The 52,901-nt window shown below is 45.2% G+C and overlaps 16 protein-coding genes across 16 annotated transcripts; 7 read left to right on the top strand and 9 right to left on the bottom strand.

The window, feature by feature from the left end:
* Positions 1-1,234: 1,234 nt before the first annotated feature.
* BDV37DRAFT_55707 (fibronectin type III-like domain-containing protein) lies at positions 1,235-1,779 on the top strand. The gene has a single exon (XM_032090870.1). The coding sequence runs from the start codon at positions 1,325-1,327 to the stop codon at positions 1,694-1,696; it is 372 nt and encodes a 123-aa protein (XP_031934816.1). The 5' UTR covers positions 1,235-1,324; the 3' UTR covers positions 1,697-1,779.
* Positions 1,780-2,653: 874 nt separating this feature from the next.
* On the bottom strand, positions 2,654-4,702 carry BDV37DRAFT_289382 (uncharacterized protein; the record flags this gene model as incomplete). Its single annotated transcript, XM_032088454.1, has 5 exons — positions 2,654-2,665; positions 2,726-2,932; positions 3,668-3,786; positions 4,242-4,306; positions 4,401-4,702. 5 exons carry the CDS (start codon positions 4,700-4,702, stop codon positions 2,654-2,656), a joined length of 705 nt encoding a protein of 234 aa, XP_031934815.1.
* Positions 4,703-9,548: 4,846 nt separating this feature from the next.
* BDV37DRAFT_276897 (uncharacterized protein) lies at positions 9,549-10,172 on the top strand (the record flags this gene model as incomplete). The annotated part of the gene is made up of 2 exons (XM_032085650.1): positions 9,549-9,656; positions 9,771-10,172. 2 exons carry the CDS (start codon positions 9,549-9,551, stop codon positions 10,170-10,172), a joined length of 510 nt encoding a protein of 169 aa, XP_031934814.1.
* A 2,733-nt stretch (positions 10,173-12,905) lies between these two features.
* On the bottom strand, positions 12,906-13,593 carry BDV37DRAFT_289381 (pectin lyase fold/virulence factor; the record flags this gene model as incomplete). Its single annotated transcript, XM_032088453.1, has 2 exons — positions 12,906-13,251; positions 13,460-13,593. 2 exons carry the CDS (start codon positions 13,591-13,593, stop codon positions 12,906-12,908), a joined length of 480 nt encoding a protein of 159 aa, XP_031934813.1.
* A 2,268-nt stretch (positions 13,594-15,861) lies between these two features.
* Positions 15,862-16,334, top strand: BDV37DRAFT_265565 (uncharacterized protein). Its single transcript, XM_032083798.1, has one exon. It carries the CDS (start codon positions 15,904-15,906, stop codon positions 16,138-16,140), a length of 237 nt encoding a protein of 78 aa, XP_031934812.1. The 5' UTR covers positions 15,862-15,903; the 3' UTR covers positions 16,141-16,334.
* Positions 15,862-18,627, top strand: BDV37DRAFT_291961 (uncharacterized protein; the record flags this gene model as incomplete). Its single annotated transcript, XM_032089069.1, has 6 exons — positions 15,862-16,341; positions 16,401-16,633; positions 16,686-17,122; positions 17,172-17,530; positions 17,610-18,242; positions 18,320-18,627. Exons 1-6 carry the CDS (start codon positions 16,203-16,205, stop codon positions 18,625-18,627), a joined length of 2,109 nt encoding a protein of 702 aa, XP_031934811.1. The 5' UTR covers positions 15,862-16,202.
* A 5,937-nt stretch (positions 18,628-24,564) lies between these two features.
* BDV37DRAFT_289379 (uncharacterized protein) lies at positions 24,565-25,909 on the top strand (the record flags this gene model as incomplete). The annotated part of the gene is made up of 4 exons (XM_032088452.1): positions 24,565-24,824; positions 24,890-24,951; positions 25,008-25,019; positions 25,860-25,909. 4 exons carry the CDS (start codon positions 24,565-24,567, stop codon positions 25,907-25,909), a joined length of 384 nt encoding a protein of 127 aa, XP_031934810.1.
* Positions 25,910-28,482: 2,573 nt separating this feature from the next.
* Positions 28,483-29,255, bottom strand: BDV37DRAFT_289378 (uncharacterized protein; the record flags this gene model as incomplete). The annotated part of the gene is made up of 2 exons (XM_032088451.1): positions 28,483-28,968; positions 29,025-29,255. 2 exons carry the CDS (start codon positions 29,253-29,255, stop codon positions 28,483-28,485), a joined length of 717 nt encoding a protein of 238 aa, XP_031934809.1.
* A 5,767-nt stretch (positions 29,256-35,022) lies between these two features.
* On the bottom strand, positions 35,023-35,888 carry BDV37DRAFT_55656 (uncharacterized protein). The gene is made up of 2 exons (XM_032090869.1): positions 35,706-35,888; positions 35,023-35,658 (listed from the first exon to the last, which is right to left on the bottom strand). The coding sequence occupies exons 1-2, from the start codon at positions 35,791-35,793 to the stop codon at positions 35,177-35,179; spliced, it is 570 nt and encodes a 189-aa protein (XP_031934808.1). The 5' UTR covers positions 35,794-35,888; the 3' UTR covers positions 35,023-35,176.
* A 751-nt stretch (positions 35,889-36,639) lies between these two features.
* BDV37DRAFT_265559 (uncharacterized protein) lies at positions 36,640-37,221 on the top strand. Its single transcript, XM_032083797.1, has one exon. It carries the CDS (start codon positions 36,729-36,731, stop codon positions 37,029-37,031), a length of 303 nt encoding a protein of 100 aa, XP_031934807.1. The 5' UTR covers positions 36,640-36,728; the 3' UTR covers positions 37,032-37,221.
* Positions 37,222-37,274: 53 nt separating this feature from the next.
* Positions 37,275-38,131, bottom strand: BDV37DRAFT_265558 (uncharacterized protein). Its single transcript, XM_032083796.1, has one exon. It carries the CDS (start codon positions 37,817-37,819, stop codon positions 37,478-37,480), a length of 342 nt encoding a protein of 113 aa, XP_031934806.1. The 5' UTR covers positions 37,820-38,131; the 3' UTR covers positions 37,275-37,477.
* A 349-nt stretch (positions 38,132-38,480) lies between these two features.
* Positions 38,481-40,420, top strand: BDV37DRAFT_289377 (nucleic acid/nucleotide deaminase domain-containing protein; the record flags this gene model as incomplete). Its single annotated transcript, XM_032088450.1, has 2 exons — positions 38,481-38,844; positions 38,889-40,420. 2 exons carry the CDS (start codon positions 38,481-38,483, stop codon positions 40,418-40,420), a joined length of 1,896 nt encoding a protein of 631 aa, XP_031934805.1.
* Positions 40,421-40,794: 374 nt separating this feature from the next.
* Positions 40,795-41,997, bottom strand: BDV37DRAFT_276893 (uncharacterized protein; the record flags this gene model as incomplete). Its single annotated transcript, XM_032085649.1, has 6 exons — positions 40,795-40,840; positions 40,875-41,035; positions 41,072-41,203; positions 41,284-41,588; positions 41,699-41,916; positions 41,963-41,997. The coding sequence occupies 6 exons, from the start codon at positions 41,995-41,997 to the stop codon at positions 40,795-40,797; spliced, it is 897 nt and encodes a 298-aa protein (XP_031934804.1).
* A 727-nt stretch (positions 41,998-42,724) lies between these two features.
* BDV37DRAFT_55583 (SANT/Myb-like DNA-binding domain-containing protein) lies at positions 42,725-44,393 on the bottom strand. The gene is made up of 3 exons (XM_032090867.1): positions 44,116-44,393; positions 43,818-44,030; positions 42,725-43,771 (listed from the first exon to the last, which is right to left on the bottom strand). Exons 1-3 carry the CDS (start codon positions 44,264-44,266, stop codon positions 42,825-42,827), a joined length of 1,311 nt encoding a protein of 436 aa, XP_031934803.1. The 5' UTR covers positions 44,267-44,393; the 3' UTR covers positions 42,725-42,824.
* Positions 44,394-45,416: 1,023 nt separating this feature from the next.
* Positions 45,417-48,367, bottom strand: BDV37DRAFT_289375 (uncharacterized protein; the record flags this gene model as incomplete). Its single annotated transcript, XM_032088449.1, has 2 exons — positions 45,417-47,946; positions 48,006-48,367. 2 exons carry the CDS (start codon positions 48,365-48,367, stop codon positions 45,417-45,419), a joined length of 2,892 nt encoding a protein of 963 aa, XP_031934802.1.
* A 3,964-nt stretch (positions 48,368-52,331) lies between these two features.
* Positions 52,332-52,715, bottom strand: BDV37DRAFT_289374 (F1/V1/A1 complex, alpha/beta subunit of ATPase; the record flags this gene model as incomplete). The annotated part of the gene is made up of 1 exon (XM_032088448.1): positions 52,332-52,715. The coding sequence occupies one exon, from the start codon at positions 52,713-52,715 to the stop codon at positions 52,332-52,334; it is 384 nt and encodes a 127-aa protein (XP_031934801.1).
* Between the last annotated feature and the right edge of the window lie 186 nt (positions 52,716-52,901).

Below are 52,901 nucleotides of genomic sequence, written 5' to 3'. Positions count from 1 at the left end.
GAGTCCTGAACCCTCCGTAACCATGACGCTCGGCTCCTTTTCGTCATGCCTGGCTTATCTGGCTAAGTGGTGGTCAGCTTCGGAACAATGAAGCTTTTCCTCGGCCAGTGATTGACTTTTGACTACGGAGACGACTACAGTCTAATAAACTGTCCTACTGAAGGGACCTGTAAAGTGCCAGTGCTTTGCAAGCCAAATACTTGGCGCGGGATTCCACGGTTCTGTATGACAGGGATCCGCTCATGTAGTTATCGTATTCCCTCCTTGTACCCACCTATGTCAAACCCATGGGACAATGCTGTGAATAAATCTTCTCTGCTGAGCCTTTCAATTTACACAAGCATGCTTGACGGTGATTGATGCCAGAAAGCTGAGGGCCGACGATGAACTAGTGCCTCAGGCTCCTCAGCGCCACGGTCTGCAAAAGCATGAAAGAATTCATAACTCATTGACGTATGGAGTAAAGCTCAGGGTATTCTCTGTCGTGTTACCCCACTTACGGGACACAGCGACTGAAGGTTTATCAGTAGGACAGAACACTATTGGACTGCGGCCAGCTCCATAGGTAACGTGCGACCACTGCTGGCAGAGGAGAAATTTCCTTGGGTCTTAAGACATATCTCAGCGTAGTTACGTATTGAAATGAGACAAACGGTAGAGAGGAGGACGGAAAACAATTAGTGTGCCGGATAGTACGCTAGATGTGGGCGTAATTTACGATGCAATGAACGCCGTGTGAGTTCAGGCGAACGCCATGGAAGGAGCCCAATTCGAACCTTGGCACCACAGGTGTATCAGAAATCAAGTATCAGTGGCCCGTTCTATCCACAGCCTGGAGAAGTGGGCCATTGCGGGTGAGGCGCCGCAAGCAGCTACCATTTCATAGCTTAGAGTCCTCCACCATAAACATTCCCTGTAGGTACGGTTGAGGCGCTAAAGTCTCACACCTTGAACTCGGGGATCATTGTAGCGCACACATAAGGACCCCATCCCCGGTACTTAGGGCAGATTTTTTTCGAACTCGATGCCGTGGCTACCAATTTATTTTTCTTTAGTACAGAAAGAAACATGAGGATAGTAAAAGCTCTGAAACCAGAGGGAACGGTAACACTCTGGACTGGGCAGTGACTCCTTCCCCATAATTATGGAGACATATTGAGTTGTACGATTGGCTGGTAAACACCAATTATCTATTTATAGAACTCTACTTTCTCAGTACTGCCCAATAGTGTTTCGTAACTAGGCGGTAACTCAATTATATCATTCTTAATGAAGGTTAACTTGCCATGAGGGCCTTGGTGGAAATCCGTCGCTATATGAAGAAATGGCTAAAGTACATGTGCAAGTGGCTAACACGAGCACCCGCGCTGCTCCAACCGTGGTCCAAGTCTACGTGTCATTCCCATCGGACGTGGTGGAAGACGGCGACTTAATAGAGGTGCCGGCGGACGACAAGGAGGAGAGGGTGACCTTTGTGCCCAACAAAGAACGGGTCGAATTTCCGGACAGGGTTCTGCGCAACCTCACCAATATTGCTCTGGAACCGGGCGAGAAGAAGACGGTTGAAATGACTCTAAGCCTCAAGGATCTCAGTTACTGGAGGACTTGCCAACAGAATTGGGTCATGCCGGACGGCGACTTTCAAATCTGGGTCGGGCAGAGCTCGCGGGATCTGCCCTTGTGCGGCAAGTATTGAAACTGATACCCCTTCTTTTTTCATTAACCTTCTTTCTGCACATAGAATCTCTCATAGCTATCTATATATATCAGTGCTTGCCCTTGTCCCGTTCAGTTCTGTTTCTCTTATTTATTATTATTCCTAACCCCACTCTCAATTTAATCCTCTGCATTCCGTTTTGAACATATCCAGTGACAGAGGCACCAGTGTATTCTGCACTTGTCCAGCTACTGTTCAATCCTGATAGTCTACCATTCGTCTCCCTCACTCTTGCTAGCGGCCACAAGAGAGTCGTCCTCCTCCTCTTGTTCTTCCTCTGACTGTCCCTGTAACACTGTCTCGGCCGCTCTTGCCTAATATTGGGTATCGAGTTAGTCGCGAATACAGTTCTTAGGGGTCATATCACAGTCCACCCCCTGGGAGGAAGCATGACTGAATCAGGAATCTTACCAACTTCTCGGCATTTGCATCCCGAAGCTTGGGGTCCAAAGTCAGTTGCCTTACTGGACTCGTATCAGTTTCGATTCGCTGTCGGATACCGTGGGTGCTCTCCGCGACAGCATCTTCAATCATCTTGCGGTCAATGAGTCTTTCCATCAGAAGGGTTTCCGAGGCGTAAAGTAGTCGTCTCAACTCACCAACTCGCCTTTGGGACGTTTTTGTGATTGCATCCGTTTTCTAGCATGTGGAAGAACAACGGGTCGGTCTTCTTGAAGCCCAAGGTATGTGCAGGAGTCAGGGAGCAAGTGCAGAGGTATCGCCAGCTTTTTGAACTATTTCTTTTATTCCAGCCTGTGCAGATTCCGAATAATTGCTGAGCTCCTTCTTTTTCTCTTCTACCTCCCCGGGGCTACCAAGTTGACCCATGCTATGGACCAGGTTGAGCCCATTGAGAATGTGATTGAAATCGACCTGGATATACATGTCGGATATGTCTATGTACAGAGAAAAGCTAGCGCCAACTTCCATTGCATATTAATAGGTCACCTGTTGACTGTTAGTTCAGTGCACCAGATCTCATTTTTTTTCAACTGCCGAGTTTCTTACGTTGATGTATTGCTGGCTGAGCTTTTTGCGTTGGGTGAGCTGATTTGACGCGCCTTCTATATATTCTGTAAAGGGCTGCACATGGCTTTTGTTTGCCGAGTCGACTAGGATGGCTACGGTGCTGAAGAAGATAGACAACCTTGCGACCTGGTCCTTAAGTTGGATCAAGAAGGCAATGCAGTTACGCAACACCCTTCGGACCTCTTCCTAGAACGGGGTTAGAGTCCGGCATCCTAACAAGCCGATCTGGCTTCTTACCAATGTTGTTTTCTGGACATCAAGAGATGCAATTTCCTGCCGAATCGAGGATAGTTCGTTCTGTAGCTTGATGCATTCTTCTTATCGACGATGTTGAACCTGTGTCTCCTTTCATTACAGCAGATTTCGAAAAGCTCCTTGCAACACCTTACCAGGAGGAGGAACCGTCATGTGCCTTTCAGTAGCCTTTTGCGTATACTTTCCTTGGTTTCCATGTCATAGCTGAGCTTGCTAGACTGTCTGACCCTGTTGGTTGGGTTGGTGCCGAGTGGCATGGGTCTGTATGTCTGTCTCTCCGAGTAGAGCCCACGGTTTTGTATAATTCAACCTTATCCAACTGGCAATATATGATACAAGTCATGTTGACTGAAATCGATAGTCAGAAATGGCACCGTGTGCTTGTAACTAGGAAAGTGAAGTTGAAGGACTTGGATGTGAGAGGATGGAGATTTACTTCTAATTTGTTGCACGACTACTACCTATCAGGAGCCATCTCCAAGCGCTTATCCGGGAAAGGGCACCCCTGGTGGAATATGGCCGCACTTATTGTATGTGAATGGAAGGACCACGCTTCTAAGACGTGGCCTGCGGAGAGGCTAAAATCAGGCGGCAACTCCTGGTATTAGGGGATCAAGACACTTCCTGCCTACTCCTTCAGAAATACTTGCAACATCTGAGGCATACGCTCTCAAAATGGTTCTCCTTTCCTGGATTGCCAAGAAAACCAGGCTCGTCGTTGTCCACGTTACGGTCGTCAGGCAGAGTCATGGGGGTATACGAGTCATCCATAGCACTTTTCCTCACTTTGAATATAAGTGGATTGTAAGTCAGATTTCTTAATCCGATCATGCATATTACTCATTGATCCTTTCAGAATCATTTTGAACAACCTGACACTCCAACCGAACCCGCAAGTGAGTCGGATAAAGAACCATTGTGATCGACAATGGCGTGATGATCAGAGTTGTGTGCTGTGCAATCGCTTAGTAGAATAGAAATTTGCAATGAGCATTTCTCATGTGTTATATTTGATTATATAACTATAGTTAGCTACCAGACTATTGCAACCTCCCTGGCCATCAGCCTTGTCAACTTAACAAAAAACGACATTAAAAGCGAGCAAGCCACTTTTGATAGACTGAGTTTAATGTTTGATCACAACTTGCACCTATCAAAGTTTGCATCTGTAATTGTTAAATCAAGCTTTAAATCAACCATGGCTTGAATGATGAACTAGGTTAAATTCAGATACACTTACCCTGACACTTTTTCGGCAAAGAATTCTTCTTGATGAAGCTGCCCTCAGTAGTTTTGATCCAGTCTCTGTTCAGCGTGTCAGCTAATCTTCCTCCGATATCATTTAAATGAATACTAGCGGCGGAAAGATTAGTATAACTAGACATATAATGGAACTTACATGTTGCAAATTGATCCGTCCACTTGGCAGTTTAAGCTGATAGTCTCACGATTTTTCGCTTCGTATGTACCAGCAGCAGTTTCGCAGGTGCAAGGATGCCTGTAGAATGATACATCCTTACTTTTTAAGGGGGGCTTGGGTGTGCCAGGTGGCTGCGGTGGTCGGAAGTTCCTAATCTTACATTGCACAACTTTGGCCTTGTTCTGAAAGTCGTCAAGGGATGGCTCGTTAGGCGCAGCAAGCGATACTGTTGGTAAAACGGTTAGGAGAAGAGCAGAGAGAGTAAAAGAAGAGCACTTCATTTTGTAATAATATATTAATATCAATATAAGGACCTAGGTAGTAGCTGTAGTTATTCGGATGGGCACGGATTGACCCTAGTGGAATGAACTTCTAGATTTTGCACTTGAGCAGGGGCAAGACCAAGGGTTTAAAACTTACGCTAGGTAGGAGTTTGCAAAGGCCTAGAGCACTGTAAGCTTGGTGAACCTGGGAATAGTGGTATAAGTCCCGTGTTCTTGTATTATAAATAAACACTCCTTGCATCTGAAATCATACGATAGAAATCGAAATCTAAAATACTCTATATTTGATTTGAGTAATATGATTAAGTTGCCACGCATCTATCTTACTGCTTGCTATTCGCTAGGTCCTTTTTCTCGTATCACTATAACAGTGTACATTTCCGTTTGCAGTAAGATAACGATGTCTGAATCAAACCTTAAGGGTTGTGGACCCACTGTAGGGATACGCCACCACCTGAAGAGTTCAAAAAAGCAAAATATATATTCGAAGGTAATGATTCATTTGCTGCTCCAAACTAAGCTAAACATTCGGTATGGCAAAAACTTGGACCATGTAAATTAGACCCGAAAGCTCGAACCAAAGCTGCATTGATTTAGATTAGCACTTTACGTAACATGGTGGAGACACAGAGATCTAAGGCATGCCAAGATACATATCAGGCCAACAACGTAAATTTTCCAAATCACACCACTATATGCGAAAGGACCTTGACATTCCGTAAACTCTCAGAGTTGGTTTGCCTTAAACCTGGCGCGTATTTGGCTGGAAACCCACACTTTCAGCGACCAGCCTTAGCTGTCTACTCACTACCGACATTCGGACACTAATCGACGCCATCTATTCGTAATCAGCATGGCTAGAAGGCCGAAATTATGGATATCGATCGTAATCTCCCCATAGCTATTTGCAGTTACCTATCTGTCGAGTTTGATTTGAATCTAGTTAGCTTGCGCAAGAAGCTATTGAAAGCTCAGAACCTAGAGAACTAATACTGGAATTAGTTGCCCCCGTATATAGCTAATTTCATAAATATCAAACTAATTTGGTTAATCGTGTAGTCGCTAGATGTTTCTTGACTTTTCATAAATTTTTCAGTTCGGCCAAATCTCGTTTAGGTGGCTCGCTCGGTGGTAGATTACGCATCTATGCGGATGACAGTACTAGGGTACATGAAGGGGGGTATATCCAATTCAGTAGTGGCAAAGACAATCTAAACAATGCATGTAGTGGTAAATTACTGCAAGATATCAGGCAGTCAACTATATTCGTGTTTTGGGCATTGTCATGTGTAGAAAATTGAGAGGGCTTGTCTCGCTAAGAAGACATAAACCCTTGTTTCTTGCGGCTGCTCCTGGTCTATGTAGTAGATATTACGCGTCCAGCGTTGGGGGATATTGAATTTAATTTCTCATAAGATACAGACCGATTTCACAAAATCAGGTGCAACTCCATAAGATTACTCGGAACTATAGACGTCGCATGCGGATATCTTCACCATTTTCCAGAATTGTTTCCGTGGACCCACCAGTACATATACCCTAGTAATCGGTGCACTCAAACTTCAGTAGGTATCTGGGCCTTTTAATTGAATCAACATTCATATTCATGCATACTCCCGTCCCGCCGGGAGTGTGGCAATTTAACAATACCTATATGTAGGGTGACGCCGTACTCTACGTGCGTTCGTGGGCGGAGAACAGCACACCGTAGACGTAGGGTCGCAGAGTTTCCCACGCAGTATATAACGTAATCGGTAGGCGAGCGATGCATGTAAGCGGGTGACGCACCACCCATGTTTTCAAAGGCGCCTTATTTTCTTAGGCAATTAAAACATCAATCATACCACCAAAAATGCCTAATCATCGAAATCACGCATTGAGCAGGAATGCAGAGCCCTACTTGCTATACCAGCTATAAAAAATCATGAATTCAGCAGTGTTAGGAAGGCAGCTGAGGTTTTTAACATACCCGAACCTACACTACGCAGAAGGTTGAAGGGAGTATCTTTTAGGGGCAATCTACGTGCCAACAGTCATAAATTGATTACTAGTGAGGAGCAGTCACTTAAATAATGGATCTTATCACTAGATAAGCGTGGAGTACCTCCTCGGCATGCAGACGTACGAGAAATGGTCAATATCCTGCTTTTAAAGCGTAATACTACTTCTCCCCCTACTACTGTAGGGGAGAAATGGGTATACAACTTTACCAGGCGTACATCTGAGCTCAAAACCTGCTTTGCACGTCGCTACAGCTACCAACGTGCTAAAGTAGAGGATCCTAAGGTCCTAGGTGCTTGATTTGAGCAGGTAAACGAGGCTATTCAGAAGTAGAGCATAGCTTCAAGCGATATCTACAATTTGATGAGACGGGATATGCAATGGGCCTGATAGCTGCGGGCAAAGTTATTACTAGGTCTGACGTACCAGGCAAGCCATTTGTATTGCAGCCAGGGAACCGGGGATGGGTTACAGCCATAGAATGCATTAGTTCTAATGGATGGGCTCTACCTCCCTGCATCATTTTTAAAGGCAAGTTGCATATGGAGGCCTGGTAGGAGGATGACAAGGTCGTACCTGCTTGGAGGATCGAGGTCAGTCATAATGGCTGGACAAGCAATGATATTGGCCTACGTTGGCTACAGAATCATTTTATACCTCTTACTACCGGCCGATCTGTGGGAAAATACCATTTACTTATTCTAGATGGCCACGATAGTCATCTAACACCTCTATTCGATCAGACCTGCACAGAAAATGATATTATACCAATCTATATGCCTGCGCACGCTACACATAAGCTTCAACCGCTTTATGTTGCTGTTTTCCCACCTTTAAAAGGCACGTACGGAGGCCTAGTCGAATCTAAGATGCGCTGCGGGCTTAATCATATCGATAAACTTGATTTCTTGGATGTATATCCCAAGACCCATACCGAATCCTTTACCAGCAGCAATATCCATAGTGCTTTTAGAGCTACTGGCCTAGTTCCGCTATCTCCTGATCGCGTTGTATCTCAGCTGACAGTTCAGCTTAAGACCCCTACACCTCCGAGTAGTATACCTAGCAGTCAAGGCAGCTCAGCGCCTAAAACGCCTCATAAAGTCAAGCATCTGAAAAGGTCAGAATCTAGCTTCAAAACGCTGCTTAAAAATCGATATAATAGTCCTGATTCACCTATTAAAATTCGCCTAAATCAAACAATAAAAGGTCCTGAACAAGCTTTGCATAATGCGACAATATTGAAGCATCAACTGTAGCAATATCAGGCTGTATATGAAAACCAGGCTAAAAGGTGAAAGCGTTCTACCTAACAGATTACATTTGAAGGAGGCACGTCAGTATCTGAAGCCCGGATCCTTATAGAGCGCCGAAATCAGGCAGATGAAGCCATACAGGCAGATAGGGTTCTGAATCGGCTCCCAGGCGCGCCCCATCTAAATGTTCTGGCTGTGGTGCACAGGGCCATAAAATTACGCACTGCCCGAATCGATAGAATTACTCGTTTTTGTATAGGAATCAAAGTTAATGATTTTTTAACTATTTAAATTTTGTATATGGCTGTTGGGCTGCGGGTCGCTTACCGGTTACGTTACGAAATGACAAATGTTCGGGGGTGGCCCTCAGAAGGCGGGCCCTTACCCCCCGCCCGGCCCGTGGGCAGGAGCACGCTGCCCTGCGCGCTCATTTTGCGGGTCAGTCAGGTTAGTATGTGCTATGATGAGGGGATGGTTTGCGAAACCCTCCACCAAATATGTGATGATATTCCAGCAAGGGTGTTTGGTTTGTAGTTTCCACTATACAGATACCACGATAGCAGAATATCTGATTTCGCTGTCCCGTCGATGGACTGTGATCTTGTCCCTTCCACTGCATCGCTCTACTGCTTAAGTTCATACATGGTCAGTATCCGAGCACTAGACTGAGGATATTCTACCAAGTAATAATAAAAGTCATCACACCAGTAGTACATTCATAAGTGCTATGTGTGGTCCGCATCCTTGACATTCTATAAGTTTTGTATGACTCGTTAGATTCTCATCTTTCCTTCTTTCGTCCCCATGGAGGGAAGGTGCTTTGATATAAGGTTGTCTAGGGATACTATGACACATTTCCTGATAATTAAGTTCAAAGGATAAGAAGGGTTTATACTTTCCTGCCTTCCTCTTCCCCCCCCCTTCAAAAACCTCGTAGTGCCAACTGTTGAAAGTATGTACCTTTGCAGGCTGTCCACGTCAGGGAGGCTCGGGCGAATCAACGGGGTGTGTTTCCGGGAGAAGGATGGCAGACCTGCAAGGGGGAGTCGAGATATCTTCTCATCAGTCAATCAATACAAAGGGGGAGGAAAAACGTGATTTCTCGGTCATTAAGCATGTGGTAAATTAAGGTCGAAGACCGTTACCCACACGCGCTTGGTGGCCCTTCCACCAAGGACAAGCGACAGAGTATCACAAAAAATGACATTTTCAGAGCTTACGTACATAAGCACGCTCAGGTCTGAAGGCTTGGGTACTATCAAACTACGGGAATTAGCATAGAAGCAGTGGCGGGTGGTGTTATCTGGCTCTTTTGGGCCTCTGCGATTATTAGAACGTCACAATTCGACCCACGGGCGGTCATAGCATCCCTTGCATGTCTGGAGACCAAAACACCGGAATGCACAGCATTACTATGGCCTGGAATCTTTTGAAGTACACCAGTAAATACGCGCAGATGCTGTGTACTATTATATATGCAGCAAAACTGTCCTGAGACGTGACATGATTGCTTGGCGACCACTTTCTTTTCCTCTGTCTGGCAATGAAAGCTTTGCGGTACACTTTGCAAGCACATTTGACCACACATGGCACAAGCTCTATGCCTGGGATCACCCTTCAAAACGCCAATTAAGGCGGAGAAGGACTTAGACAGGGACAATGTTCGACCGCAAAGCTCGAAGTTGGTAGCTTCGGTAGGTGATTCACCTTCATAGCCCACTACGATTGACCCCTGCCTGAACTCAGAAATATCCACACGGAAGATCAGATCTTGGTTCGTTCTCTTCTAATCTGGTTCACTCCCAAAGGATAGCACTACAGATACAAGAGAGGTGGCGGATCCTTCCAATCATCTCTCTTCCGGTATCTCCGCAGTTCGACCAGTGAGATCCGAAGAGAGATTCCGCACTCCCCAGTGCCAGATGAAAATGTTCAATGTGCAAGAAAAGCTGGAGATGTCAGGGGCAAGATATGGGGATTGCAGCGGCCCAGAGCCGATCCGTCGGACAGCCCGTCAGGAGGAGACATCTCCGTTAGTTCGCAAAGCCTTGCGACAGAGCAATCCCCCCAATCAGGGGATCATGTCCAAAGTCAAGAGAAAGCTTCAATTCACAGCTGGCTCAAGGAGTAAGAAAAGAGTTTTGGCTTCTATTACTTTCGTGAGGCGCAAGTCGTCCACAACCAAGACGACCAATTGGTGGGACATGTGACATAGCATGGCCGGCTCTTAATATATTTAATAGCAACCACCCTTTATGAATTAGTTGACTATGCATTGATACACACTGTTTTTGGAGACCTATATCCCTAGAATGCGTATGTTACAAGAGCTGAAGAAGTATATGCCTGTCTTTCGCTCCCGTCCACTGTGAAATTCTCTCCTTCATGGGAACGGTACATGGAGGAGATGAAAAGACGCTGCGGTCTTATTCGACTCCTGAGTGACATCGAGAGGAGGAAATTGAGATCAAGGAGATTGGATAGGTTACCGAAGGAACTATGCCTTGAGAGGCGCGGCCGCGGGCAACATGACCCCTTCCTACCGTTTCTAGATACCACACTAGGAAGGTGTCCGATCGACATGGATACAGCACGGAGGTGGGTTATTAGGTTTGATTTTCCCAGAACCTGTCCCACTCGAAGCCAACAACCGGGCCTGACTGGCATGAATGGTCGAGCCTAGGGATGGCTCGGCCGATGCAAGGGCTGCAACGCGACGGAAGTTAATTTTCTTTGGAAGTTTTGGATAACTTGGATCATACTCCGTGTCAAGCCTCCCCGGCTTCAGTTCAGGTATCGTCCTGCTTGACTTTCGTCCGGTCAAGTCAGATTTATACTGAAACTATGGAGGTTTTCAGCAATTTCCACAACTTTCCCTCGCACGCGTTGATTTCACACAGCATCTCGCTTCTCACAGTATACACCAATGCCGAGCCCTGAACTCCCCCGAAAAAGTCCATCGAAACTGTGATTTCTGAGCATATTAGGGGTGGTCCCTCGAATCTTGTTTGCTTAAATGGCATTCCCCAATTTTGAATCATGATGAAGCCTCTCCTTACCCTGTGGATTGAATGGCGCTTTTTTAGTAGAATTCGGTGCTTCAGGAAACGGTAAGGGACTTCATCCTTGTTTTTGCATTATTCTAAGTCAAAGACCTCCTTTCACCGTGGATCACACGCACTTTCATCTTGCAGAAGTTTGAGAACCTCCTTGAGCTCGACAAAATCCGACGCGCGTATATCTTGCATTTCTAGCCGCAAGGAACTGCTACAATTGCGCCAAGGTCAGTCAATGATACTTGATTCTTACGAAGAGCCACACCATAGGTTAAGTAAATTATCTCTCTGTCATCCGGGGACCATGCACACAACCTTCTGTCGACACAAAAGGCATGCATTAACTAATCGAATCAACAGGAAGGGGAGCAAGGAAAATTCGCTTGTCCTAAGGCCACATAACTGCTGGCACCATTCATACCGTTGGGATAGCGGCCAGCTCCATTCATGTTGCCATCGAGCCTGGTATCCTCTACTGACGCTGCAAGGCGTGTAAACATGGCACCTACAATATCTGTCGAGAGATGAGGTTTGCGGCGGTACGCCCAGACGTGCAAGGTACTTTAACGAAGTATCACCGAGTGCCGGAAGATTTGTCTACAAGATACCATCGTGGATTGGCCTTCATGCTCAGTAGCCTTGCCTCCGGAAGGAGCTATTCTCTGACCTAGAATCTCAGAGCGATGCTCCACCGCGACCCACCACGTGATCATGACCATGGTCTTCAATATTTCGTCGGACATTCTCATGATGTGCATTCCGCTCCCGCTCCTCATTTCGGTCTGCTTGCTCCTATACAGGTACGTTCCAACCGACGTCGGCTCTATCCCGTATTTAACCAAAGGATTGTATATTGTAAGATCACTTTAGTGGGTGTATTCAGTATGGGAACCTTGATTGTAAGACCGGTGATCTGATAAAACTTAGCCGTTACCCCGGTTGAGGGTTTCCTTGGCTGTTTCCTCCTGCGAGAATCGTCACCCTGCTTGCAGAATTATGGACTTGTTATTGGACTACATAAATTGAAGTAATTTCATTTTATCTAGGCAGAAAATAGCTAAGGATATCGAGATCAGCCCACTGAAAGTATGACAATGAGTTCACAATAGCACGATCGAAAATCTGTAACACCAAAAATGAACAGCAGTTAAGATATCAACAGATTTAAGTGGCTTTGGACGTAAAGCTTCACAGAGATCTGTCACTTTGCCTCTTCTTGAGTGAGAGGGGATGTCGGTGCGTGGGTCCGCTTCGCCTATATGATATTTTCCATGTACACGACGGGTTTTGCGACTATTCGCTGCTTTGATATGCTACCACCATATCTAATGCTTATTCTGATATTAAGCTACAAATTTCAAATACTAAGAGTTTTCCCTTGGTGTATGCCGTGACGTATATGTTTCAGCCATTGGTCTATTGGTCTAGATGAGTATTCTTGAGAGCAACTTACTATCTGCTACTAGTACTGAATAAATACCATACCTACATGTTCAGTCTGCTCTTTATCTGTATAGATAATCTACTGATATGCAACTCCCAAGTGTGAAGCTATACACGTCCCCATTCACTTTGTTCATTCCAGGACAAACAAATGATCTGGAGCTGAAACTCGCAGGTTCTACCATGACAACTGTAATGTGACCCCACATATAGCAAAATACATGTATAGAACGCACCGTTGTAAATTGTGAGTGGATAGTTGGCGAAGCACAAAAATCAAAAAATCCTGCAGAAGAACTCAAAATTTCCCCATTCCTGCGTGGTTCGGGACATTGGCCTGAGCCTCGCTAGCAGACACGGCAGAAGCAATAGTGAGCCCTGAGAAATTCGAGAAGAAAGAGATATCTGTATAACAAATAAAGCTGCCGGAGTTGGAAACAGCATTTACTTCGCAAGCCGACTAAGAACTGTTTTGTAATCACCAGCGGACGAGGAATCCGGTGTGTTGAAAAGTCTGCCGGTATAGCCTCCAACAATCATGGACACATTTATCCAAACGCTTCCCTCGAAGATACCCCTCGCAGTTGATTCGCCACCCTCTAGCTCATGACCGTTGTTCTTCTCCCAGACATTGTTCACCGCATGTAGGGGAGTACCTCCACTCAAGGCTGGACTGCGACCAGCTGTCTTGTAGATATAGCAGCTCTGCATAGTAATCTGATCTGCTTCGCCTACCATCTCAAAGCCCCAGTAGGTGTACCCATCGCAGCCGGCAGAGTACGAAGTTTCGCTGTTGATGAAATTATTCGAGAGTCACACGAATATTGGTGCTGAATCCAAAGCTGCGGTGTTGGCATCCGGTGCGAACTGTCTAGAAGATCTATGAGTAACTACAATTGAGTCTGTGCGAAAGAACATACCGTGACATGATCAACCCAGATAAGGTCAGACCTATCGAAATAAAGAGCATAAACCCCCACCTCTCTCCCCAGACATACTCAGGATTCAAGTCGGAATTTTGAACGTTTTGGAAAATAATATTTGACACGCCGTTATTGAATCTCAACCCTTTCACTTTGATGATTCCTTTGTTTCCGTCGCCGAGGATTGTTTTGTTTGACGCAACATTCATCCCCGTCACTGCAGCAGTGTACCAAGTTGATTGCCAAGGAGAGCTTCCGCAGTCATCCTGGATGATAAGGAAGCACGCACAGTTCCGCTAGTTGTGCCCTCTGACTCAGTAAAGTCGTGATCTTTGTCAAGAACATTCACTTCCGGAGTATCATCGGCAAGTCACTCCTTCAGCTCGTTGATATCAATGGAAATGTGTGGTTCTGCACCACCACCGCCTGTCAGCCCAGCAGCGAAGGCTTGAGCTGAGCCAGATACCGATACGGCTGAACTTAGGGGTGCAAGTCCTAGTAGGACAGCAGTGATACTTTGATCTTCATGGGACCTGAAAAGAATGGCCAGTGGTTTCTCAAAGTGATTTTGGTAGATTGAGAGTCAGCAAACTAGAACGGATCTTTCATCGCCTATATATACATTCAATGATTGTTGATCAAACCTCATTTACAGGGGCCACCAATTCTAATCGCTACTAGTAAAAAAGTAAAGAACTTGGACCGGCTGTTGGCCCATCGGTACTATGGTATTTCGTTATACCTGATCCCGCTCTGACAACAGGAAACCGTCCTCCCATATCGCCGGACTGCCTATAGCAAGCCATTTATGCCGCACATTCCCCTGGAAATAAGCGAGCAAATGACAGTAAGGATGAGCAGAGAACATTGGGTCATTTGGTAAAATAACTAAATTAGTTACCGGGAATGACCCTCTGGGATGGTACACGTCAGACGTATTTACCCGCCTCTCTCCGGTCTAGTAAGCAAAGCCGATGGATAAAATCAATAACAGGTACCATATGCAGAACAGCAAATGACATGGATATGAATAGACCCATCGACTACCGTGGAACCCGAATTAGGAAGTTAGTCAGAGTGGGGAACTATTTGAATGGTGATTGGGCAAAAGATAGCATCCAATGTATGTGCATCCACGTAAGGTGAGAAATACCTATATCAAGGCAAAGAATGAGTACTATGATCATATAAATCTGGCCATTGATTTACATATACTTCATCTAACTTATCCCAGGATGGTATAAACATATAAAACATGGAGTGCACTTAATTTCACGTGATTTGTTTATTAATAGGTTAAGAGGCTAAGCAGGCAAATAGTCCCAGGCCTGGTGTAGAACAACTATGATATTGTCTACCATACCCGAAGACCACTATCTACATTCTAGAGCAAGGTACACAAGCTAACTTTCTATAACATGTCTCCAGCGGAGTTATATTATTTGTACATGTCGTGTCTAGGATAGACATTTGACGTTGGACGTTAGCAGAAGTTTGCTTAGTCCTAGGGCACTTGTTCCAATTATTTTTAACGGGATCCACTGGGGAGAATACTCTAACGCCAGTGATTGACGGAGTGGCACTGATGTGCAGATAACGTCAACAGTAAACCGAAACTACGACTGAAAGAGAGGGAAAAAACGGGGGAGCGGTGGGGGGCGTAGAAGTAAATCGAGGGGGAAATTAGTCTGGGGTTGCCGACCGGAAGCTTGTCTTGATACAATGCCAAAAAGTACCGACGATCCTCGCATTGTTTCATAGGCGTTTCTAGATAAGTCTCCGTTATTCTGTTACTCCGGCCTTTGTCGCTGCTTCGGAAACTGACCGTATGGTGGGGATCTTCACATGATCCTGTCGATTTGCAGTCATTCCAACGACAGTCAATACCAAATACCAGGGGAGGGGGGGCTTGGACAGGGACTGACATTTGTCTCACGACTTCGGGTACCTTTTCAGTGACCCACGAAAAGAGCCTGCCTACGCAAGCCTCTCATGATTGGCAGGCCTACGGCTGTAAAACGATTCAGCTGTGCCTCTCCAATTGTTACACTACTATACTGATGTTCTATGTATGTAATCAAAAGTTGCTTCCAGTTCTATTGAATTCTTGATACCGTTTTTTAGTCTACCGAGGGAACATCTCAGAGTTGTAATATGTTCTATAGATACAGTTATACTTTCATGTTGCTGACCTGGTACTTTGGAAGCTCAAGTCTGATTAACTGAAACAAATAGGGGCTAACGTTTTCAACCGCCGAGTTGAGAACCCAACGCTGGTTGACGGTGAAATGGCGGCCAAAAACGGCAGTCCGTCAGTGCCGTTTTAAGCCCAGTCGCGCCCAATAGTATCGCACATCCATCTTAGTCAACTTGTATCACGTGGGTGTACTCACCCTACATCACTGAGTGCTCAGTGAGCGCTCATTGTTTACTCACCCCTACTCTGCCCAGGCTCCCTGAGTACTCCCTGATCAACTCACCCTCTACTCAGTCTGCTCAGGACACATTACAATTTCATCATGAGCACTTCCAGAATTTTCGCCGCGCATAACCGCCGCCTAATAATCATGGTAATCCTACTTCACTCTAAGTGGGTATACCTACATTTCCTTCTATTTAAGGGCTACCTCCAACTTTTGACATTTTTCTCTTCGCCCTCTTCCTTTATTCCTCTGTGCACTATATTGTATTCAAACTTTTTGCCTTTCTCTTTTTATCTCTCGTTTGACCTAAATTTAACATTCGTTCCGTTTTGAAGAGCCAGTCTGGCTTCCTGCCCTTCTCCCTCAAAATCATATCTTAATACGGAATCTCCGCTATGGGTGCTTCAGCTCTTCGTGGCTCCAGGAAAAAGACTGTTCTTAGCCCTGAACACTATCGACAACATCGTCGAGATCTGGAAAACACAGGCGTTTTTCAGAAACGTCACGCCAAATCAACGAAGAACAACATCAAAGGCATCAAGGATAAGTGGACGAAGTGAGAATTCATTCCTTGTACTAGAGTAAGCTCGTAGGATGCTTACAGTGGACTGGCATTAGGCATTGCGATTTTCTCGGGGAACACCGACTAAAATTCCTTGTGGCAGCCCGGAAAGAAGATGTCATGATCTTTTTGAAATGGATACTTGACAACTACGCCATAAAAAAGTTCAGCAGTTTACATGAAAACTGGAGGCAATGGTGCCAACTGTATCGTCAAGCTGTTGGTCGCAGTCTTCACACCAAATGCCGTAGTGACATCAATGATGTAAGATCCATCAGTGTATCTCTCCCTGTTCCGTCCACTAACTACTGGCCAGTACATGACTGGGACCCTGGTGCCCTTATATAACCTAGACCTGTCTGTCGGAGACAAACCTGTTATGAATGTCGACGACTTATACCTGGTGCTTCATCATCACTGGGTACTAGACAGAACGCCATACCCTGATGGCAGGCAGATTATCCAACTAGCCTTCCTTCTTCTGGTTTCCGCTTACACCGCCAGTCGGCCAGGGGCATTAGTATATGTGGAGAGGAATGAGCGAACCAATATTTCACATTTCTATGGTCGTGGTAACAATGATAACGAGGGAGACGAGGAAGCGGAATGGGACACAATGAGCGAGGATCTAAAGACCCTTTGCTACGGTCAGATAAGCTTGATCCTGTTGCCAAATCCCCATGGCCCTCGTGATCACTTAGTAATGGAGATTGACCTGAAACACACAAAAGGTCACCTCAATAAACCCAAGCGGTAAGTAATCTACTGGGAAAGCCCATTACCAAGGCTAATAAGATCACAGTAAAATATTTCTGATGTCCGAAGTGAAGGAGTCAGTATTCGATATTATAATACTTGTTATCGTCATGGCAATTCTTGATGATGCGTTCGAGAGTAATATTCGTTCTGTCGAGGAAGTGTTCTCCAGCCGTGTGCTTGCTCCTCGACGCTCCAACCGCCTCAAATTTCGTAAGGACAAATTGAACGTTCCAGTATGCAGGCAACCTATCTCGACTGGGTACGGGACTAGAACGCATGACATGAAGCCACTGAAATATCACACGTACCTATATTATCTCCAACGTTTGAATTTGGCTGTTGGCATGATTCAGGCTATGAGGCCGTACGATCTACGGCGAGGCACGGGCGAAGCAGTCGATAGTAGGTCATTCCAGCTGCCTTTCTACTTTGTATTCCTATTTGGGCATCACTAACACTTGTTCGCGTACCAAACCCCTAGGTGTTGCATCACTTCCATTGCTCCAGCAAGTTATGGGACATGCTTATGCCAGCGTCTACCAGAAGTATATGAACCAGCGAGTCCAGTGCCATGTCCAGGCAGCATTTCTTGGAATACCTTCTGAGAATGCATTGATGAATATCCTCAGTCATCAGAGTCGTTATGTGGATCCTCGTGCACCGGCCCACTTTGACGATCTTACTTCTACACAAAGAGCTTCAATCTCGTCTCACCCAGAAATAATTCGTCTTCGAGAACTACGAGATTCTTTAGCTGCGGAAGCAAAAGAGCTTTATGGATCGAGCAAGAACGCAGCAGGCACAAAGATTGGAGAACTTAAGGCTAAGGCTGATGCTAACCTGCGCTGTGCAAAGGCAAAACTGAAAAAGGAAGCCTTTAACGCTGCTCGTGGAGAGTTCTTTGACACAATCGACACAAAGGAGATAAATAAGCAGCTCGACCCGTCTTTCATAGACGTCGATGACAATGAATATCGCCCCGAATCTGTCGTTCACAAGCTGGAGGAGCGAAGGCGCATAGCACAGATGATGAAGCTCCCTACCAAGGACCTCTCTGAGAAAGAAGCTCTAGACCACCGGCTTGCACTAGCAAATGCGCTGATTGACCTCGGCCGTGTGGTGAAAATACCATCTGAGAGAATATCCGGAGAAGATATAACTACTGACTGTGTGCTAGTCCTCCGTCCATAGTGTCGTCTCAACCAGATAAAGACCCGTCTTCTCCAGAGCCTCGCGCCTCCCCTATTGCTCTCACTAACAAGCATTGTCTCTTCTGTGTATTCAGTCCGCATCATCAATGCTATTTTTCAACATCTCGGAAAGCGCGAGAACATTTTGAAACGCATCTGCGGGCTTTCGGGCGTGAAGAGCCGATATCGTGCCCAGATGAATTCTGCCAGCTTGTTCTACATGGCCATCAAGAGCTGAAGAGCCATGCAGATCAAGTTCACAAAGTTCGTTATTTCACAGAAGCTCAGCGTATAAGAGCTGGTTTTTAGGTGATCACGAAATTTTCTAATCACCATCTGCGTTCTTTTGGTTTTCTCGCGGTTTAATTAATGCAAATTCTTATATCTGCTATCCTAGTAGGCAGCTATTAAAATTAATCAGCAACAGTATATTAGTCATATACAATATTTTTGGAAGATAATCATATAGAAAAACCGCACTTCATTCAAATATGTCCTGACGCTGCCGGCATCTGTAGTTATTCAGGCAGAATGAAAAGTTTTACATTGATTCTCTGGGCTGACTAACGCCTGTGAAGAGCGGCCACAATAGAATATGCGTAGCTACAGTAATACGTGCAACCATGTTATCTGGCCTGATAAGAGTAACGGAGGCGTTCTGTACAAATTTTTTTCTTAACCCATCACTTTTGGACTAGATAAGTCCTGGCTACCCAGTAGGAAAGTCTATGTACCATCTGGGATTTGTTGCCACAGAGTTCGATACTCGTGATTCCATCAATTGTGGGGCTGGAGAGAATTGGGTCTATAAGTCCTTTTTTGCATCGATAATCCAGCCCATTTTAGAATCTTTTAGTTTGTCCCCACGAGTAGGTCCCGGTTCCCTACGGGAGTCTAGCTGGATCGCAGAAGCGCTGACGCTCACCGGAACGTGCCGCTCGCTGCCAAGAACACAACGTTGGTCTACGGAGCCATGGTCGGTCTCTAAAATCGAGGCTGCTCCCGAAATGTCGACTGCACAACTCTGATAAGGTCAGGATACCGACTTTTCCTCTCCGAGTTAGAAAAATAGTCTAATTCCCAAAATAGCATATTTATAAAACCATATTAAACTAATTTTCCCTCTAAGTAGACAAGAACTATACTCCGCGTTTCAAGAAGCAGACTCAATAACAAGAGATGCAACCCCACCCACCAATACCCGATAGACACAAAGGGTCTGTTTCAGCAGATTAAGTAACAAATATATGAAGACCTTGACTGTGACTGCACACTAATGGGAGGCTGTGAGGCATCTGGAGTACTCTTTAAAATCACCTGCACCACGTATGTGTGTGTGTGTGTGTGTGTGTGTGTGTGTGTGTGTGTGTGTGTGTGTGTATACGGTTGTTGGTAAAGGAACTACATCTCATTTGTGGAACAAGGTGAAGCGAGAGACGGATATTTACCATATACTATGGCGGGCCCAATACTGGTTCTTCTTGGCACAATCCACCTGGCCAAGATCTACTTCCTACACAGGCTGCCCAGATCCGGCATATGGTACTGATAGCTTGGGGTGGTGAACCCATCAACAAGATGAAAGATATCGAGGCGATCAGGCGTGGAATTTTGCGGCCTTAGAAGATTCTTTCTTTGGGGGTTTTTAATCAAGAACTTTCGGCCGGATAACATGCTGTGGAACGCCGAGCTAGGTCGGGGTTTGATCATTGGCTTTCATCATTCAGTACTAGATGTCAAGGCGGTGAAAAGACGAAGGCGATTATACGAGAAGACCTCATGTGGAGCAGAAGAACAAAAGCTAAAACGACTTTTTGAAGGCTACAGATGAGATCCAACGGGAACCGTATGCTTTGTAGTGGACCCTGCTCGGGAACAGTGGGCGGCGGGGAACTACCAACAGCAGCTACGCAGGCATCAAAATACAAATAGAATAAGGTAAATCGCATGTCAGAAGCAGCAAAGAACAGCAACAATACTATTTATGCTCTCGGGGTATACGAATATTGTCTTTGCCCGTATTCTAGACGTCGTGGTTGGGGCATGAATCGTAGGAAGCCAGATAGACGTCATTACAGGGGGAAATCACCGAAACAAGTCTTACAAAGCACACAGGGTGATTAGAGCTGCGCTTGCGCTAAGCGGCGGCGTCGGTACTTATATGGACAGGAAGAATGATATGGCTTATGTCGAAGACTGCGGAAAGCACGTTGGTATTATGAAAAAGAAAAGTAAGGCATAATATCTGACAGAAGGATGAACCATGGTGGCAGGCTTAGGACAACGGAGGACCGCCACCTTTTCGGCGTATATGGGCTTTTCAAGAGCTCCTTCTCGCTAAAATAATAATACATTATACACAGAGACAGTCTGAGAATATAAGTCTATCGAAGCCATACCTAGTAAATCGGAAGGAAACGATAAAGTGTCCCGGGGTACATAGAGAAGTTTATTTACTATATGATAGGTTGCCGATGCCTAATACAAGTCTATAGTCAAAGCAGGTTAAAACTGGGCTCCTAACTCTTGCGAGAGCAAAAGTTATCCAAGGAACATGAACAATGTTCCCTTTCTGGCTTAGTCCCATCTCTTGATCGCTTGGTAATTTTCGGAATCCGAATATACAGCGATACTGTTTGACGAACAATACAATTATCAATGTTTATACTTGTCAGAGGGTGTAGGTATGCCCTAAGTAGATGCCAAAGGGTAAATATCCGCACACCAGTTATATAAGAGGTAGCTTAACTCTATGGGTCATTCGAAGGCATATAATACTTGATACTCCAAGAGACAGTATCTCAATGACACCTCTTATTGTAAGTATGAACAAAACATTTATCGTATCGTATTTCAGGGAACAGTTATTATACCTGCTCCCTCTATAATATTACTACTAGTTCAATTGCCCACCATCTGTCTGTAATGCGCTGGCTATTTGACGAGAATCAATCTAGAAAAGTTATAGCCAAGTGCGAATTCTGGTCTCTCCATAAGCCATGGCGGTCATGTCCTTCACACTAGAGCACGTTCGGACGCAGTAATGGCGAAGTCAGCTTCCGACTAATGGGATCTTCCCTCAGCCAGCGACCCACCTATGGACTACAGAGACGGCTGCGGTCCAATACTTTATCCTGCTGCGGCTAGGTCCCACTTGGTGGGTACCGTAGTCGGCCTTCGAAATGATAGAAATGAGTCACCCATGAGCCGCCCACCACAGTGCCGTTCGCCCACGGTCATTAGTGCAGTTACTATCTGTCTGGCCGTCTCGAAGCATCCGGTTGACCACATGAAAAGACCCTCGAAGCGGGACCATGGACAGCGTGGTTTCCCTCACGTTGCTTTGAGAATTGATGTCTAGCCGCCCACCATGCGCAAGTAGCAGTATGGCTGTGTCCTTATTACTGAGGATATGTAATGTCCTATATAACAATTTGGATTGGGAATTGTTATTTGGAACTCACGCTAAACTACAATAGGCCAAAAATACGCTGTGTAATAGTAATGCTCAATATTTGCCCATTTTCTGAGTATAAGACCTTTTAACTTTTCCTGTTAAGGCAGAATTATATAGTACACTGAAATTATAGCAAGAAAAGAAGGATTTTTTAATACAATATCAAAACCTATAAAGATTATTTTAAGATATGTATACTATTAAAACAGGCGGCCCCATGAAGATTAGAGGTTCCTAGCTTTTTGAAGTAGATATAGTAAGTAGGATTTTTTTTTCTTCCTCCAAGTGTCATTAGATCGACAATCGGCACCTTTTGTCCACTATGCTCTTCTCATGGCATTTTCATCTTTGGAGTTGCAAGGTCGCCTGATGTATAACCATTAGTTTTGGCTAATACTTTGATATATCTATGCTTTCTCTTCACAGAAGATACTAGGTTATTAGCCAGGATATGATGACTATGAGCAGATGCCATTCCACAACAGGTCTCGATTCATTTTGCCTTGCTTCAGCAGAAGGTAGCAATCCACCGGACGCATTCTTCTTGTCCAGAAGCGATCTGCGCTGGAAAGTCTCCAGCGGAACAAGTGCCTTCCTCCCCAGCCTATATTGATGTATTTATAATATCTTCGAATCCTGGGTCCCTAATGTTGTGCTGGGTCCAAGTTGTCGAACAGGATGCAAATCTTAACCGACGTGGTCAAACCGAATGCCACATCTGGGCCCATATACAACAAACTCCGCCGCCTTTTGAAACAGGTCTTCCCCTTGTTTGGGTTGGTTGGGTGAAATGCCCTGTGTGGCATTCGTCGGGCGTGTAACGTTGCCCGCTCAGTGAATATCACCCGTCCACTTTCCTCGACCATGGCCCTTCGATCCGCATCGAGTCTGCGGTTTGTTAGTCATTATTTCATTATCTAAGCTGCGGCCAGTGATGGTGAATCTTGTGTTTGGCGCTGTCTGATTGGGACCCTGTCCGTCATTTTGATGCCATGCACAATAACAGTGGGGCTTCATGAATTGGTGACGCCCCACTTATGATGCTTGCATGACAGACTAATGGACCGCAGTGTCCTTTGTGATACTAAGTGAATCTGGCTGTGGGCAATTTCATTGGGTGGGAGGCTGACTTCGCCACCACTAAGCCAGACTCGGGAATCAACTGAGAGGCTATGTCTTAGAACTGAACCCCACATCACGACTAGGCAAGGTCGCATGCAAAGCGTCCATACATGAAAAGTTACAAGTGTATAATATTCAATTGTAAATTAGGTAGAAACCATTTGGTGGGGTGACAAAATCACTCGCACAGATGCTTAGGCTCTAGCTGACATCCCTCTATATAATCAATGGTAACCTGACTCCCAAGGTACATGAAACCACCGTGTCCACCTCGTATTTACTGTAGGTCCATCCGTGGTAGAGAGGAGCTTTCATACCATTATATTAAATACCGACTAATATTCCATTATTGCAAAACTAGATTGATGGTATTTGTTATATGGATTCGAGATGATGTATCCAGGATCCAAACGCCCCCCAACCCATGTGACAGGGTGAATAGACTTGCAAACAGATTCGGGGTAAACAAAAATTCTCCGGATGCTCTGAAAGGCTAATTGCAACTTTCAGCCCTCTAGCCCAGAACCTACCCATGGCACAACCTAAGAGCCCCACTCATAGAAAAGATTGAAAGATCGTGTCTCAAATAAGTCCCAGAACATTTGACGGATATGCTTTTCCAATAATAATATTATCCATCAAGGGCAAAATGCCTTAAATCCTGTAATGATGACACTAATGAGTATCCCTTGTACTTGGTTATCTGTGTTTTATTTCACGAAAAGCCTTCTTGCATTATGTGGACATATTTCAAAATATATGTTCTCATGCACTAACATTGCATGCTAATTTACGCCCTTGAACACTGAACCCTGTACTGTAAAGACTATTTTCACAATAACACATGTTTGCCTGCTGTTGATCATCTAACTGTATTCTTCCCATTATAATACAAAATGGGTATGGATAGATCAGCCTAGTTGCAAGTATCATTGTCACGGAATAGAATGACTTTATCGAATAGCAGGGTTACAGTGCTACAAAAGAGGAGTTTAGCACTGATTCTTTGATTGGCGATTGAGGCCATTGATATACGCCACGCTTTTCAGTGTCAAAAAAAATGGCTCAAGGTGAGCGTTGAAGATAGTCCTGGCATTGCTACCTGTACCATTGCACTTGGCACAGCTCATCATACGAGGTGTAGGTTTTTCGCTATTCAACGTTGAATAACTAATAAAACAAAACTCAATAATTAAGGCTTAAAGAAGATGTTAGTTAATCCGTATATTTCATAATCCTTAACTCTTCAGACCCTTGGTTCTGTGCTGATATGATCTCGGCCAGAAGTGTACTGATTCGTGTTCAAGCCCCAAAGATCTACTGCACACGGCACTGTATAGGCTAGATATCCTCTCCATAAACCCTCTCACTCTAGTTATCTTGGTTCGAAGAGAGAACATATGACTACATGGTCAAATAACAAACAATAAATCCATGTTGAAAGTTATGACCTGCGTATGGTGTCATTTGTATTCTAAGACTCATTAACGCGATGTCTCATGACTACCATGATGGTCCATCACCGGGTCTATAAAAAGGTCTTAGAGAATCCTACATAATGAACTACTTATGTAGAAGTAACTTATACAATTTGCTAGCTCTTTACCTACTTCTGAAGTAGAAAGGCCGTCACAAACGACACTACCAATATAGCTTCTCTCTGCACTATGAAGTCACCAATCTATCTGCTTACTACGCTCCTTCCTCTTGTCGCGCAGCTTACCGGAGCAACCCCTACAGCGGATCATGCCGATTATGACTCCCTTGAGGAGAGAGCCGAAGGCTTCTCCATTGGAGACAAACAAGCCAAACAAGGTCCCTGCACAATTGAAAGGCCATTTCAGTATTATAAGTATCCGTGCGACTCGAGTGATAGGGTTGGCGGAGCCCGTCGTGGTGAGCAATGGCAGTCCTCTTGCAAGTACAAGTAAGTCTTCTTAGGACATCTATACCAGGTTGTAAACGCAAGAGTATGCTAACATAACGCCTTAGAAATTGGTACAAGACCAAAAACGGGTGGTGGGCTAAGCAAGAAAATAAGCCTCGAAACTGTCGTAAGTGGTTTCTCGAAATCCCAAGTTGAATCACTTTTTACTGATGAATATAACAGGCGTGTCAGAGAGTAAGTGCTAGTCACTGAACTTCGGAACTTAAAAAGTGGAATCCTTTCTACTCTATTTATCTATTTCGGCCTGCACTTTTTCGAATTAAGTATGTCCTGGGAAAATTTGTGCAATTAAAAAGAGATGTTAATGGTCGAGGAACATGTAAAAGTTTGTTAATTATTCCGGTTAGTAGCATGTACTTATTATATAACGTATAACAGACTTCACTACGTAGCCGTAAAATTAGTATTCATGTGTTGAGCCCGTGACTTTAGCAATATGCAGCTATAACCTTTAATTTCAATTTCATAAACCAGGCTTAAAAAAGCGTACGAGCTAGACGGATGGAAGACAGTGTTTGGTTTCTTCCCAGGCAAAGATGGGACGAAATGTTCCCGCACTTACAGCTTGAAAGGAACGATATGCACGAGGATAGCAAGCATCAGCCTTAAACACGGATTGTTTTGCTAGTTAGCTTGCCAATTCATGTGATATCTAGGCATTATCTCCACAAAGGGTGATGGATAAACTATTACACAATTTCTTTAATGAATTCTCCACCTCTCAAAGAACGTGACCATGCTGTATAAGACCTTTATCCGCAAACACCCACTGTAGCCAAGGCTTTGTGTTAGACTAGGCCATGTAGGAATATAATGCAGCTTAGGCTTTATATTTGCCTAACCATGCAAGAGCTTACTGTAGCTTAGGCCTAACACTAGCCTACCAAGCTGAGGTACGGCATATACTCATGGGTTTGGCCTGGCCTGCCAGACTTCGGCTTTATTGCAACACTATTTGTATTCTTGATGTGGTGATGGCTAATAACACTTACATCTCTGCCTCCTGCTTCACAGCTCTGGAGATTCGCAATTTGAATAGCCTTCCTGGAGCCATTGGCATTTAAGCTGCTTAGACCAGTGAAACGCCTTGACCATGTATGCTCTTATATACCACATCAATGCCTCGACAGTGGACATCATGGCCCTTGCCGTGCAGCTCGCAGAACACGTCATTCGCGACAATCTTACCCACCTTCGGGTAGTTTCTAGGGAATGCCTTAGTCTCTATTATAATGCTCTTCGGTATTTCTCTCTGTTGATGATTGTCGGTGGCCTGGTCATGGTCATCTGGGATCGGTGAATAAGCTAGTAGATTCGGAACATGCTGGATCGCTGTGGCCACCGTTACATATGCAGAGAGCGCCTGGTGTAATGTTCCGCCTACTGTTGCGATCGTGAAGGGCGCGGTCTTGGGACTTTTGTTGGTATGGTACTTGGGTATTGATTCATCTGGTAAAGGGAACATACACTGTGACCGTTCCCAGCGAAGTCCAAAGCCATTTCCCAAAGCATAACCCCCTTCTATCATCTAGCATGATCTAAGGGACCCTGACTTGATACTGACCTGATAACCCTCCGGTAAACGAAACGAAATACTAACAGATATGAATGGCAGCCAAGGCTCCTTGAAAAAAATCAATTTTCGGGTAAGGCAATAAACGATTATTCTTCACAAGCGCTGGAAATATAGGATAATAGTAGTGATCTTGTGTGTTAGTTCTGGAAGGGAACTACCCACGCAGATATCCAATTGTCTGGGACAGCAGATGAGACATACATAAATGTCTACGAAGGTCGCCCAAACTGTCGAACTGTTTAGTGCACATTTTAATTAGACAAATGTGCGCCTTGGACGTGTTAACTCTGCAGGCCTGGACGTTGTAGTGCGATGCGGAGGAAAGACAATTCTCCTCGATGATCATTATCTGGGCATTTCTATGAAGACTAGTCACTACCACTGTGAATTCACCTAAATACGGAACTGTTGTTGGCAGTTAGAAGGCAGTAGCCGTACCTGGTGTAATTTTGTTTCTGGTAGCATTTCTCGGTGTGAATGGCTAGCGCGCAGGCGAAACGCCTCCGCGTCCACAGCACGCTCCGCTTGAGGTGGAGCAGGATTCAGAACAAAATTAATAGTAGGTCGCGGATTAGCAATTGGCATCTTGGTAGAGACTTAAGGAGGCACTCATATGGCTCTTATGTATCGCGCACCATAGATAAGTGAAACAATGAATCAACCAGAACTTCTTACTGTCGGTGAATCTCTGCGTCAGCATAGTTGTGAGATTACAGGCAGACGTGTGGCTCTGGGAAAAAGTCGGCTTCATGTGGCGCACATAAAACGCAAATGAACTACACATGGGATAATATTTTCACGCAGCCAATGTCCTTTGATATATAATACTGCAACGAATCCATCTATATGGGAGATATATTCTGACCAAAATACCGAAACTCTTACGGCAATCTAGTTAGTCATTTCGTATGCAGCAGGTCATCTGCAATAGAGGCGGTAGATATATAATTGTTCAGTATTGGATATTTGCAATTTCAAGAGTCATCATACTATACTCTTTTTAGCCTCAGTCAATACGTTAAGACGCTCATCGGGAGTCTAGTATATCTTTCGACAGCTCATTATCCTAGTGCCACGTGAAACTATTCGTGTAATGGATAAAAGGTTATCTTAGTTCTTTACTGAATACCGCTCTCCAAGTAGCTAAATACTTCTGATCATGAGAGGCTCATACCCAATGTACCCTTACTTCAACATATGTTTAGTGATATCGTTGGATCTATTCTGGTGCCCTTTTTCTATGAACCTGTCCCTATTTTTTAAGGAAATATTGGCCCATTCTATGCATGAATCTGGGGTCTTCTGAGAGGCCTTTGTCCCACTTTCGAAGAAAATGGAATGGATGGTGCAGCACCCATCGCTTCCTTGTCCACCACCTTGCCAACAAGCTGTCGTTCGCTATCAACACCGGCTACTTATTCCTATAACCTTCCAGATTATCCCTTCTCAGTCGGTACCGTTGCCTCTCGTTCTGCAATTCCCGCAGTGCACGTTGATACCTCTGGTTTGCACGGATACACTCATTTTTAGATCTCTTCTCATCTTTTCGTCCCACGACGATGGGGTGATGACAGCTTTCTGTCGTCCCTAATCTTCTTCAGATGCTACCGTTCACCTGTAGCTTGCTAGAACTCTTGGCTTTTGTTTCCGTATGAACATTTTCTTCTTCGTCCCTGATCTTCTTCCACTTTCGAAAAAAGCTCTTGTAGGTCACGTACACGGGTGATGACAATAGACTCTTCGAACTTGTAGGGCCTGCGGGGATTAATAGATTGCCTCATAGGCATATAGACCGCATCAACTGCTTCTGGGCGGGTGGAACCCAAATAATGGCCTGCACGTCGAGATGGATCCCAATGCTGGAGTTCCAAACAAAGGTGTCTATTTCAGCATGTTGCAGTATTACATTTTGAAGTCGTTCATCACATTTGCTGTGGATGACAGTGTTAGTCGTTATGATTCTAACAAAACAAGAAGGGAAGGGGAAGGAGAGTACTTACGGCTGTCGCTGAATGAAAGTTAGGGTCATCCTTGTCTATGGAACGGTGAATGACCCAGAATTCAACATCGCAACGCTTCGATCTTCGTCTGCAATGTTTGGAGCTTAGTCTGGAGACCGACAATATGATCATAGGCATTCTGAAGTATCAATGCTTTTCTACCCGGTCTCCTTCCCTTCGCAGACTTAGCATCAGAGCCTGCAGCTGCAGTTCCTTGTCTGATGGCATTATCGAGTTGCTTGAATCTAGCATCTAGATTCTCTCGGTAGCGCTTCTCAACTTGATTGTGCCTTCTTTTCTGCAGAATGTGGATTGTTGGATCATCTTTCTTACCGAAGTGGGTAGATCGGCACGTTTGCTGTACAGAAGTGTCTTGTGATAATAGTTGCTTCGGAACTGGCTTCGGTCCTATAGAAGGCGCGGATGGAGGTTCTGAATTAGCCATAGGAGTAAGAGACCTACGTAAAAGCTTTGGCTTTGACTGCTGTGAGGTGTCCGTAATGACGCTATCTTCGATAACAGGCTTTAGTGGTTCTTCAACCTGCGCCTTTTTGTGTTAGGCCCATAGGTAGACCATTCAGTGGGTAATCGATCCAATCTTACTCTGAATGGAATGTAAGAATCATAAAAAACCTTTTCTGCCATATCAACGCTAAAGTACTCGATATGTGGAAAGTCCGTATTTTGCAACTCAGTCGTGGATGCTGCCCAGTTGCTGTCAGAAGGAGTAAGGCCAGAACCTGACCAGTTTCCACATGTAAGGAGTGGATATTCCATTGACCATTCATCATTTTGGTCAACCTGGGTAATGCTTTCTGTAGGATAGAATTCCATCCTAATAGTGTGAGATAATATGATTTAAGGAATAGAACCAATATGGGAATAGATGGTATAGTAACCAGAAATTAAGGGAGGCTTTTCCACACTTTTAACCATGGGGTGCTATAAGCAGAGGAGCGCCTTCCAGGTGAAACTATACATGACGAGAGTGGCGTAATTCGGTGATCTCAGAAGGTAGAATCACTGGGTATTCGAACAGTGAATCTATCGGACAGTTCCTTTGGAACTCTGTTCCAGGAAGTGCCGTTGGAGCTCGGCTGTAAAACCCGGAACTTTTACTTTGTGGGGCTGTTCCACATTTACATATGAATCAAGTCTATGCTCAGTGCTCTAGGGCCCTGTCATTCTGACGTTTTCCGCCTACGAACCACCGACTTCTTGTCTGTTCTCGACCCAGGTCCCCCTCGTAAATCTCCAATCCAGCCATCAGATCTTGCTAGCCGTACGCCTGACAAACCTCGGGCCTTTGGTCATATGTAGTTCTATCTATATTACTTCCAAGTGAATTGTATGATGAAGTCATGCAACATGACATATATGTGACATAGACAGGTATCTGCATACTTGCATATTTACATATTTCGTGTTATTTCTGCCAGTTGCACCTGCCTACTGTCGAACTACAACGCGCTGATTTTTCGACGTGAATATACATTGTTTAAATTGCATCCAAGTTCAAGTTTTGAACCCTCGTTCGATCCCTTTTCACCAAGCGTGGCTTATCTGGCTCAGTGGTGGGGAACCTCAGACCAATGAAGCCTTTCCTCAGTCAGTGGTTAACTTTTGACTACGGAGACGGCTACGGTCCAATAAACTGTCCTACTGCAGGGGAGGCCTGTAAAGTCCCAGTGCTTTGCAAGCCAAATACTTGGAGGGAGATTCCACGGTTCTGCATAGCAGAGATCTGTTCATGCACTCCTTGTATTCCCTATTTATACCCACATATGTCAAACCAGAAGGACATGTATCTTTGACCACTCCCGTGGATGGTTGTTGGAGAACGTGTCCTCTTTGAGAAGCCTATCAATTACACAAGCTTGCTTGACGGTGATTGATACTACAGAGCTGAGGGCCGAGACGTACTAGTGCCACAGTCTGCAAAAGCATAAAACAATCATGACTCATTGGCCTATGGAGTAAAGCTCGGAGTATTCCCTTGTCGTATTACCGCACTTATGGAGGCACCAGCAACTGAAGGCCTATCAGTAGGACAGAACATTATTGGACCGCAGCCAGCTCTATGGGTAAAATGCGACCACTATTCGAAGAGGAGAATTCCATTGGCCTTGAAAACATATCTGACGTTAGTCATGTATTGAGTGAGAGAAACAGTAGAGAGGACGGAGAATAATTAGTGTGCTGGATGCCACGCTATATGTTGTGGGCTTATGTACGGTGCCATGAACGCCGTATGAGTTCAGGCGAACACCATGGAAGGAGCCCGATTCGAACTTTTGGCACCGCACGCGTATCAGAAATTAAGTATCATTAGCCCGTTGTATCCACAACCTGGAAAAATGGGCCACTGCGAGTCAGGTGCCGCAAGCACCTCCCATTTGATAGATTAGCTTGGTCCTCCACTATGAACGTTCCTTGTACGCTTGAAGTGCTGAAGCCTCACAGCTTGGGCTTTGGGATCATTGTAGCGCACACATAAGAATCTCACCCTGGTACTTAGGAAGAAAAAGATTTTTTTTTTTTGGACTCGATGCAGTTGCTGCCAATTTACTTTTCTTTAGTACAGAAAGAACTGACAAGAGTAACTCTAATATTCACCCTGTCGGTGGGCTCCAGATAGGAAGGCATTATCTCATCCTTGACGCTTATTGTAAGTAACAACGAAAAGGCGCAGCGCCTTCGACGTCCTCAATAGGTAAGACTGCTAAATGATATGCGCTGGACGACCTTTTCTTGATTACAAGACGCCTTCAGCTCTTGCGTAAGGCTTCAAACATGCGAAAATGGAGGTGCAGGGCAGCTTTGCTTTGGACGGCTAGACTAGTCAAGGTCTGAGCTTTTCTTTTACACCTTGGACAGAGAAGAAAAGGAGGATAGTAAAGCTCTGGAACCAGAGGGAACGGTAACACTCTGAACTGGGCAGTGTCGCCTTCCCTATCATTGTGATGACATAATGAGTCGCACGATTGGCTGGCAAATCTATCCGAACAACCGATTATCTATATATAGAAACTCTATTTTTTCAGTGTTAACCAACAGCCGTTTCGTAACGTAATCGGTAAGGGTCCTGCGCAGCTTGTATTCCATATAAATCAGCCCTTTTTACTACTCAAATATCTCAGCAACCTGGGATACTAAGAGTACAATAATTAATATATAATATAGTATAGAGTAAATAAGGCTATTTATAATTTTTCCATTTTTTTTCTTTCAACCTTTACCCTATATAGTGGAAATATGAAAAATACAGGTCTAATATTCAATACTAAAAGAAGTATTGTTTTAAATAAATCTTCTCTACTTTATATATTAAAGACTAGATACTATTATATACTCTTTTTTATTTTTGGATTATTGTAGCTTGTACTAGCTGAGATATTCAAGTGGTAAAAAAGGCTGATTTATATGGAATACAGAGCTGCGCAGGGTCTTTACCGATTACGTTAACTACTCCGTGTCTCAATTATGTCATTCTTAATGAAGTTTAACTTACCCGTGAAGGGGCCCACCGACGAAATGAAATGGGGGGCAGGGACTTTGCCCTACTAGATAGATTATCTACTTCATCGCTACAATTCTTAGAGCCTTAGGTTATCTTGGCATTCTAGTGATAGAAGGTAGAAGCAGTAGCTGTTGTGTAGGCAATAATGGATTGCAAAAGCTATTAGAGCACAAATTAGAGGTATTTATATTTCAACCTGAAACATCGTTCTGTATTTTTTGCGGTCTTATATTTCTGAAACCGCTTCAAACTGCTAGCAGCCGAGCCAGGGAGAATAGTTCCCAACACACCAGTCACGAAACATCAAACACAGAACCTCGAAGTCCCAGAAGCGACGCCAAAGATTTGGAATATTAGAGAAACTTTTTTCGAGTAGTTTTTGGACTTCCTCTCTTGTTTTTTCTTTCGGCCGATTAATATTGTCGCAATTGAAACTACTCAGAGAGTTGCCATTGAGAACTGGTAATCCGAGAGTCATGTAATATCCAATGAACATAAATGTTGACAAAATGACGAGGGTACTTGGCGGCCTTCCATATGTTATCATTGTCTGCCAGGAATTCATTCCAGTGCTTCTTCTTTTGTTGCCGGATAGCATCGTGATATTGCTTCCCTGCGCTTTTGGCTCTCTCTTCCAGATTTGCTACGTTTCGTCCCGCCCGTCGCTCTGAGCGGGCGTGATTTCTCTAGTATGTGTATATATGACGGAGTTGTGTCAAGTCTGTTGTCCACCATCGCTTTGCGTATGGTGACGGTTTGGCCTTTGGTGTTAAGGTATGAACTGCTTCCAGCACCGCTGACATTAGTCGGTCGGTTCTCTGCTGCACTGTGCCTTCTGACGGTGTGGCGTCTAGCGTTCTTGCGATTCTGGCATTGATCTCCTTCCATGGTGCATTTTTGAGCAGAAGTCGCTCCGGATGTTTTGAAATCGGCCTCGAAGCTTCAAACACGGCCTCAATTGTGTGGTGGTCAGAGCCGTGCTTAGTCCCATAAAGCAATGGGAATAAGAATGGAAGACCTCCAAGAAAGGTGGTCACCTCCGCCAGATTGATAAAGCACTACCCTCAATCCACGCTCGACGGCTATACGGCTCGCTCCGACGGAACCGAGCCTATCTACTTATACAACTGAGAACCAGCCACTCGTGGCTAGCGCCATACCGTAAACTACGCCATTTCCAAGAAGACGATATATGCGTATGCGGGGCCAAAGAAACGGTAACCCATGTGCTAGTCGACTACCCAAAGCTGCGACAACATCGCCAGGAACTACGGAAGAAGATCAGAGTTTCATTTAACAATGTCTCAATAATGTTGGGAGGAATCCAACAAGGTAAGCTAGGCCAACCTACGCAAGATACTAACATTATAAATGCGGTATTGGATTTTGTGGAGGCGTCTCAGAGATTTCGAAGTCGCGCGCCACGAGGGTCGCAGAACAGAACCCCAGGCAATGGCCAACACAGGCCTTGACGAGGCTCCAAGTTCGTCAGGAAAGTAATTGTTTACTGTGAATAGAAAAGATAGATAGATAACTATAGTTGGATCCTGCATATCGCCGTAGTTGTTGGATCCCAAGATCACGTGACTATATGATACACTATATGTGAAGTAGTAGGCTACCAGAGGTAGCCTAGAAGGCAGCTACTTTGGCTATAAATAGCCATACCTGCTCACATAGTTAGTTTGATTATCATCACACTTGTACCTCAATTCAGGGTTACAACTGTAGGCGAGGGGTCAGCGTATGAATACACACACACACGCCTGTACGGTGAGACGAGTGATCATTTGAGATAAGTATTAGTATGCTCTTATTTTAACCAACATGGTTTTGGATACTTTGTGACCACGTGACACTGGGGGAGGTTAAGTTGGTTAACCTCGAATAACACGTGACTGAGGGATGTTTAGGGCTTGGCTGTCTCTCTGCATAGGGCATTAAAAAAAAGCTGTTATTTGGCCACCCGAAAGACCTTGGAGGTGAAAACACCCGACATGAGATTGTTATAGTAGTGTGACTTTCCTACGTTCTGGCTTTGGGTTACAACAAACGAGAAGTTCACGGAGAGAGACATGCAAGACAGCCAGCGTCGACGGGGTCACACCGTATCTGCCATGCTGAGTAAATAAACGGTTACCGAATTAATCTGTAGCCCAAAAGATCTCCGTGTGCCTGGCCCGCCTAAGAGCAACATAGCACATCCCTTGCAAGGCAACTTTGGTTCCTGTAACTACCCCAACAAATAGCTCAGCCCCTTGCGCGACTACCAGAAGTCGATGCTGCTGATGATACCAATCAACCTGCGTCCTTTGCATCGCTTGCTTTTCTCAAGTTTACATATTTTCTAGGCCATACGCTTTTACACATCCGGTGATAGAGTCCATTAGAGGATCTGGAAACGCGGGGAAGCCGTTCGGCATCTGGTTACAAGTCAGCGGTTAAATCAGCCTAACACACCAATCATACGCTTTGCGTAAATGCCATGCCATGATACCCGAGGACATACCAGGAACAATTTTGATCCACTTATCAACTGCCAGTATCGGCTCAATTTTTGGCACTGCCTTTTTACTTGACTTTACACGGCCTAAGCAAAATTCAACCCACCCACCCCTCTTTCCTTTAATTGTCAGTGGCTATAACATATACCAAAGAATACAGGGATCTTAAACTATGCCTAGAATAGTTTAGCAGAAGGAAGAAAAAAATAACGGAGACACATGTTCACTCTTTGCTGATTAAGGCATCCCATGAATAAATGGCTCTCTTAAAGTTGTTTATTGTGTCTTTATTCTCTAGTATACAGTTATACCTGTCTGGTTATGTTTAGCTTCGGTGAGTTCTCCAGCATTTCAGGTGCTTCTCGCGTTCTGCGTGTTCGGGGACCTTTCCAGAAGCCGGCACAATAGGATCTACTTCAGCAAATCGAAAGTACACTAAACTTCCAGTAAGGGTATTACTGTGCTTCGAGGCAAGGATCTCCAAATGTTGTCTAAGGTTATGTAACGTATAAGGAATCCTGTTACAAAACCTTTTCACCACCAGATAGAAGTAAGAGTATTGGACTGAGTTGCCGGGGGGTGATCGGCTTGGGTATCCACTAACTTGGAAATAAACACATGCTTAACTACCAACCACTCATTTAAATACACATATAAACGAAGTCCATTTTTACCAAAAGAAAAGACGCCCGAGTTTATAGGAAAAGGACACTGATAAGCAGCTTGTTTCCTCAAATCACCTTTCTTTGACAGGTATCTTCCATTTCAGGGTAAGGGACTGGAATCTTCCAGTTGTAGGGCTCCACATAAAAACCACAATAACCAGAGGCACATTCAAAATATTGTACGCTTCTCTTATGGGGACCGGCGCTTGATAGTCGACTTGGGTGACCACATCGACAGATGGGATTTTGGTCATGCATGCCTTCTTTGTCAGCCCAGCTATGGAAGAGTCCACAGTGAGAGCATTTCAAATATAGTCGTCCAGCATTTCTTTCATTCCATGGTTTGACGCTGGTTAAAACTGTCGGGTTTCGGCATTTCTTACACAACCTAGTCTCAATGGATGAATGCGGCAGTAAGTCATCTCGTTTTGGAGTTGCAAATTTATGACCATGGCTGGTCATGGTCAAATAGTGGCTCGTTCCACGGTACGGGTTATATTGCGCCGGACTGGCGAGGTACTCATAGCTGTCATGGGCCCGTATGCTGACTAATCGAAGTTAACATAGAAATTTTAAGAGCACAACAGGTACCCACCATTTGACGGACTCATAGACGTCGGTGATCGATCATGGCGGCCTCTCAAATGGCCCAAGAGGGGTTTTATGATCCTTCTGAGCCCCATTATATAACTAATCCGTATTTGAGATTTAACACAGGACTTATCTCTGTGTTTTGGAAATAGATAGAATATACGACGGAGTACACATTAATCTCTGCTAAATATACCTTTATCGAGCCTCATGGTCAGGGGCTTTTCTTGTCGCAGAGCCTCAGCCTTGGGATGTAATCGTGTAATCCCAACCCGCCTCCACAGGCTGACAAGAGCAACTAGCGGTCTGACTTCTCTAGGGGCCTTGTGACCATTTTTTCTGACGCACCCATCCAACACAAATTGTTATCGTTGAAGTTTTCCCGAGTATGTTGAGTGCTCTATTAACTTTTCTTTTGAAGAAATTCGCAGACATTATAAGAATAGTAAAGACTGGAATAAAGCACAAGGCTTCTGGGACACCCTATCATAAACCATAAGCAGGGATGGCTGGACTTCATATACAACATACGATCAAGCTATTTCCATTTATTCTTTGATCTAGGCAAAAACAATCCCTCACACAAGCCACGATGTATAGTCTGGAGTAAGTTTATTCTGTGCGGAGATTGCTCCAGAAAACAATTTTAGTTTCAATCAATCAATGAGATTTGCATATAACGTAAAAAGGACTGTCAAAGTATGCCTGTCGGGACTGAGGTGGCCTCCGTTTCCGAGATACCCGCTGCGGAAGCTATCGAATCCTCCCACGAGAGATGTTTCCGGCAGACCAGGATCTTACACGAGATAGATCCAACCATTTATGCACATGAAAGGGCTCTTCTCCACTCAGATATCTTAAAGCTACTGGGAGCTTGGATGGGGTTGAAGGGAAGGCAGTAGTATCGAATCTAATGACGATATGTTTGATGTAGCGCCCACGAGGGCGTGCTCTTATCTCTATCGGTTGTCTTCAATATAATCCACGTCTCCAGTCTCTCACCAAAAAGCGCATTTGGCTTGGAAAAATGCTCTTTTTAGCATTGCCCGCTCAAAATCAATATCACCCGTCCATTTCCTTGACAATGGCCCTTCTATCCGCACCAGGCCTGGGATTTATTCCATTATTTCATCATCTAAGCTGTGATGCATTGGTGGCAATCTTGTGTCTGGGGTTTTCTGACTGGAAGTTTGTCTCCCATACACAATGGTTAATGGGCTTCATGAATTGTTGGCGCCGCACTTATGGGGCTTGCAGGACAGACTATTGGACCGCAGCGTTCTTGGTGAAGCCAAAGTGGGTCACTGGCTGTGGGCATACTTCATTGTGAGGCAGACTTCGCCGCCCCTAAGCCAGATCCGTGGATTAGAGTATCATGCGTGTTACCCCATAAATAATAATCATTTGGGTGCTAGCCATCCCGTAATTGGCTATCGTCATCCTATGATATTCCGTCTTGTGTGTCTGCCTTCGATAAGGTACGCTGGACAATGGGTCTGTAACAACTATTCTCTATGGAAAACAGAGGTGTACAGCTGGCTTGCATGTACGGCTCGCTCACCGATTACGTTTGCGTCATTTCTGTTACATTAGCTAGTCGCGGCTAGTGAAGATTTACCCAGTCCAGGTCTCTTCTTATTGGACAGAAGGTCCAACTGTCTTAGCCTTACAAGACCACCATGTCACTGTCATATTGCTCATTTTTCCGTAGTAACCATGATACCCGATACAGCACTCTCAAATTTAGAATTGGTCTCTATACACCGGTCATCGAGCTCAAACGAATTCTCTCTTCCATGACCCTGGTACTCTAAAACAGGTACAATACTGTAGCGGAGGAGCAGATAAGGCGACATAATAATAATGGCAATAGTGATAATAGTACAAAAAGAGGAGCGAGTGGGAATGCAAGTCGGAAAATGGGCGCAGAAGCGGGCACAGAGACAGAGGTGAAGGCGGGGCTGGAAGGTGCATGAGACAATAATCTCTGTTAGTCCCAGGAAATCCAATAGCGAGACAACACAGCAAGTAAGGGTGACTTGCACAGACTAGTGTGTAGAACAGTGTAAAATCATACCAGCCAATATGTCGCAAGCGATTCATTGCTAATGGAGACATTTTCAGTTCGTCATGTCGTGACCACTAACGAATCTCTTGCCATCCGAACCAATATCTTTCACAGTGCTCCTCGGCGCTTTATACAGCACCAGAAAGGATTCTAATACACGGTAATCTCATTGATTCACAAAGGATTTTATCAACACGATCAGAAGCTCCAATTGCCAAGGCCAATTAGAAGCTTTAGTCTGACTACCACGCAAAGGCGGGACCCACAAATAGATGGATGCTGCAAGAGCAAAAAGAACAGAGAAAGAGATGGCCTTTCTCGTCAGATATTGATATGGCGTAGATGGTGTGGCCTCATGCCGTATCGTATTTTTGTCGATATTCTTAGGGTGCCTGATATCTAAGCCTTGCTTGGGTTTTACCAAATATTGCAAACAACCTATCAAGCGATATCCCCCAGGCACTTAGCCATTGCCTTATTATTTACACGGGCCAATAATAACAGGTCAATAATCAGTAATTTATCAATTTTCCTGAGTGGGGTAAGAGGGGGGAGAGATACTCTTGTGGTAACACGACGATTCAGGTGGGGTAGGGGGAAAGAGGTACATATATCTACGTCTTCATCAGGTAGGTCAATAATTGTCTGATCAAAACCGTAGACCGCGAGTAATTTTCTGACATTTAACTAGAGTTCAAATTTCCTGGCTCGATGCCTCAAACTTCTGATCCTGCCATAGTCTGTGCTGAAAACATAGCCACGTTGTCTTTATTTCATAGTATCCCCGTTCCACCAATATCCAACAAAGTTGGCCTTGCACCACCCGATAACGAGCAATACTCCTTATCTTTTGACCAAGAGCGTAAGCTAGCCGGGACACTGGCATTCCTTGCGCATATCAAGGATGATGCTGAACACATTCCCGCCGTGTGTATTGAGGAAGACTTGGACTCATTTGCCTTAAACGTGATTCTGGCTGTTAACAAGGCTAAAGCCCATGATGGAGACGATGTGATTCATCGTGTCCAACAAGGGTTTGAGGGTATTTTCAAAGTCCTTGCGAGAATTTCTGGCGGTAAGTGACCAATAATTGTCTCTTTCGGACGCTGACAATACCAGAATCAGATGAGTCACTCAATATTAAAGACCAGATTCTTTCCATGATCGTCTCAATGTGTTCATGTCGCATCCTCTCCCGCCTGCGACTAAGCCCTACAGGAAGGAAACCGCTGAAACGATCAATCAAGGATATTCTTAACGAAGCAGCGATGGCCTTTACGAGGATTGATCGGCGTAAACTGGAAGATAGAAATCTCCTAATAAGCATGGAACTATTGACATCCAAAGTCAAGGAAGCTAGAAAACTTGCCGACTCATGGTCTCGATATCAGGTCACCCCACGGCTAGTAGATCTTGTGTATGGCATCTATCAAATATACCAGGTCGAACAGCTTCCGGTAATAGTCAACCTTATACCGAATCGCGATATGAGTCCCAGTGCAAGAGAAAATTTTCTGAATATCGTTGGTAAAGTCTATCAATATCGAAATGCCGCAAGATTCTTGTATCGGACTGCGAAAGCGTTTCCATTGGCTCGAAAAATGAGGACGGTACCTGTTCACCTATCGCAGGACGCATTTAGTACGCCTTCACTTGACGGATACACACCAGACTTGTTGTCCAAAGTTGTAGAGGGAAGCCCCAAGGGCAAACAGCCGAAGATTTTTAAAGAAATATGCCGCGCTCTGGACTTGGGTGAGCAAAGGGCAACTGACCAGTTCTCCCGTCAAGTTAAAAAGAGTTTAAAAGAGGCGAAGATCCATGCCGAGGTTCAAATCATCACATATTGCGAACTGCGATCGCCAGCGTCACTTCCGCGAGTGATCTGCTCGAGCAAAGACGCTTGCTTTCTTTGCAACTTGTTCATCCAGGTATACAAGAAGATATATACACCCCGGTCTCATGGACGGCTATATCCTGGATGGCGGTTACCTCGGGTACCACAGCTTAGAGAACTAGAGCAACGATTTTGCCAATCACTAGAGGATATATTTAGAGAGAGCCGCACTGCGCTTCTGTCGACTGGCCGGAAAACCCTCTATCCATGCCCTAATGAAAGTACCCTCTTTACACTCGGTGTGTCTGGGACAACAGTAGACATCACGCCGTCGAAATTAAACCAAACAGCACAACTTGGTCTGGCAATGCACAGGCGGGCGACCGTTCCACTGAATTTAAGCCACTGTGATGCTCACAGTACGGATAAGTTTGTGAAGCCAGAAGTCAGCGACTCGGATTCTACTTTATCTCGTCCGCGGTATCTCTGCCCAGAGCAGCAAAAAGCCGGGTCTAGGAGTGATGTAGCATTACTTCAAGGCTCAAAAAAGCTAGATTCCATCGGTCCCGAAGAAACATCAGAGTTTTACTGTGCAGGCTCTTTGGAGATGCAAGTTGAGTGCATCGCAGATTTAGCAAGTTTTAAATACTCCATTGAGTGGCTCAACCACGAAGAAGCTATAAAGACTCGAGAAAAAGGTGTTTCATTACCACTCATTGATGCAGAACACATTGAGGGAGAAGTCACTCTATGTCATAGTAATATATTATACATCAGCAGCAGGGATACAGTTTTGAAGATCTGTTGGAGTTGAGAAGAGGAATAACTATTTCCATCTGAACCCGGTGACAATGGGGAACGTCGCATCCCAGCTTTGGCAAGAGTTTGCCGGGCGGTCTAGAGCACTTACTAGTTTAGTTGTCTTTGACCCATGGATCACTTACAGTTCAGACATATAATTTGCAACAGAGAATATATTGTAGAGAGAAGTGACTCGGACCATCGTCCCACAACACTTTACTGATAGAGACAAGTGGGGGGGAGGAAACTTAGAGAGTAGAGCATGAAATGCACACTCACTCCTGGAACGACTTTACCTGATCACTTGTGCAGCGTTTCCGCCCTGAAATTCTCTAGATGTTTGGACTATGCCCGGTGCAATCTGCTGTAAAAACTAATTTTCCTAAATCACCTTATCCGAATAAGCAGTCTCAGTGACACCACTCTTTCGCATCTGAACATCCGAGGGTAGTGTATTGTGTCCCAACCTCCTTTTTGCTTTCTTATACTTTCCAGAAATTCCACGATTCCGGCTCTCCCACTCCACAAGCTCGTCTCTAGCTCTTTGTAATTGACTTTCTTTTTCTTGATAATTAGCCTCCAACTCATTGACCTTAATTTGAAGCTCATCAATTTGCTCCTCCAAAGGCTAGGCTCCAGTTTCGCTCGCTGTAAGCCGCCTGACTAGTTTGTGTGACAAATCTGTCAAAAATTCTCCTCCTTCCTCTAAAAGCTTCGTGAGATTTTCATTTGCCAGTTTAGTATACTTCAGTGCGACATATTGAGATAACAGTTTCCGAGCTGGATTATCCTGTAGCTGTGCGCTAGGGGTTGATTCGTAGACGACGCGGATAGCATCTGCCAGGTACGGAAATAGTGAATTTTATGTGCATCGACGATAAGGAGAACTTGTGTTAGGCGTTGCAGCACAAAGCTCTCAAGGTCGGGGATGAGAAAACGATGTGCAAAACAATACACTTTCGCATGGAGCAGGATATCGGCGGCAGGATTAATTTCAGAGTTTTGAAGTTTTCTTTCAGTTATACGGCCCGCAGCAGCCTGGGAAGCCTCTGCTGGTAAACCAACTCGGAGGCACCGGCTCAGGGGAGTTAAAGGCCTGTTGAACGTTGGTTTATCTGCAGATCCAGTATTAGAGGCGGGCGATTCTGCACCGACGGATATGGGTTCGAAGCTGATGTTGACTATGGATTAGATTAGCCGACCACCTCCTTTACAAATTTGCCTTGCCTACCTTTGGTATCATCCGTGTTCAAATATATGTCGTGCTGGTCAATCGCTGAGTCTTCTACACAATAGTCTTGTGTGTAAAAGTAGCTTAAAACACATTCGATTGTTTGCTCATCAAAATCAGTCCAGTCGATGGGCCCGCTGGCCCCGTTCTCCATCCATGGCCCACTAACTCGAGCATTCAACGCTGACGTGTTGCACCACGACAAGGCTGCAGGGTGCACAAAGTATGACCTCTCACCACTTCCTACAATGATCTGGATTGGGTGCCCCCTAAATATTCTTATCTACTTCAGCTACCTGTACGGTTTCGGTGAAAAAGATTTACCTTGCATACTCATGGGCCCTTGGACGTGCCACCATCTTCAACAGGGGAATAAAAACGTGGTTGGAAGACTGATCGAGAAAGTGGAGAGTAGCGTCAAAGAAATGAAGAGGGTGCTAAATGAAAGAAACACAGGAACAAATACCTGATCAGGTTTTCCCTCTAGCAGTGAATACATTCTAGCACACAATGCCGCAAATCTGCAGGGTATATTTACCCCGTCCTAAGAGGAAAGCAAGGGTGCCCAACCATGCCAGGATTGTTGGCAGATAAAGGGTGCGAGAAGTGTACCATAGAGTGTAGCCTGCCAAATTTTTTCTTTTGGTTTTCTTTTTTTTAAATGAATAAAGACATTTAGTGGTATAGACTTGGCTGGATGCTTCGCCGAATAAGATCGGCACTACGCGTAGAAGGCTCCATTCTAGGGTCGTCAGAGTAGGCTCCCAGGAGTGACTGAACGGCTTCCAGAATCAATGAGCCTCTTGGAAAAAGCGCTCGTGAACTTGTGGGTTTGGCGAGGCTGCAAGGTACTAATGTCGCTTTTCTTCTCAAAGCCCGAACCTTCACATGTACAGCGCGCTCAACAGAATCAGCAAAACCTAAAAACTAAACAAAGCGCTCCTACCCAGACAGTCATGGCGATTCTATTGGCCTCTGATGTCTAATTTGAAGTGGAACATCGTACAGATTCCACTGCACTCGCTTATCATCTATCCATTCATGCATCGTCTCTACGTGTCTTAACACTTGGGTATTGTTACGAAGCCTCTAGCTGCCACTGTCATTTCAAAAATTCCAACACTGTTATTAACGCAGGAACCGATAAACTAAATCAGAATGTCGATGGTGTTATTGAAGCAGGTCGTCACCACATTCGATCGCCAGGACCAAGGATCCGAGGATCAACATTTTCAAGTCCCTGAGAGAGCGATGCTGCAATATGGTCTATTCCTGAAGACTCAGAACTACAGGCAATGGCCAGGTTACCTCCGACTACGTTATGTGGACGCGCCCGAGTCGATCTCACGTTCACTGTGCGACTTGGACGATTCTGCCGATTCGCCGAGGATTTGCGGCTTTGGTGACGTTTTTCGGTCGATGGTGTGCCATTCTCCTTACGAGACATGGTGTAATATCGCAGCTGGATGGCTCCCGGTGTCCTTCCGGGAAAGAGCTGGAAGATGTGCCCCCACGGCAGTCCTTGGCAGTCCCTCAACTCTAACAATCTCTTATCATCTTCGACGGCCCATTTGCCCCGCTTAGACTCCTGGCGGGGTCGCACTATTGATGGTTTTAATTTCAATAGATCTGTAGCCGTAGTCCGAGTCGCGATCACACCGTAAGCATGCTGCAGCTTGCTCATTGCTTGCTGCAGCACGGCGAGATCATGACGAACAGGGTCATCCTCCCCGAGGCTTTCTACGGGACCATTGTTATCCTTAACCATGCTGTAAAAGCGCTGTATGTAACGGACGGAGTTTTGAAGTACGTCCATACCGTCTGACGGTGTGGAGAGTTTCGGATGAGAGGCTTTCTGCGGTGGTGTGCCGGTGGATGTGGGGTGATTACGGCGTCGTCGCTTCGGAGACTGATGGGTTGAACTATCTGCAGACCGCTTCCTTGGTCTCAGCACGCGGTCCGTATCATTGTTTCTGTCATTTTCATTTCCATCATCGTCATCGCCAAACACATCGAAGACTCTGCCAGTACCAGGGCCTTCCAGTCCCGTAACCGAGGGGGTACCGTTCGAGCGCGAAGTAGCATAGAGAGCAACGTCTTCAGGGTAATCGGTAGGCTCGTCGGGCTGGAAAGCTGAAAGATGTTAGGGCTAGTTAGAATGCTATGAGAGGCAACTCACCCCAGTCGCCTTTTTCTAGTTGCGTTGTGCCCTCCAAACCTAGGCCAGAGTCTTCGGACTGATATACAGCTTCGTGATTATTGACCTGCGCTGCAACAGCAACGCCCTGACTTGTTGATGGAGACTGGCCTCCTGTACCTCTGGCACATTCCCTTGTGTTTCGCATAGCTGGACTTGGCTCCCAGAACTTTTGAAACTCCAGATTCACCATTGCTGCAAATTTGCCGAATTGTGTTAGAAGAAAATTGTAGCAGCGAAGACTGAGCAAGAAATGTGTATTGAGCGAGGGAAACGCAGCTATTTAACATTAATGCGAGCAGACGGGGAAATTCTTTCGCTCCGATACGAGCGGTGATAACACAAACGTCGGCTGTTCCCAACCAGTCATCAAGTATAACCCCACTGGCAATGTATCGAATGAAAGGGTTTCTTTTAGCCTGCGGGGACATCACTCCCGACGTGTATACTATGCTAAACGGCGATATCCACGACCCAACTGCATAACTGCTTAGCCGAATCGGGGTCCATCACGACTATGCGACTGGTGCAGCCGGATCGATCGACATCCGTTTAAAACAGCCAGGACATGATCATGACTATTGGGGCACTGCCTAAGTCAACAAATGATCGGTAGACCATGCTTGTAGACCCTTGCTTTCTCTCTCCCTTTTCTTTTGAAAAAGGGAGATGTCAAAAAAAAAGTTATGACATCTCCCATACCAGATCCGTCAACAAAAGTCGATAATCTCAGAAGTCTAGGCACACGCGTGATGGATGGTTCCGTGAGATCACCAGTCGAGCGCGGCAATGCCGAGGTTAAACCGCGGATTGGTCACCAGAGGAGGCTGGGTAGTGGGAATTCAAAATTGGCAACTTTGTTCGTGGATCCAGGCCTGGACTGTTATGAAAGCGGCGTAGAAGCGGTAGGAATGGGACGGATTGCGCGAGAAACCACGAAAAGTTGCATAGTAGGTGGGGGTAAGTTAGTGGACGGACAAATGGTGACTCGTACAGACAACCATGGTGACATCGCCTCTCGAGGCCGCGTCATTTCTGGCGTCATCGGTCTGCGTGAACGGGGCAGTGCTAGGCAGCAGCGCGGTTAGCCACGGCGTGAGCGAGCCCGCAGGAGAGTCGAAATGGGTGGTTTTGGGAGGGAAAGAGTGTTGAACAGGTCAGGGGAGGGAGCGAGATTCTTATAGAAAGCTCAAAAGCGGCGAGCGGGACTGAGCGGTGGGGTGATTGGCTCAGGGTGCTCCGGGCTCACTCCGGGAGCGCGTCTGACCCGATCCGGCCTGCTCTGGGCTCACTCCGGGAGGGCGCCTGACCCGATCGGGCAGTGTTACCGTCAACGAGATTACATAGGCAACTTATAGTACCATGTATTTTGACGCATTTTTTCCCACCATGTTAATGTAGACAGTAGAGAACATAAAATCTCAAACTAGATCAAGTAAGACTGTAATTGATCATATATGGAAGGTCAACTAGAATAATCACGATATGGTTGAAATCCCTTGCCTTAAAAACTGTAGTTTTATACGGGATACTGGACTCGCAACTCGCTGGTATCCGCAACTTGGTGGTTGAAAACGTAAGTTATAGGTTGCCCCCCAGAGTGGCCTGCTTGTGGATACTTTCCATCAACTCTGTTTGGTTGAGCGGTTTGGGGAGATAGTCGTCCATTCCTGTTGCAATGCACCTTTCCCGGTCGCCGAGCATCGCATGAGCCGTGAGAGCGATGATAGGAGTGTGGCGTAGACCGTGGGCTCTCTCGTACTCGCGAATTTGGACCGTCGACTCCAATCCGTCCATGACAGGCATTTTAACATCCATTAAGATTACATCGTACTGTTGGTGCCGAAACTCATCCAGGGCCTCTTGACCATTTCCAGCTACAGTCACATGATGATGGTACTTTTCTATCATCTTAAGCGCTACCTGCTGGTTTACCTCGTTGTCTTCAGCGAGCAGAATGAACAAAGGATGAGAGTTTCCTGAGTGATTGCGTAAAGGTCGGCTTTCTAGAGCAGGGAGGATTCCGTTAACTAAATCAATTGGGCAGCAGGGAGTTGTCACATAGGATATTATGCCTAAATGTAGTGCGGACTCCATATCGACTGACACCACAGGACAGACCAGAACAACAGGGAGAGACTTGATTGTATCCAAGCCCCTCAGGTGAGAAACAGATTCTATAGTCTGCACCATCAAGACGTCATATTGCCGATGTGGAATTGTGATGGGCGGAACCAGAGTTCCTGGTTGAGAGGTACAGTCTTGAATATTCACAATATCAGTGTCAAGACCAAACTCCTGTAGAACCAGCTTGATGTGCTCTGAATCGCCACAGGTATATTTATCAGGTTCTTCGACGAACAGCACTCGACAGCTCTTATATGGTGTAAGCTCCTTGGCAATGTCCTTGATAGATCGATCCAACAATCGAAATACGCATGTGAAGTGGAAATTGCTCCCGACACCCATGGTGGACGTGACGTATATGTCTCCTCCCATCAATTTGACCAACTTCTTGGATATTGATAAGCCCAGTCCGGTGCCGCCAAATCGTCTCGACATAGAGCCATCCGCTTGTTGAAAGGTATCGAAAATCGATTCTAATTTGCTCTTTTCTATGCCGATACCTGTATCCGAAACGCAAAACTCGAGTGAACATTTGCCTGGAGGACAAGCTGTTGAGTGTGTCTCATTGACAGTAAGCACAACCTCTCCAGTCTCAGTGAATTTGATTGCATTTCGAATTAGATTTAGAATAACCTGCCGCAGGCGAAACGCGTCCCCAATCACATAATCACACACTGAGTGGTTGGTATGGTATATGAGGCGAAGGCTTCTTTCACTACACGCAGCCACAAGAGTTTTCAGGGCTTTAAATATAGCTTGCCCCAGGCTAAATGGAACAGCCTCGATCTCCATGTGATTTGCTTCGATTTTAGAGACATCGAGGATATCATCAATGATCACTAAGAGACTGTTTCCTAGGTTGCGAACCACATTTAGCATGTTTCGGGTGTGCGGAGCCAGATCATCTGTATCAAGAGTAAGTTGAGTCATGCCAATAATGCCGTTCATGGGTGTTCGTATCTCATGACTCATATTCGCAAGGAAATCCGACTTGCTCTTGTTTGCCAGCTCAGCAGCCTCCATAGCCGCAATATTGTGCTGGATTCTATCACGCAAGTCGGAGGTCATCTTGTTTATTTTTTGCTTCAGCTCGTCCATCCCGCCAGAGGCGCTCACTTTAATTATTTTACTAAAGTCACCATCAGTGGCGGCATTAGTGATTTGGCCAAAGGCCCGAACTTGTGAGGTCAAGTTGTCCGCCATCATATTGACGTTGGCAGTAAGTTCATTCCATATTCCTTGAGACCCATATATACGGGCCTGTCCGCCAAGAACCCCTCTAATTCCGACATCACGGGAGACCTGGCTCAGTTCAGTGACAATTGTACGGATTTGGTCTACCGTAGTATTGATGGTGTCCTGCAGTTGAAATATTTCACCTTTTGCGGGCCCTTTGATCTTTTGACACAAATCACCGTGTGCCACTGCTGTCGTGACCGCAGTAATTTCCCGAATTTGGTTTGTCAAATTCAATACCATGGAGTTGATATTCTCAGTAATCTTCTTCCATACGCCGTGCATTCCGGGAACTTGTGCTGGGACACCAAGAAGGCCCTCCGTTCCTACCTCCAATGCAACCCTGGACACCTCATAAGCCAAAGCTCGCAGTTGATCTATCATGACATTACTCGTGATCTTAGAAGTGATGATGTCTGTGTCCATTTCCAACCGATCAATTGAAAGCTTTGTTGAGAGATTCCCATTAGCAATTTGTCTAATAAATTTTGTGATATCCTGTAGTGCTGTCCGAAGCGCTTTGTTCATCTGACGATGCTTCTGCAGTTCTGCCACAAGATGACCATTCTTGCCCCCCGCACGATGAAGAAGTATTTCGGAGAAAATACTTGAAACAACCTCTCGTGGAAGCTTTATTTCCTGATTTTGCTCACCAAGCGCTCGTCTTATGTATGAACTATTATCATCGCGTGCAAACACATCTCCTGCACAACAGTTGATATGGTTACTATCCCAATCTTCATCCAGCCTAATCAACCAGTCAGTGTCGGAATATCACATCAAATTGATTTATTATCCAATTCATACCATTCAGATCCTCTTTTCATCGCAGGACACAGTCGACTGTTGAGCGGCCTGGTATACGGCCTGGTATACGGCACGGGCAGTACAGACTGGCAAGAATCACTCTCCAGTTCCGCGCAGGGTATCTGAGTTTCTAGAGTACTGAGTTGCAACAACTGAATGTGACGTATAAATCCTAGAAATTGCTTTTCGAAAGCCGTTTTCCCATCGCTTGGCTCCCCGGGAAAGTGAAAGAGTAGATCGTGGGCGGTGCCTGTTGATGCATCTGAGGGTTCAATGAATGAAGCAGTAGCATCGAGCCGAGACGGCAGAACATGTTCTAAATTGGCCGCTGCAGCCAAAAAGGCCTCCTCAACAGCAGACATTGTTAGGGAATGTTAAATCTCAGTGGCGAGAAAAGGGCCGACGGGGCATTGTTCGTGGCCAAACACTGCCCTGGTTACACATATCCTTCAACAATAAATATAGGATACATGTAACTTTTTAAGCGCTTCGCTTTGCTATGAGGCCCTTGTCTAGACAGAGGAATTTTCGAGTAACTACCTAAAATATTTGTTGAAGGTGGGAGTTACATGGGGAAGAATTTTTGGTAATAATATAATAGTTTGCTAGAGGTGCTGCATACTTGATAAACGGGGCTTCTTGTCTTATGGATGTCGATCAAAGTCACAAGGCATGGTTATTCGGATTTGACCTAAAAAGCGTCAGCTACGTGGTTTACCAAGGAAATGCAAAGGCGACAAAGGGGTGAGCCATAGAACTGGAGAAATCCGCTATGCGACTGGCTGTTCCAGACCGAACCTTGCCGTCGGACAACTGAACAGGTTAGCATAAACTCTCAATGATCTCATTCCGCCTCCGGCAAGAACTGCTTATTGTGTCTTTGTCAGAAGACCTTTAGCTTCGCTTTGTTGCCCTGCTCCGGTGGTTCTTCATCAGACCACTCCGCTCCAAATTTGTCGACCTAGTCGCCACATTTAACTAGAGAAGGCTAGATTGTGTTACAGAGATTCTCGTAATAAGCTTACAAGTACTCTAGCCGAGTTTCGCACTTTTCGCACTTTTTGAACAAGTACTGGAGATATTGTACTACTGCTAAGTTTCCTTTTCGAGGAGCATGGAGAATTGGATGCGGTAATGGAAACAAAGAAGAGAAGGTGTGGCTACAAAACATGCCGTCTTTCATATCAATTGTCAGAACCTATAGGGAGCCTAAGGCGGCAACCGGGTCACCTGACCACAACACCAGAGAATCTCTGTACGATAGATTACCAATTCCGAAACAACAGTGGGTGATTCTGATACAAAAGCATCCACGGGTGCTTCGCCTGTTCGCAGACGAACCCAAAGGAAGGCATAACGTCCTATATACCTTAGTGAAGACCAGGAACGCGATACACTAGGTGGCGGAGCGAAACGAGGCCAGAAAACAGACGCGTCTCGTACCTGCAACTGGACTTCGCCCTAGTCCGCGGGCGCCCCTCCGAGGGTGGCTGGCAGACCCGCAAAATGAGGGCGGGGGTCTGAGCCCGCCCTCTGAGGGTCCTCGAACAATTCCGACTCGCGAAATCGGAAAGTTTCTTGCGAAATATTAAAATTTCAATGTTTTCCATTTTAATTTCACCTCACGGTGTTCGATCCAAATTAGTCATCATACGTTTAAGCCAATCAAAACCTCAGAGTTGTATTTCTGGTATTTCTCGTGACGGTCTCGTCACAATGTATCATGTGATCTGCTGGCTTCCCCGCAACTCTTCATGTTCAATATTCTCGTGGTATGGCTGCCAAGGCGTTCGCTTCCTTTTCTTCATCTGCGCTCCCCCAGTTTTGGGGGGAAAGGATTAAGTTGGTTGTGTACGCGCCTCCTGGTGCTGTTTCTACGCGCAGCTTTTCTAGCTAAAACATTGGTCTAAATATAGTAGGCAAGATGATCTTCTACATTAATGCATGTTATCTTGTTTTTGCTCTTGGCCATATAGTACAGTGCACAGTCTCTCATATCTTACACTCTCGCTGACGAAGATGACCCTTCTGGTACGCCCAGATTATGTGGTAGTTGTCAATACTTCACGGTGAACAGTAAAGCTAAAGCCATTTTCACTTATCACTTATCTCTCTCTCTCTCTCTCTCTCTCTCTCTTATATTTCCCATTCCTTTTCTTAATACATGAGCTACGTATAAGCTAGTATGTGGTTACGGAACATGTGGCAAAAGTGTTGCTGTAAAAAGTAAAATGGTATACTTTGGTTCGGTAACTGAGTGTTACGCCCGGGTATTCGTCCAAGGACTCTGCGACCAGTTAGCTATCTTGGTTAGATGCGACTTACTTGGTGGCTAGAATCCACTAGTGACTGGTGACGGTAGGTGACCCAATATGGTCCGAACAATTCGATGGTACGGTAGTGACGATGCTGCTGCGAATAGTCCAAGCTAGAAAGGCCCGGCCAATTGAGTACGTATACTCAATTGTTAGATAGTGCGAACGAGTTGAGCTGGTAACGATACGAAAATGTTCCTGAATAGAATGTAGCTATCAAGTAACAATTTAGATTGATCACGAAGAACTAAACTAAGTACATAAACGAGTGTCCTTATATATCCTTCCCTGGAGTATCTTGGTATGCTGGGTGGTATACCGTTGGTATACACGTGGTATACGATATACCAAATTGTATACTTTCCGGTGATAATTGGTATACCATTCAGCTTGTCACGTGACTTGGCTAGTAATGGCTGTCAGTTAACTGTGTTGTCAGGTACTCCCTATAACCGTCCTTTGGTAATCCTGCGGCTGCTTTCAGCTCTTATCGTCCTGTGGTTTTCTGCCTTGTGTTCCCGCTTTCGATAAAGGTGCGCTAGACAAAGGGTCTGTAACACTGAGGTAAACAATTCGAAAGCGTTTGGTAGGAAACCCAATCTATTAGTTCACTATAGGTTTTTCACTCCAAATTCAGTTGCAGTATGAGATATACCATCCTTGCTAGAAGTAATGACCTCCATCGGGGCCTTTACATTTGTAAATTTAGCGGAGGAGCAAACAGGTTGTTTATCACCAACCGCCAACTCTGCCTTCGCCTGGCCTGTTTTGTTGGGCGGAATGACTAACCTGCCGCTCTAGTTCCGCGTTCAGTCGTATGACTCATGAGGTGCAAGATGCTATACGCTTGAGTTGGAAGATTTAAATTGAAGATCAATTCAGAATATGTATGTATAGTCAGTCTCCTGAGTGCGACTTTGACATAAGTATACTGTATTATCCTTAAATGGACTCCAGAATATTTGTCAGTGCTGTCGAGAAATAAGTAGTGTACATAGTGTAGAAGCATAGACAATTCCCAGCATACGCCATCAATCGTTCAGAATGAGTGGTAACCAACTAGAGACTGTAGTTCTACAACTGCAGTGGAAAGTCAAAAGACATCTGCATGCCATCCGTAGGCTAGTCGGTGTTTGGCAGCAAGTTACAAACTGTAGACCGCCAGCTGCATACCGGGATTTTGATTATTGAGCACTATTTTGACGACTTTAATGGTATAAGAAATAATCGACAAGTGCTTCGGCCTCCATAGTGGAATTATAAGGAGGATAAAGACTCTAAAATGCGAACGGTGGAACAAGAATCGAATGATCGGCTACTAAATTGCGACGAGTATGATGTTGTGCCTTGTAATGAATGGTAGAAACTATCTAGTGGGGCAACGAAATCACTCGCACGGACGCTAGGCTCAAGCTGGACGCCCCTCCCATCAATTCTTAAGGTACATGAAACTGTTAGAACGTTGATACCATTCCCTCTGCCTTAGTTCTCCCAGTCACCTAGATAGATTTTTGGGTCCGTCTCGGGTACCATCCAATAGACAAGCATCCATCGCTTCACAGAAACCATATGTCCATCCCGTATTTTACTTCATGTGTAAGGGCACCCATCTATGGTACGTAGCAGCTCCGATACCATTGTATCAAAAATTAGCTAATATCTCATTGTCGCAATACGGAGTTAATGGTATTCGTTATTTGGATTTGAGATGATGTAGAATCCGTTCTCCACTTAATGACACATCCAGAATCCAAAAGGGCCCCAATCCATATGACAGGATAAATAGGCCCGTATACAAATTTGCGGTTAACCTAGTTACATGTGTTTTGATCAAGGTGCTGATCACCATAACCAATAGAGCCGTTGTAATTTCCATGTAACGATCAGTACAATTATACATATGTCAGTCATGGCTCTAATGTGGTCGAGCATTAATGGTGTCCGTGCAGGTATGACAAAATGACAGCATGTATTTGAATCGAACCAGGTCAATCGGGAATGATTGACTAACTTATGAGAAAACTCTGTTGAATGCCATAATTTTTTCCTTGATTTGTGTTTCTAGCTCATGGCTTAAAATGCCGTCCTTTTCGATCCTGGAGAGCAGCTCAGGCTCAGAATACTTGAAATGGGCGAGCACGTTAGCTTCCCAGCGTTGGATCTGACTAACGGGAATTCCGTCGATAAGACCGTTGATCCCAGCATATAGCAAGGGCACCATTTCATTGACAGCCATCGGAGCGTACTGCTTTTGCTTCAGCAGCTCTGTCAGATGCTCACCACGTCTGAGAGTTTGCTTGGTGGCAGCATCAAGGTCTGATCCAAATTGAGAAAACGCAGCAATCTCGCGGTACTGTGCTAGGTAGAGCTTGAGTGAGCGAGCAACTTGTTTCATGGGCCCGAGTTGAGCTGCGGAGCCAACCCGAGAAACGGAAAGCCCAACATTAATAGCAGGCCGAATGCCCCTATAGAAGAGTTCGGGTTCTAAATATATCTGACCATCTGTGATCGAGATAACATTTGTAGGGATGTACGCTGACACATCGCCGCCTTGTGTCTCGATGATGGGAAGAGCAGTGAG

The sequence above is a fragment of the Aspergillus pseudonomiae genome, assembly GCF_009193645.1.
Source record: "Aspergillus pseudonomiae strain CBS 119388 unplaced genomic scaffold BDV37scaffold_155, whole genome shotgun sequence".
NCBI classification, from domain to species: domain Eukaryota; kingdom Fungi; phylum Ascomycota; class Eurotiomycetes; order Eurotiales; family Aspergillaceae; genus Aspergillus; species Aspergillus pseudonomiae.
This window is presented reverse-complemented; position numbering and strand designations above follow the sequence as displayed.

Excerpts from the sequence above, each read along its gene's own strand:
- BDV37DRAFT_55707 (XM_032090870.1), top strand. The coding sequence starts at position 1,325 with ATGGCTAAAGTACATGTGCAAGTGGCTAACACGAGCACCCGCGCTGCT.
- BDV37DRAFT_265565 (XM_032083798.1), top strand. The coding sequence starts at position 15,904 with ATGAGCACTTCCAGAATTTTCGCCGCGCATAACCGCCGCCTAATAATC.
- BDV37DRAFT_55656 (XM_032090869.1), bottom strand. The coding sequence starts at position 35,793 with ATGGGGCTCAGAAGGATCATAAAACCCCTCTTGGGCCATTTGAGAGGC. Across the intron at positions 35,659-35,705 it reads GTCTATGAGTCCGTCAAATG|TCAGCATACGGGCCCATGAC; the intron begins GTGGGTACCTGT and ends AACTTCGATTAG.
- BDV37DRAFT_265559 (XM_032083797.1), top strand. The coding sequence starts at position 36,729 with ATGCTCTTTTTAGCATTGCCCGCTCAAAATCAATATCACCCGTCCATT.
- BDV37DRAFT_265558 (XM_032083796.1), bottom strand. The coding sequence starts at position 37,819 with ATGTCTCCATTAGCAATGAATCGCTTGCGACATATTGGCTGGTATGAT.
- BDV37DRAFT_55583 (XM_032090867.1), bottom strand. The coding sequence starts at position 44,266 with ATGTCCCCGCAGGCTAAAAGAAACCCTTTCATTCGATACATTGCCAGT. Across the intron at positions 44,031-44,115 it reads GCTCGCATTAATGTTAAATA|CAATGGTGAATCTGGAGTTT; the intron begins GCTGCGTTTCCC and ends GCAAATTTGCAG. Across the intron at positions 43,772-43,817 it reads ACTAGAAAAAGGCGACTGGG|CTTTCCAGCCCGACGAGCCT; the intron begins GTGAGTTGCCTC and ends AACATCTTTCAG.